Below are 72,089 nucleotides of genomic sequence, written 5' to 3'. Positions count from 1 at the left end.
TTGGTGTCTTCAGCCTTACACAGAATTGCAAGGTAGATTGATGTCAATGTGGAACGTAACTGCACCGGAATGTTTCCCAACACCCAATAGACAGCTGTGACTTTGTGCTTTTTTCCAGATGTCCCAAGAGGATTACATACCTCAAAGTCATCAATGTACAGGATCCATCACGAAATGTCTGGTACTTAAAGTCATTTTCAGTTTTTTTTTCACCTTCAAATGTGTTTTCTTGAAAAGACTTACTTAGGACCTGCACCAAGGAGGGCAATATTGGGACATACTGGAAGGTTTTGCCCTTTTTTTTTATCAAGTATGTGTTCTTCTGGTTCAACAACTGAAAAATGCTTCTTCATAAATTCTCTTCTCTTGTAATAAGTTGTGAAAGGGCCACCTGTCCCCAAGGCAGTACTTATAGGGTGTGTCTCACAAAGATTTTTCACTAAATCTGAGATAATGGCTGGATCCAGATCACAGTTATGGCTTTTCAAGGTGGACACCACCACATCTCTTAAAAGTGGACCAGATGCAGAGGTGGATATAAACTGAAGCTCATCTACTATTTCATCAATGCATTTGTTTGGGACATTGAACATGCTTTCTAACTTTAAAAATAGATGGCCAAATTTCTCTTTTATATCTTGAGACAACTCCTGTGGTTCCCCATCCCAAAGCTCTAAGCTCTCTTCCACATAGGTCTCATCCTGAGCAAACATGGGTTCATTAGGTTTGCTTTTTAATACTTCAGTTTTAAAATCCTCAAGGGTGTGTGACTGGTGTTTTCTGTGTCTATGTGTAGCAAAGGTGGAATAAATATTTGTACTGAAGTTGCAGTCTTTGAAGACACATGCAACTACTTCAAACTTCCTTAAGTGGTTGTTAAGATGCTCAAAATACTGCTTCTCTGAATTAAAAAAAACAGAGCAGCAAAGTAGACAAGTAAATGAAAGAGGTCCACTTTGTGTGACCATCTTCACATGGTGTCGAGACAAATGGGTCTTAAGGGCATTAAATGTTTTAAACGAGCAAGGGCAATCAGTGTGAAGACAAGGGACTGACTGGCTGCGACCACCATTTCCATGCTTTAGTCTGTAGTGTTTTAACAATCCCAACCTCTTCTCTGACTCAAAGCTACATATCTTACACATCCATCTCATGTTGTGGCACCTTAAACAGACAAATTATGTGACAAGTTAAACCTAATCGTTACTAATTTGATCTTACCTTGTGGAGTTCAAATTAGCAGTCAGAAGGTCCTATGTTCTGTAAAAAAAAGAAAAAAAAAGAAAAAAAAGAAAATAGGTTATCTATATGCTTTTCAACTAATTTCTACTAACTCAAGGATGCACACTGATATAAATTATTTTTTTTTTTTTATTTTTTTTTTTTTTTACATATGTTAGTTCGGTGGCAAATTTAAAACAGGTCAATATGAAGACTTGAGTGAAATCGAGTGCGTATATCGTTTTTTGTTTTGTTATTTTTCAAAATACACCTCATGGCAGCTGTGCAGCAATTATTTTAAACTGGACCGTGGTCGTTTTATTCACAAAGACGTTAGTTAAGGCAGCAGGCGTGTGTTGTTTAGGTGGCCATCTAAGCTGTAAAGTGCTGTGGGAAATTCTGGACATACCTCCTGCCAGGAAAGTTAGTCAGCAAGTCTAGCAGGAAAATACACTATTTGCTAGCGCAGCTTCTTTCAGTGCGGAGAAACTGACTTAAGTAGGTGAGCCAACAGGAACGTACAAAGTTTGTTCCGCTTAAAACTTACATTCATGGTTCTACTTCTTCCCATTTCCGTCAAGTCTGCCAACCGTCGAAATGTGAACCATGGTATGTCTGAAGAAAGACCGCTCAAATGTGGGGAGGGGCTTTGACGTCATGCTCCGAATGCAGAGAAGGTGGCCATATTCACTGATGTCACTCCATTACATTTTACTTGGAAATATCAACTAATTAAGCCAATGAATTGGTTTAGTGAATATTACTTGGATCGAATGATTCAATTTACATACAAAACTGAGGACACATAATTACAAACAATCCTCAAGTAATGCACTACAAGAAAAACTGCTATTTTAAAGTAATAGCACTGAATTTGTATTTTTTTTGTAAAATTTATATAGCTAATTGAAATAATAATTACAGGGCCAAAAAAACATTTTTTTCAGTGTATTCGCTGGGCTAAATTCAGAGCACTGGTGTTTTGGACATCAATGTGATGACTTTAAAGAAAAACAAAAGAGCCCCTTATGAATGGAACACACTAGCTGTCAATGTATTGATTTTTACTTATTACCAGATCTAATTAATAAACATAACCATTCTCAACCACACGACAGTATATTTCTTCACTTTCACAGTTGTAATATTGTCGTGTTTACAAAAACTGCAAACATGCAAAAACCTGTCAAAAGCACTCAAAATGACATTTGTGTTAATTCCCGCATGTGGGCGTCTCCAGGGCCTCATTTTACTCGCAATGACACACTCACACGGGCAGGTTTACAAGGTGAAAACAGTCACAGCTACGCTATCACAGCTGGTAATAAGTTAAAAGCAGCTCTGCACAGACAAATTCAGTATTAATGCAGTTTTTCGCAGTACGTGGGTTTCTTGCTGTTTCATTCCTCTTTTAGTTCATTTTGCTGCGCTTACAATAAATTTACCTGAATCTACAAGCTCCCTAATCTTGTTTTATTAATTAAAGAAAGTCTATTTCCCTCCTTGCTCTCTACAACTCTCTGACTCCCTTGCACACACACACAAGTCACAATTCTCACTCTCGGTGAATACATTCAGTAAATCAAGAACAGACATTTCTCTCCTCATTTTTTTTTTAGAACAAACAAAAATCAAATATGGACAGAGGAAAAAACATCCTAACTCTATTTCTCTACACTGCTTTAATTATTTAAGTGTATTTTTAGCAAACAAAAGGGGATGAATCTCATGACCATATGCTTTTTCCTAACTAATTAAAGTGCTAAACAATAAATTAGGAATCCAGTGAGTCGTTCGTTTGTCATGAAGTGGCAGGTTGTCACCAAAATCCAGATGCTTCTTCATGCCTCTGTACCCTCCTTACCATTTGTTGTTGTTGCTAACTCTTCGATTCAAGCGCTTTTCAGAGAAGGGTGCAATCGTGCCTGTCTGAGTGCCAGCACAGGTGTGCTGTTGGCAGCTAGAGCCTCATCCAGAAATGTGTCTGACAGCTCAAAACTCAGTGTGACATCTCACTAACTTCTTCAAAACACAATCCTGAGTCTACAGCCTCTTTAATAATTATGCAGTGTTCAGAGAGTGTGCGCATTAACCACCGACGTGTGCGAGCTGCACAAGGTGAAGTAAGTTTATTGATAATACGTAGAAAAGGAAGTTTCTAGAACAAGAGAAATGCGGTGCGAAGCCTCGGAGGACTAAAAAAACTAAAAAAACTCCAAAACCTAAGCACTTTGAATGCTAATTATATTCTGGCCCAATTTGGAAGCAAAATTGGGGGATGAAATGTTAACCTACATGCCTGGAAAACAGTGGCAACCCTCCACTTTGCTGATCCCAATCTACAGGATTCCATCTGCCTGAGAATTGTTATGGATAGTAGTCGGAATATTAAGCCTGGCATCGTGCTTACGCACAGCTGTCAGGCCTACTCTGTACCTTGCGCCCATCTTCGGAGGGGGGGTATTAGCTTTGATGTGAGCAAAACCCTGCAGCAGTCAAGGGGGATCATTATGGGAGCCTCATCTCCTGCAGTAGCTGGTAGCTACAGCCCTTCTCTTGCGGCACAGCTGCTGACAGGATGGAATTAAACCTAGTTTGAGCCGTGAGAGTGAAGGCCGTGACCATGAGAAATTTTTACAGCTCGCTTTCAGACATCACAGGGGTCTATCACGAGGTCTGTCCTCAGCAAAGTGTCCTGCATAGCATTTACTTTCAAAGGAGTGTGAGAGTTGGAATAATCGGAGAGAAACTGCAGAACATCTGGTGTAAAAATCAGTTCAGTTATTTAGAAAGTGGATTGCATTTTGTATGTCTGCAGGCAGGTAGTAGCACCTTTGAAGACTTACATTGCAACATTGCTTGTAAGGCCATGTTAGGTTTCAAGGACTATTTTCACTGATTGGCACACTTATAATGTAAAATTTCTGATAGAAAATTCAAAATGAATTATTTATGATACAGCACATCCACAGGAAAACAGGCCAGGTAAGTATGTGTGTATGTCTGTTTGTGGGAGTGTGCAAAATATAATCAATATACAGATTGAAAAAAAAAAGAGTTCCACCTCTTGTGCAGGGCAGCACAGTGCTTGATTTGGAAGCTACAACAACTCAAACTCATTGTTGTGCTACTCAAACCATTCCTGAACTATTTTTGCGTTACGGCACTGAGCATAAACCTGCTGAGGGAGGTCACAGCCATCAGGGAGTACTGGTTCCATTAAAGCGTATATATGGTCTACAACAATGCTTTGGTGGTAGGTAGGTAGTATGTGTCAAAGTAGCATCCACCTGGATAGCAGGAACTGAGTTTTGGCAGCAGGACAATGCCCAAAGCATTAGACTGCTTCCATCAGCTTTGTTGGTTCACCATTCTTACTTCCTTGGACCACTTTTGATAGATACTGACCGCTGCAAAATAGGAATAACCCACAAGAGCTGCATGAGAACTAATGGATAGCAGGATCCAAGGTTTCCCAGCAGAACACAATGTATACTTGTTCCCTAATACACTAACAGTTCCCACCCACTAACAGGTGGCGTGATGAAGAGATAATCAGTGTTATTCACTTCACCTCTTGGTGGTCATAATGTCTGATCAGTGTACATCTTTGACCTGAGTCTGACAGACTCCCGCATATCTGTTTTATATTGTTTTCATGTGCACGCCTGCACATTTAAACAGCTTGCACACAATCTGTCTCAAAAAAACCCTTGAAATAAAGGAGGGAGGGTCACAGGTGATTCATTCACTTCTGCACTTAAGAGTACACGGCAACAATATTGGCAGAACAAGACTGTTCTGCAATTCATGCATGACTGTGGAAATAGGATGTCTGGATGTCTCACAGCCATCTGTGTTGGCTGTTGACTCATTTCATTTACATCCGCTTCTCATTCCTCCCATCCTCTCCTAATTCGCCGTTTCTCCTCGATGATGGCCACGGCGCCTGATGCCGCGTGCTGGCGCACACACATTAATGCCAAAGTCAATAGGAAGGCGAAGAAAGTGAAATGATTCGGCAGGACTGGAGGAATTAGTTGTGGTCAGATACCCCGGGGTTACACAGGAAGGAAATTGGATCTTGAGGGAACGAGAGCGGGGCGTATGATGTCATTTATTACAGCGGATTGGTGGAGAGAGGTGGGTTATCACTCATTATAGAGAACAGTGCACACCGCTGAGCTGCTTGTGCAACACGACAAGTGGCTACAGGAGCCGTAAACCCAAACATGGCCTCGCTCAATATGTAGGTGGCAGAAACTGACTGAGCAGTACAGTGTGTGGGCGTGATTTCCTGTCCATATCTACAAGTCTGCACGAATGATAAACTCCAAAAGGCAAGACACTCTTCATATTGTTGCTTGCATCTAAATTATCAAAGCAGTTTGCAGTTTGTGTTGTCTGTCTAGCCCTGTAATAACAGGCAGCAGCAGCACCAGGCAAACTAAATTCTGGAGGCTGGTAATGCCTGTGTGGTCGCCATTTTTGCTGTAAATAAAAGTCAAATCTGTGGGTTTTTTGTTGTTGTTTTTTTCTGACACAAAAATAGCTTTTGCACTGTGGCCCACATATGTCTCTCAGTTAATGCATTATTAATTATGTTGTGCTCCAATAACACTGCAAGGGTCCAGTGCAAGATGGGCTAGGACACAAAAGGGAAAAAAAAAATAGCAAGGCACTGAGATTGCTCATGCATCCAGGCTTCATGATCACAGATTAATACTGATGTTATTGTGTAAATTATTTCATAGACGAACAGCTGTTTGAGCGCCGTCCTGCATTCGTTTCTCATACAGTTTGTTTTTCTTTTGTGGATGAGGGGAAGAATGAACAAAAAAAATGCACCTCACTAAAGGAAAAAGGAAGCAAATACAGAACAGGAAATGGTTAAGTGGTGATAGCGTATTATCATTCTGACACACTCCTTAGTTCCAGTATGCAAATTGGACCTGTACAGCTCAGTGCCAGTATCCTTGTCATTACAATTGGGCTCATTTAGGCATAAACTGGCCTCAGAGAGCAAACGAGGCTGGGGAACAAGGAATTAGCTGGAAGCCAAGTCACAAAGCATTCAGCACCTGATTCTCAGCTAGGACAGATGGCGGGATTGCAGCACGATGGCACAAACATACACAAAGACGGAGAGGAAGAGGGAGAGGTAGAACACCACGCACACACACACACACACACACACACACACACACATGCACACACATGCACACACATGCACGCACACCCATATCTCAGTGTTCCCTTAGGCGTGAGGCCAAGGAATTCAATGTTTCATAAGGATTAAAGTCTCTCTATGAAACCTGCGACTGAACATGAGACATTGGATCATGAAACATTGCCAAAACAGCTGTTGGGGGCTAGTCACAGTACCGGCAGTGACTCACATCTCCTCTTCACAGGCCATTTATTTTACTGTGACACGACGACGGGGAAGAGATTTTTCAAATTCAGCGACCATCACACTTTGCTCACACGTGTTCCGAAACCTCCCCCTACCCAAATGTCACAGACCTCCGAGGTGTCAGGGCTTCCTGTGCTGAAAGTGTTTGTGCAAGCTGAGGATCCTGGAGCTCGTTACTGTATTTTAAAGATCATAATGGCTTTCCCATCATGACCAAGTTTGTGTGGCGGTGTTAGCCGCACCCTGCTTAAGCCCCCTGGTTTCTCGGGGGCGGCATGTTAATCCATCAGTACTTATCTGTCTGTCTCCCCAGCGTTCTATGATCCAAAATGATGAGCTGAGCTAATAAAAGCACGGGCAGACAGAAGTTGGCGATGGCACATTATCCTCACCATCTAATCCCTCTTCTAATTAGAGATGCCATCTTGGACCAAGCAAAAACAAGAAAACAAGCGAAGATTTTAAAAAAAACGACAGACACCCACGGGGTTTGTGTGATTGTTGAGCTATAATGGGCCATACTGGTGGTTTTGTGTGGTTAGATTAGTCATTATACACCATGCACTTGAATTTACCATCAAGTGTTTTTCCAAGTCAAACTGGATTGATTTTTTTCTCTTGCTGGCAGCTTGTTGCTTCCAGCTACGTCTTCATGAAAGTTCAATGAATTATGGAGAAAATTAAAAACAGCTTGCAATGGGTAATTCATCACAGTAAACATATTTGTACTTGTTTAAAAGGTACTGTATGCTAACACTTTGGCTCATTTTCCTTGTGTTCTTGGTGCACTTCAACACTCAAGACCCAAACTTTTATATTTTCAATTCTCATTCTTGATTTCCGCCATTCTGAAAATGCTATACATGATATGATTCACCCAAAAAGTAAAGTCACCATAATGGAGAACTTTTCAGTGAGGCCGCCATACTTGACATTAAAATAATAAATTAAAATAAAAGGCTGGTGAAAAAAAAAAAAAGATGTTTAGTTAATAGAATTCTGTTCAGAGAGAACAGAACAGTCATTTGATCCTGGGCCATATTACCAGATGTCCCAGGATCAAATGATGAACAAAGTGTTAGTGACTATCAAAACACAGGAAAAAAACGGGAGTGAGAGAGAGAGATGGCCACAAAATACAACTCAGACCGGATGATGCTTTCTGAATAAATGTTGGCTAGCCTGTTCACCCTTGATATAAAATAATTATGTATGAATAAATGAATATTTAACTGACAGTAGTAAATCAGAACAATGTGCATCCAGCAAATGTAAGCTCAGTGTACAGCGAGGTAGATGGTGAGGGGTGGGATCACATGTCAGAGTAAGTAGGGCACTTGTTTGTATTTTACTGTTATTTTATGAATCTGCTAATAGGCAGAGGATTGTTTTGCTTTCGCTCCCACCATTTCCCTCTTGATTTCATCACTGCCTGCAGACTGACTTTTGCATGAAGGTGGTGTTTTGTTTTAGTTGTGTGTGCTCGCATGTGTGTGTATTTATCACATTTTGAGAAAAAGGGGGGAAAACGATGCTCATAGTGACTTCTGTACTACTGTCACTCATTGCTCTCTACCCATTATCTTTGTGCAGTCACCGCGTCCCCCTCCACCTCCCGCTCTCTCTGTGGTTCTTCTATTTTGTCTTCCAGTGAACATTTATTGCTCCGCTGAATTTAAATCCTCCTCTCTCCCCTTGCACTGGATATTCTCTGCTTCCCTCTAACTTTTTATATGCCTCTCCCTACACCAACTGCAAATTTTCTCACACTCGCCATTTATATTCAGTCGCTCATTATGATTTTCTGCTGCCTCTCCTCTGTGTGTGCAGTTGGACATTATCGTTCCCCTTTATTCTGTCTTTTGAATAGGCAAGTAAGCTCAAGCAGCTTTTTTTCGCTGTCTGATGCAGCTAAGATGTTCATGAATAGAGATCAAGAAGAAAAAGAGGAAGAGGCACTGCAGGGGATAACAAAGAAAGCGCAATTTTGTCTAAGATCTTTTCTTTTATTTAAACATTAGTTGTTTTTAACTAATTGGAATGCAGTGTGTACCACATGGACCAAGTGGACAGACTGTATACATTTTGAATAAACAGCAAAACAGCTGAGTAGGAATAAATGTGGCTTTGAGACCTGGGAAGGGATGGCAGCTTCATCTCAAAAAGAAGCTACTCTGTGAGTTTCTGAAGTTAACTTGGCCAAGCTGCTGATGTTGTGAAGATACTTTGCTGAGCCCGAAGAATAAACTCCGAGGTGGTAAAAGGCCCAGTGAAGGCTTTTTGAGGTGTTACTTAGCAACTCTCTCACTCTCTCTCCACAGGACAAAATTGAAACACAGTTACTTCTGGACAAAACCCTCTCACACCCAATGTCAAGAGTTATAAAAGTTTTAGAGAGCCGTGAAGCGAGCGATCTTTGAAATGGGCCAGCACGTCTTGCAGCAAAGCACTCTCAGTAACTTTGAGAGCTTATGGAGAGGATTTAGGACAAATAAATCTCAGAATTTGATTACCTTCTTTCTTTCTTTTTTTGATGTTGATGGATATGATAAGAGAGCACGACAGGCCAAGACGGTGATGGAGATGATGTCAGCCTATTATACTCTACTGCACTCCAGCTCTACCAGCTGCAGGTGCAGCAGTTCAACAACACACACCCCTCGGATCCTTGGACTGAAAAAGCGCAAGCTTCCATTATTTTATTTAAAGTCTCTGTAAGTTAGATCATTCTCTGGCAGAGTGAACTGTTCATCTATTAGCAAGCTAAGAGCAGCATTAGCAGTCGATAAAGCCTAATGAAGGCAGTGCATCCTCACATAGCTTCCCAGACAACTTGGCTAAAAGCTGCATCATCTACATCTAGGGAAATCTCAAGTTACCCTGAGAGAGAATAGAGCGAGTCCACTCTCACTGCAGGCAAATCATCATCATCATCATCTTCTCTCCTCTCTCCCTCTCACTGGATGCCCAATTGTCTGGCTTAAGGAGTGTCTGTTTTTTTAGCTAGGTGGAGGCGGGTAGGGGGTGAGTGGGGGAGGGGTGTGAATGTTGTGCATGTTCAGTATTTGGCAAGAACCATACAGTCAAGCAAAGCCCTGATATTTCTGTTTGGATGATGTGTAATAATAGGGGAACATTTGTGCACGTGCCTAATTACAAACACTCACTGCTCACATTATTAGATGCAACTGTTCAAGCTGCTTGTAACAGCAAATCTTTCGCCAGCTAAACATATGGCAGCAACTCAATGCATTTAGGCAAGTAGACATGGTCGAGATGAGAAGTTCAAGATCTGCAAATCTAGCATCAAAATGGTGAAAAAGGGGGATTTTGAATGTGACATGGTTGCTGAACTGAGTATTCCAGAAACTGTTGATCCACTGTGATTTTTCATCACGCCCATCTCTAGAATTTAGACAGACTGGTCTGAATAAGAGAAAGTATCCAGTGGGCGAAGAGGAGAAGGGTCAGAGTACTGAGCTGATAGGAAAGCAACAGAAAGATTTCAGTTTCATCCTGACTGAGCTTAAGAAAATTAGAGCTGAACCAGGATTTGTGGTTCGAAATTTGGATAAGCATTCTGTAAGAGCAGAAGGTGGGAGGGAGGAATCAGGCCTCCAGGAGATAATAACCAATAACTAATAAGCAAGCAAGGTATGTAAAAGAGCATTTCTGAAAACACAACACATCAAACCTTGAAGCAGACGGGCTACAGCAGCAGAAGACCACACCAGGTGCCATTCCTGCCAGCTAAATACAGGGAACTGAGGCTACGGATCTCACAGACCAAAAGTGAACAATAGAAGACTAGAAAAAATACTGCCTTGTGTTTATAACCACAGTGTGGTTATAAATGGCTGCTTCCAGAAGGATAATGCACCATGTCCCAAAGCTGAGATCATTCAAACTGGTTTCTTGAGTATGAAAGCGGGTTCAATGTACTCAAATGGCTTCCACAGTAAACAGAACTCTAGTCTAGAAGAATATCTTTGGGATGTGATGGAATAGGAAATTTGCTTCATAGGCAGCATAGATCTTCATAGATCTTTAGCTAATAAATCGGCAGCAACTGTGTGATTTTATCATGTCCATGTGGATCAAAACCTCTGAAGAACGTTCCCAGCACCTTGTTAAATCTGTTCCCCAAGGAATTAAAACAGTTCAGAAGGCAAAAGGGGCACAACACATTACTATAAAGGTATACCTAATGAAGTGGCTGGGGACTGTATATTGGACCATACTCTAAACCTGCCCACTGGCCCATATCACAAGATCTTCTTCTTTCACACTTGTCTATATGGGCTTCCCTACCTTTTTAAATTTTAATGAGTATTATTTTTGACTATTTTATTTCTGTCAATATTTTACTTTTACTCCCTATGTTTTAACACAAATATTGCTTCTTTCTTCTCCTTACATTTTCAAAGCAGACTCATTACTTTAGGTTTAACGATATCTTTTAAAGTGTTTATACTCGGGGTCAAAGTGAGCTGGACATTATACAGCAACATCTTACAACATTTCTGTCATCTCAACAAACATCAGCACGCACACAAACTGTTTGTGTACATTTTGTTGCACAGCTTTCACTGTAGTATCTCTTAACACAAGCATCTTTACTACTAAAGTACAGAATGTCTGGAGTTTGGCCACCTCTGTCAGCAACAACCAGTATCCAGGCCTCAGTCACAGGAGGCTGCAGCTGGCACAAGTGAGGAAGAGACAGAGCAAGGTGAAATTAATGTGGTAAGAAAATGGATGGATATATATATATGTATGTATATATATATATATATATATATATATATATACATATATATATATATATACACATACATACATATATAGGGAGGGAGGGATTCAAGGACAGAGGTGAAATGAATGGCTACTTTGACCATGAGCCACTGTTAATAGCTAAAGTACATCTTTCAATTTTCACATGCTGCAGTGCAACTAAGAAGTAAACCAACAACAACTGTACCCACCTGATTAAAACCTGTTTCAATATTAATAATCATCCCTGCTTGCTGGCTTTGTATTTGCAGCTTGCAGCTCAGTCTTTTAGCCCTGAACACAGTTATGTTAGATCCTATGGGGTACTTGTCTTAAAGTGGGTCAGCTGGACACTGAATTATCATTTGACTCACGAAGTGAACCATCCATGAGTCAAACGAAAATGTTAATGAGCTGCATGAACAGCTAGCTGAGTTATAAACAAAGGGTTTGGACTCAAAACCAGACAGATTCAAAAGAAGGTTTTTTTTTTCTGCATATCACCCCTGTGGCAACATATCACCCCAGTAGAGCCCTTTGCTCTCTGCAGGCTTACGTATTGTCCTTGGGGTGTGTAACCCTCTGGGGTCCAGGGTATAATTGGCTGTTTTTGACTACTTTTGATTTTACCTCTATATTTCACCTTTAAAAACTGTTTATCTTGCCTTGTTTGGTATCATTTTTTTCAGCACAACCTCAAATATCTGAGATTTGAGTAATTATTTCATTTTTGCATACTATATTAGCACAATTGATCTAAATTCAGACAGAAAATTCAAAATCCGAGTAGAAAAAAGTTATATTTTTTACTGTAAAACCCACAAACATGTCTAACGAATCATTTTCATAACTTGAAATGCAAATAGAAATTGTAAATTTCTAAAAATTCTGCACATGCTTTGCAAACAATAAAGTTATATGGTACTATTTACCTAAAAATGCACCCAAGGCCTCAGGCGTTTTTTATATAACCATTTAAATCTATTTACAGAACAATCAGGTGTGCTGCATCAAATAAGAAGGCACACAAATTATTTGTGCCAGTCCAAAAATGTAGTTTGTGTTCAGTATAAGACAGAGGAGAACACCACAGGCCTAAACCCTGTAGGTCTGACAGCAGGAGGTGCATCAGTCCTGTTTTCCATGTGGGAACAGCGTTTACACTGGAATCTGCCTTTGACGGCTTTTTAAGAGCAAATATGAAATTCAGCAGTCTAACTGACACACAATACAAAACAATAACTACACAATACACTAACTACAGCCTCCAAACACGCTAAACATCACTAATGTTTCACGTATGAAAACTTGCGCGCTCTCTCTCTTTCTTTCGCTCGCCCGCTTTCCGTCGCGGGTGTCACTCCTAAAAACTTCCCCTTCTCCCTAAACAACCAAGTACCACATGTTGCCATATCATTTTTTTTTTGATTGGCTGACATGGTAAACTCTAACACCAATCCGGTTGTTCAGTGATGACGCGACGAATCCTACTTCCGGGTCTAAAGTAGTCTGCGTTTAATATGGCTTTTGTGTTGTTAACATGTTTAATGTTATGTATTTTCTTCTATTTGATCTCAAAAAGCTCCTAAAACAGTCAGTGATCACTGTTGGCCTCCCTCGGCTTTTATTACCGCTAATCATTTATTTAAGCTCAGTTTTTAAAACCTTAGGATGTAACTACAGCCCAGCCCATGCAGCAGTATATGAATGACTAACCTCATATGTGGATGGATTATCTCAGTTGTTCTCCTGGCTGAAGTTTGGTCCTTTTACAGCATCCTGCCATGCGATTACATTTGTTCCTGACCACCGAGAACACTCACGTTAACTTTTATCGAGTGGAAAAAAAGTTAGCTTGTTTATATTATGCTAACATAGCTGTGTCGCTAGCGGTCACGTAGCACATCATTATATACCAGCTAGCCAAACGTCTGTAACCCTACAAACGTCACTGCTGTTTAGTTTTCTGTCTTCATTTATGCTGGAAGTGATAACAGAGCTGTACGTTTTAATTTGTTTCCAAAACCCCGCAGTCAGGACATGCTATATTGTATTTAGATAGAAGCTAGCGAGCTAACTCCCTGCTAACTTCTAACTCCGTTAAATGTCATAAATTCCGTTTTCATGGATGCCTGGATGTTAAACTCAATTGTTACACCTGGTAGAGCAGAACGCTGATTATTTTATTAAAGATGAAAGACTTTAGACAGTTTTTCAACTCTCAGTAATGCCATAGTGATCGTTTGATATATGGACCTGTAGCGGAGTTTAGGCCCAGACACGGCTAGTGACGTCAGACTGAACAATCGGATAGAGAAGTGGTGTTTTTTTTGTTACTTATTTCACTCGCGAGCGGAGTGTTTGCTAGCATTGTCCGTAGAAAATGCAGTTTTTAGCGTTCTTCCCGCTGTAAAAACCACTGTTTTGTTCAGAAAAAAACATCGCGTGTATTTTTTTTATCATAACTCTGGTTTTATGTGGCCCATCGACACAATTCAAAAACTGGTATGTAGTTTGAAGTCCGCACTTTCGGCCCAAGTTGAAATGGAGACTGACTTGCTGCATCTTGTAGCTGTGTCGTCTTAAATTGGTCATGGGAATTTGACGCGCTGGAGCGTCCAAAAGTAGAATGGCAAGCAGAGCCTTCATCTTTCAGTACCCTTCTGTGGATCCAGCTCCCAATTTGGGTTCTTATGTCCTGTCTATCATCCTGTTCTGTCCGCAGTCACCCGCAACCAGTAACCACAGACAGCTGCTCTTGTTTGTCATGTTGAACTCCAACCTGCTGCTGACCTTCTACTGCTCATCCATTGAGAGGACAGTTCCAACCGTGGTTTTAACTTGTTCAGCCTGCTTTCCTCAGGGAAGCGCTACAGGTGCATCAGCACAAAGACCCACAGACTAAAGAACAGTTTCTCCCAAAAGCCATAACCACCCTGAACTCAGACATGCACTGATAAACACAGTTCCACCCCCCATTTCAAGGATTTCCCTCTATAAACCACCTGTGCAATAATCCAAACTGTATATACATAACACTATTTATTTACATATTTGTTTCCTTTTTTTTTATCAGATTGTATATTTTGTATCTTATCGTACATCTGTATAGTGACAATAAAGGGATTCTACTCTATTGTCCAGGTTTCTTCCTGCTAAAAGTGAGGTTTTCTTTCCCACTATTGCCAAGTTCTTGCTCATACTGTGCCATCTGATTGACGTAGTTTTCTATGTATTATTGCATAGCGAGTTATTTGCTTTACAATATAAAAAGACTTGAGGTGTTGTGATTTGTAATTTTAACTTAATTGAATAAACATGGAGAGAGACAAACGGGACCAAGAGACACTAAAGAAGGGGGACGAGACCAGTGACAAAAAGAATCTATCACAGGAACCACAAAAGCTGTTTGCAGTTCAAACCAGCTGCATTATCACCAGCTAGTAATGGAGGTTTTTCTTGACTATCTAGGCTGAAACTGAAATACACTCCATGTAAGATTATAAAGCTTACCAGGAGCAGCAGCACTAGCAAACAGTAGTGGGTCTTAGGAAAGAGTCAGTCACATGAAGTGACTCTTGTTGTGAACTAATGAATTATTCACAGATTGATATGGGAAGAAAAGATACGTCATCCTTATAGAAGTTCTTATTTCTTCTGTAGCCTGCGGAGTTTTAGAGGGAAGAGTTTTTGTCTCATCAGGAAAAAGGAGCAACACTCTCACAGTCTAAAGATCCGTAAAGGCTGCTAATGATGACCAGTGTGATGCAAATTACTCATTCATAGCCGCTGCCTGGCTGCGCCTGGAATAGATCGAAGGAAGGGGGGACTCAGACGTAATGATGTTTGGATGGATTCTCTGTTCTTGCAATAAAGCTCAAATTCATTTGCAAACACAATATCTTCTCTTACACCATTGCAACAAAATCAAACAGAGAAAGGGATCTGATCAAAGCCTGTGGATGTTTGTTCAAATTACATTTGAAATTCTATTTCAAAATAAAGAGTCCACAGGGCCCGGCCTGCTCATCATCGCACTGACAATTTACCACCCCTACCAATTGGATGGAGCTAAAGATGCTGAGCGTATGGTGTCATATTCATTCAGAAGTACTGGTGTGGTTTAATATTGCATGCTTTGGGTATCAAGTTAGGCTTGTGAGTGCACATAAAAATGAGAGCAATAAAAAAACAATTCTGCACAGCCTTGTTCTCGAACGCATCAAGTATACAATTATAAAAAATACAACGGATGCTTTTGGCAAGATAAAGAAGACAATTATTTTCTCAGTGTCCAGTTGGAACCATGCTTACTACCAATATTAATCCTCTCCCTGCAAGCTGCATATTCGTGCATGCTTGCGCGATGAGGATCTGTCAACACAACTCTAACTCAGGCGAGCACTCTTCACAGGACGGCGCTGATATATGAAGATGTCAATAAGAGACCCGCAACTTCCTCCTGTAAAATGAGAAAAATATGTGTTGTCAGGAGGCAGCTCTGCGGGGTTATGTTGATTTACTCTTCTCACTGCGCAGCCTCCTGAAATAATAAAGAGACAGTAGCTTTATAGAGTAATACTAACTGTTGGATGCCTCAAGCCAGATGAGAGGATATCTGATGGCATGCCATATTAATGCTGACTTAAGATCCCTGTTTAAAGATTTAAAAATCCATGCTAGTCTCTGGGCTGACAAACTGATTTAATTTAGCAAAATCAACTAATGGAGGCTAAAGATTTGATACCAGTCATTTTAAGTGAAAAGTGTACAAATACTTCAGAGAGGATGAAGAAGCATAAAGTAAAATGCTTAAGTACAGGTTAGCTTAAATGTATGCACTTTACTGTCCACTCTTTAAAAAATATATACTGGTGTAAATCTACATTGCCTATTTGCTAACTAATATATTATCAGTGCCAATGTCATTTTGTCAAACTTCACAAGGATTATCTAAAGGGCAAAAATAAATTACTTATAGTTTCACTGATGCTAATAGATTCTGTAGTTTGGATGTGCTGCAAATTAATAGATGGACTCTCAAGTTAACATAGAAAATTGTTATACAGGCATTTAACACTTAGTATTTTTAATGTGTTTTTAGAGCAGAGCGGGCTGTCTGTGGTAGCCTAGGGGAGTGGGGGAGGGTCGAAGACTGATGGTGTCTCAGCTCTACTGGAACACTGGGATCTCTCTTTGCCACGTTGTTTGTGGGGTTTTATTTGGCAGTTAATGCTCCTGTGTCAACGAATAAGATGGATATGTTCTGCTGCACAGGTGTAAGTAGAGTATGTACCTGCCTCTTGGGTGGTCATTGATCTCTCTTCCCCTGCTCTTCCCAATATTTAAGCAGGAATAGCTAAGAGACGGAGCTACTATTGATTTTACTCTCAAACTGATCGTGAATCTTTGAACACATGCTTCCAGCATTAATATATGTTAATGGCTGATAGGGTGGCCATCAGGGGCTAAACAGTTTCTTCCAAAGGGGTTTTCTCCCATAGCAGATGCAACCCATAGAAAAGTATGGAAGTACCATTAAGCTACCCTACTTTTTATTTTCAATACAGTGGAGGAAATAATAATTGGATCATCTGCTGAATGGGGGCCCTGGGGACCTCAGGCCTCAGCTAGAGGCCTTTCACCGACATAGCACCGACACGCAGAAGAAACGGAGAGGATGTGCAGTCAAGGTTCGGCTGTCCTACAGCTGTCCCCCTCCCTGTTGAATTTTCCTTGGGTCAGGCCAGCCCCCTTCCCTTTCTGCCCAGCGCAGGATGGCTTGGTCAGCTCTGGGGGCGGATCCTTGGGTGGTATTTACTGTTACCCAGGGCTACTGCCTACAGGTCCTCTGCTGATCCCCCATCACGAACATACCAACTTTTACCTCAGTGAGCGACTCCCAGCATGCCCAGATACTGTGGAAACAAGTCTCAGCCCTCCAGGTCACAATGTTTCTGGGCATGTCCATGGCCTTCGTGTTCCCTCACATCAAGCCTTTAAGGCGTGCCTAGATCAATTTGGGCTTTACTTGCAGATCAGCTGGGGGCTGTGCCTTAATCTCATGGACCTCATGGCTGCTACACATGAGACCAGTCCAAGGACACCTGCTGAGCCTGGGTCTGTGCCCGCAGAGGTCCTACCAGTGGAGGGACTCGTCCAACCTAGAGCAGGGCCAGACTTGCCATCAGTTAGTCTTTAGAGACGCCTCCCCAGTAGATTGGGGTGCGATCTACGGGTCAACGGCCAATTGACCAGCCTCTCCTCTACGCCTTCTCTGCTTTCTTCCTCCTCCAGTCGATCATCTGCCTGGTCCAGACTGAGATGCTGAGGCTGATCCTGGAGGCCCCTCTTTGGCCCCAAAGAGATTTAAAAATCCATGCTTGTCCATGCTTGTTATCAATCCTGCTTTCAATCCCATGCATGTCATAATGCCAGCAATCAATGCCATTTGCGTTGGTCGTTCAATTCACAGACTGGCCCCTTGGTTTCCCCATGGGAGCTGAACCTGGTCCTTGGCACCCTTCAGCATCCTCTTTTTGAACCGCTGGAGGACACAGTGAACTCCATGCTCTGTTAATCCACATGGATTGCTGCAGGTGGTTGCAAGACAGGAAAGGAGTGGTACTCCGGCCCAACCCAGAGTTCCTGCTGTTCGTCCTGTCCGAATTCCAACTGTCCCAGTCGACTGAGCTACAAACAGCTTCCACTGAGGGCTTGGAATAGGAGGCGGCTTGGCACCAGGCTGCCCTATGGCATACCCAACCGAACAGACCAGCTGTTGGTGAGCTTCCACTCTGGGATCCTGGGCAGAACCCTGTCTAAGTACTGGCTGTCCCACTGGCTTGTGCAGGTCATTTCGCAAGTGTATGTCTCTTTGGGGGTTCCCCTCACATCTGAAATGTGGGCCCACTCAACCTGGGGGTGGCCACCTCATGGGTCTTAAGAAGGGGGCCTCCCTCTGGGACATTTGCGTGGCAGCAACATGGTCGTTTGGATTGATCTTCACTAGGTTTTGCTGCTTGAATGTGGCAGCCAGCCCCTCTTTCGGGGAGCGGGTGCTTGTGCTCAGCAGTAGCTTTTATCTCCAAGGTCGGCCTAGCGTCTTGCAGTTTGACCATAGCAGCTTGCTTTGTTGTGACAGGGCCTTGACCCGGCCAGCATGTATGTATGTATATTTTTAAATAGTTCATTTGACAACACTGTTGTGATTGGGTGTGGGCTGCACCATCACCTCACAGGGAATATGGAATATGTAACGGAGTGGAGAGAGCCACTCAGGTTCTCACTCACAGTACCGAGTTTACAAAGAAACTATACAATCAGCTTTATTTCAAATGTAAGGGGAAAACTATTCGTCATGATTCTTTTCTCTTTGTGATCACAGGAGATGCCCTCAGTTTCAGACCTCTGCACCACCCAGTGACAACAGACAAATCATTTTATGTGTTCACTATTTGTAATAACTCCAAAATGAACTAATGTAAAAAGTACAAAGGCTAAAGTTCCACATGATGTACTGTCAGTGAAAGCTAGAGCTGGTTTACTGATAAAGTTAAAGACAAAAAGTCAAAGGGATTAATCATTCATGCAACTAGTGTCACTATATAAGACCATAAACAACAACTCAGTTTGGTGTTTCAGACAGCTGCTGATCTCAGACCTGCACAGCTTCTGCTTTTAACACTGAATGTAGTCAACTACATGAAGAGGACATGGTTTTCTCTGACAGTATTAAATACAACCTGATTTAAAATCAAAGGTCTTCACATGTATGTTGAACTAAAAACTTTTATCTGGAATTCGTTCACACTGTGTTTTGCCAATAGTGTATTATTTGCCATAAAGTCATTCAGAGCTTTTTGTAACAGAGTAACCAGAGAGGATGCATTATATGAAGATAATGTGAGGGCTTTGAGCATTACAGAAAGAAAAGGTGACTATCACACTGTTGATGAAGAGGGAGCTGCTGATGAAAACTGTGAGTCTTGCTTGAGCACTGCAATGAGCTTCAGTCTTCCTGATGTTTCTGAAATTACACCTCTCTCAGTGCGTCAACAGAACATCTGGCACAGGACAGCTGTGATGAAAAGAAGGGTTCTAGTTTTTCTAAACCTCTTGACCTAAGAAAGCTGGTAACGTAATGGCTGTAAAACTGTTTAAATCTTCAGTTTCATTTCATCCTCAGTCTTAAGTTAAAATCTCAAAGGACAACATTGCATTTCTAGACATTTCTGATATTAACAGTAACTCTAGGCTTCCGTGGAGTGTGCAAACTAAGGCGTGCAAATCATTCAAACATATAGATTACAAGAGTAACAGGTGTGTAGCCTTGCTATCTAGCTAGCAACAAGCCTCTAACACAGTACCTATGCTAATGGCTAATCTAACTAAAGAATTAACATTAATTTTTAAATGCACTTTAGAACAACACGCAGCAACACTACACATGAGCAGGAGGAGGGAGGTATGGGGTCTTCACACACCCCGGTTCTCTGCTGGCCAGCAGGGCAGGGGGGCTGGGAGGAGGTGTTGGCCATCCGATTGGGATCTGGGATGTGGGGCCTCCCTGCTGCTGTGAAGCCTGGGGCGGTCTGCTTGCCTCCACCCCGGGGGAAAGGGTAACATCTCCTGGGTCTAGGTGCCGTTTCCCCCTCTATACTCTATACTCTGGGGGTATAGAGTATGTTTGGGGAGTGTGATTGTGTGTACATGTCCACTTACGTTGGGTGAGTGCTGAGTATTTGTATATGTGTGCATGAGGGTGGGAATGCATGTTTGTGTCTTTGTGTGCTTGTTTGCCTGTGTCTATATGTCAGGTCGGGTCTTAGACTCCACCTCTCTGGGAACTCCCAGGCCTTCCAAAGTATGGAGGCCTATCTCCCCTCACCACACTCCCTGCCGGTGACTGATGCCTTCAGAGGTCGGTGCGTTGGTGGTTCTTGGTGTCCAGGGCTGGGTGCTCAGGTATGTATCAGCTCACTCCCGGTGGCTACTTGGCGGGGCCTGGCGCCTGTTGCTCAGTTAGGCCTCTTCGGGCCTCTGGGCCTGCGGCTCGGTTCACTCTGGCACAGCTGGCTGCCGGCAGAGCCGGCGGGCACGCCAGTGCAGCCCCCTCTGGCTTCTGCTCTGTGGCTACTGGGTCTGGGGCTCTCCTCAGCTCTTCCCAGGAGGGTGGCACGGATGCCCCTCCGGTGGTCCTCCTTGGACTCTCGCACTCTGGGGCCTCTGGATGTCTGGAGCCTGGATCTCCTCCATGCCTGCTTCATGCCCTGGGGGACAGGGCTATGGCTCTCTACACCCTCTAGCACACCGTTACATGGGAAAACCTTTTGAATACAAGCGCGCTGATCCACACAGGTGTGCACACGGGTGTTCACTGTTCATAGACATAAACTACACCTTTATTGGCTGCTACTTCAAAGGACATTGTGCGCTGTCGGTCCTGCGTGCTGCAGAACAACATTCAATATTTAGTATTTACTGCTGTTTACACTTAACTAGATTAACGTTATGGTGTTGTGTTTAGTATGTTGCTTTGTTTTTTTTTTGCTTGTTTTCTCTTCTTTTTCTCTCAACAGGTGATCCAGGAGATTTTTTTAAGTGCCCTTTCTCACTGTCCCTCTTCCCTTCTGTTTTTCTTTTCCTTCATCTTTCTTTCTCCCTTTCCTATAACGCAGTCATGTCTGTCCCATCTGTAACAACTGAAAATAAAATAAAATAAATAATAACAACAAAGGTCGATCAAATGGACCAATACAGCAAGGCCGCGATGATCCATTTGGCAAAGTAAATCCATTGGGTATCCTTGTTGGTTTTCAGACAACAATTCTGACGGCTAAAGAACCAAACGGGACAGGCAAAAGAGAAAAAAAAGAATTAACAACAGAAGCTACAGAGCGATGTTAGATTTTGTAGAACTATAAGATGTTAAGCTGTGTGTCTTTTTGATAATATAGAAATACTTACCTTTTAATTTAACCAATTGTCAGTCACAGTAAGCCCATGGGCAGATACCGTCAAAACTGGAGCAGCTAAGCTACAGAAAAAGTGCAGAGGGGCGTGTTCGTGTTCATGTTCAGTACTTACAGTCATTAGTGCACAGACTTTGGCTCTAAAAGGGCAACATGACAACTCCCACAAATGGAAAATCTTGGATTGATTTTGAACAACAGGAGGATTTCCAGCCAGGTTGGCCATTTTTTCTGCAGTCATTGCCTTGTGCATGTCTAAGATCTTGACCCTGACAGCTGTTTTGTCTTGCCCATGGTGGTGGAGAGGTTGGAATGGAAGAAACTGATCTTTTGAACAGGTGTGCTGTATACATATAAAGCCAATCTATGGTTGTCAGGGAGCAAAATCAGCCAATCAAATAATTCTTTTTCTTAAATCCTGAGTAATATATAAATTTTCATTTTTTCCAGTAGAAAGTATGTGTAACGGTGGACCCAAGAAATACCAGCCGGAGCGACTTTGACAATGCAGAACTTTTTATTAAACTCGGGGTTGTACGTGGACACATATACTCCCGCGCTCTCTTTCTCTGCTGTCACCTCCGTCTCCGTCTGTCACTGCCAACATATAAAGAGACACAATCACTGTCAGATCCCAGCACACCTGTTCACCCCGCCCCTGCGCCGCCCCGGGAGCTCACTGCGTCACCCCTCCTCTGCAGCTGGCCAGGGAACACACCCACGCCACAGTATGGAACAATAACAAGAAAATAGACATGTTTTGTCAGATTTTGACTGTTTATTGATATGGTATGTCTCGCTGTACACATTCCCTCCCCTAAAAAAATATACATACAAAGAAACCATATTTCGAGTGTTGCTTCAATTGAAACACAAGTTATTCTGGATTGTTTGTTTGCTGCATACCAAATATAATTTTATATTCCATGTACCTTAGCCATTTTTTATATGCCTATATCTCTTTTTCAGGCACTTGATCGCATCATCCTGGCAAACCACATGGGGTTGAACCCTAGTTTCCCAGATGAAAGGCTTGTCAGTGTTTTGGATGACATTTTTTCTGACCTTTAATGGTTATTATCCATAAAACCAAACAAACAACTACAATGTCTGTGGAGGCATCGACAAAGTGAACAACATCATTACCATACAGAGCTGAGCAATCTCATTACATTGGTAATGTGTGGAGGGTCTTTCTCTGTGTGTCTGTGTGTGTGTGTGGCAAGACAGGGCAAAAAACAAATCAAAGGAAATAACATTTAGACAGTCGTGCTATTGGCTTTGTAGCTTTGTGTGAGATCATTATCCAGATGGGCTTACAAGGTGATCTGGAAGTTGTGTAATGAATGTGTACTTCCTAACAATGAATGAAGGTACATACACCGAATTTATGCACAGTGCTTTCAGCTCAGTAATAATGGACTCAGTTACACTGATGAAGATTTGCATGCACTGTTTTGTGCTTGCAAAACTGGCATAAAAATCCATTCAGTTACTCACCCATTGATACACACGCGCTGGTATTCTCCTCAAGGCAAAACTGTATTCCTGAACTCCCAACCTCTCTATCATATCTGGGAATTCCACCAGATAGCCTTCTGCATGATTTCAGGCTTTTCAATGATGCTCTTTGACCGGCTGAAGAAATGCCTCAGGCACCCGGAGCAGTAATATTACAACTATAACGAATATTGAAAAAATGCAGTGTTGGGGTTTTAACAAGTGCTTATATACGGTGTATTAGGATGATGAATTCCCTGCTTGGGCACCCTCCAGACACAGCACAAAAAGATGAAAACTATATTACACACATATACACACACAGAGGAAGAGAAAGAGAGAGAAAGAGGTACACATAGACAAAAAAATGAGGCAAATGGCAGAGTTTCTGCATAGCCTTTAAGTGTGATTAAAGACTATTACGATAGGTGGACAAAATATTGGGTGCCCCTTTTTAACCCCCTGCAATCCATTATAAGACCATGAACTGCCTCAACAAATTATAACAGAGCTGTCAACAAACCGCAGACACAGACTCAACAAAATAGTGCACATTAGAAGCTTCTCAGGGGTGCATTAACATTGTAAAGGTCTTCATAAGATTGTAACTACCCCCTGCAGGTGCAACTGGCATTTGTCAAAAACAAGCCAACAACCAAGAACAAGGGCATGCAGATAAAAGCCAGAGCTCTTTGGATGTTAGAAAGATTATCCTCAGACAACACACTCACTGAGGATGTTCAGTGCTGTCTGATTTATGGGCTGGTTTTATTTTTTTACACAGAAGGATTTTTTTTCTTTTTGCTTTGGTTTCTATGGCACCCCAGTGTTCAAGCCAGTGGAACTTGCAGTCACCACTTTGAAGTTGTAACACTCGCACTGTGATGTCTCAGAGTAGCGAATATATCACTATAATCCAAATTCTTCCTTTAATGGGCTTTGAAACAATGTTTAACTGAACTCTATAGGGCTGGCATATAACATTCACGAACAAACCATGAGCCGCATTCATATCACAGTTTTTGGTCTCAAGAACAAATCACACATATTCAAACTCATAAACCACCGCAACCGGCTTGACAATGTTTCCTCGTAGCAACCTTGAACACCAAATCGCTTTTCTTCTCCACTCATTTTGCTGTTCATTTTCTTGTCTGCACTCGCTGTTCAGCCGGTTTCAATACTGATATATAACCAAACTAATCTATAAAAAGGAGAATAAAGTGTGGTGTGCTTTAAGGTGGGCCTATCTTGTGATTGCCGATTTGAGGTTGCAGTGTGTCTTGGTTTCTCAGTTAGATCTAGTTAAAGTTAACATGATCAAAGCCTGACACGAACTGTGAGCTCTTTTCTTCATAGCTCACCTGTTTGGCCTTTGGTGAGGCAAGTTAGTGACAGGACCACTTTGATTTATCCAGTAGTTCCCTGCTTAAATTTATCTGGATCTCTTTTGCGCTGCAATTTTGGTGAGTGAAATTCTTGTATTTTATTAGCCTGGTACTTATGACTAATTAGCTGATAACTTAGCTAATGCTATCAGCTAATGCAACTTGATGTTTGGCTCATGCTGTTATCCAAATATGTTCTTTTCGGCCAGCAATGAGGCTTCAAAATGTAGAGTTTAGAAACCACTGTGGAAATATCCATCTTTCACATAGAGTGCAGCAAGCCACCGCTCTCTTCAGCTGGTTGGAAAAAAATCAAGACATTTTGGCTAAAAGGCTCAGCTCAAAGTTTCATGATTTTATATCTTTTCCAACTACTGTAACTTATAAATCAAGTCGTATTCAGTAGGAGTAGGGAAATCTGACAAAACTACACTCAAACCAGCATTTGGGAGCAATGTGAAATTATTTACTGAGGGCACAGCTAGCATACAGACTTATATACAAATGGGCTTTACTTTTACAATAAGAGTTGCCAACTGTTGGCTTTTAGAAAGAATGCAGATTTAAGGCACATCCATATTGACTTCATTTTCAGACCCGCACACCACATCCATCTTTTGTATGCAGTGTTAAGCAGTTATTGTCTCTGGATTTGTCACTTCAAGCAAAATGATTTACAAATAGGTAATCTTCACATCCTTTAATGGTCTACTAAATATTTATTATAGGAGCTTTAATCACCATACAAGAAGTAATGAGGGTGTTAAAGGGAACTGTGTAAATTATGTAATCAATACTTGCTGTAATATGTATTCAATACAGCATGAACTTCTTTGTGAAATACTTCTTCTTAGCTACGACTATATTGATGCACTCGCTGAGTCCTAGAATCAAAAGCTTTGTGAATAAATATTAACCACTCTGTTTATTAACCAACCAGTCCTCCAGCACAGCATAAGATAATACATAACACAATGCTTAAGTCATTCTAAATTCAGGCCCTTCGCTTCTCAGACCCATAACTTTTCCTACTACTTTTGATCACATCTTTGTTTTGCTCCCTGAATGCAGAATTTGGTAAAAGTTATTGAAAAATACAGAGGAAAATCTGTAAAATGTGATTGAAATAATAATAAAAATGTTGGGCAAAACTTCAGTGTTTAATGGCTGTATTCTTCACAGCTACATTTACGAGCATTTAAATGAATGTTTAAACACACCAAGTTGAACGCCAACTCTGGAAATCTATAGTGACATTGTTTTTTGAGGACATGTAGAAGGTGAGGCATTGCTGCAAGCCTATACAGCGTAATTAAGACATTCAGAAATCTGGCAACTCAGTAGGGTGGAAAGCACATTGCTGAGATGCTGCTCTGTCCTCTAACTACTGATCTGGCAACTGTAATTAGCTCTGACATGAATACAAGGAGCACACACGGATGCAGTGTGTGATGAGCAAACAAAGGATGGTACTGTATGACAAAAATACTAACATCAAGAGCTCTCGCTGTACTCCCCTTCTCCTTTATTCTCTCCTGTCTTGTTTTACTCATCACATTGGAGCATTTATATGACTTTATTTAAAAAAAAAATGTTTCTCTGTTTGCAACAGCTTCCAGTGTGTTCAGCCTAACCCTCTCTGCCATTGTCTGTCAACATCCCCCTTGTGCATGTCTGCTGCGTCATTCTGGCCTGACCCACATAACCTGTGGTCATCAATTTTGTATACTGTTGAAGTATTATGATGCACGAATTCTTGTGGCAGCAAGGTCCCCCTGGGGATGTGAACAGTGCTATGTCAGGCACACACTTGGACACAAACACACAAAGAAAGCATAAATCGTAGCTGCAGCAGTCATTCACTGACATAAGCCCCCTCTAGCAAAAACACACATGAACAGCACTGCAGCCTATTCATAGGCAGAGAAACATGGTGAAAGACTGCACAGTCTGAGAGGAGTTGATAATATCGCAGTGTAGACACTGGGTGTACGGAATAAAGAAATAAATGGAACGGATAATTAAAACATATAATGTAATCGGCTAACACAGACACTCCGAAACCTTCTACAATGTTTGACAGATGTAGTTGTGAAGCGTGCACAGCGGTTTATCAGACTGGAAGTACTAAGAAATTTTTACAGTAAGCATGTCGCACAGTGAATGTTTCTGGATGTTTTGGAAAAAAAGGTATGCTCAGTGTAGACGGTGGGTGAAATGCACAATGTCGGTCAATTTTGGGTTCTGTGCTGTTGTCGTAAATGCCACATTAGTGAAATCACAGTGTTCAGTCAGTGAATCAATGGAAAGGCCTGAGGGTTGGCCTGTAGGCTTTTCCACCCCAGGGCAGAGTTGCCTTTGTTTACCATAGCAAACTGTGCTGGATTAGCGACACTCACAGCAGCCTACACACACAGCATGTACTAAATGTCTCCATTATCTCCCATCTTACTAGTGCAAAAGGGGCAGGTGGTGGCAAGTCTGACAGCTTGTTATGCAAGCCCACCCAAACCCCTTTAATTACTCGCTCCTTGAGCTAGACATGTATAGTACACAGTGTACATACTGGACAAAAGTGACAGATTTACCACTTGAAATGTGTAATTTCTAAAACAATAACTCACTAATTTCACACAGACATAGACAACAAAAAGGGATTTTTCATTTTATCCAGCAAATGTCAGTTTTGTCTGTCACTGAAACATTTTGCCAAAGTCTACTAGTTAATTGCTGCAATGAATTAATGAATGAATAACATGACACGTGGCAGAGTGGTTACTTTTAAAAAGCAAATTCTGTGAAAAAGGTCTGAAATAGCACAGTCCTGATGGCTCTGCACATGTCTCAGGGAAAAGTTAACATCAATGCAAGATGATCATCAGTGAAGACATGCAGCACTGGTTTTGTAATGCAAGGTCGAGTTAGCTAATGGAGCAATACATGCTTTATGATTTAATTTCGGTGATGATAAATGTTTTCACTTGGCTTGTTTTGACATTTCCCTGACTGGATATCTAGCTCACACAACAAGAAAAAAAATGATGAAAAACATATTTAATAAACACAGATGTCCTGATAATTACAGGATGTGTAATTTATTGTTCATATTTCCATATATATAATAAAGGATTTCAAAGATGATGAGTATTTGATGTATTGATGTAATCTGCTGGTCGTAAGGTTGGTGGTTCGATCCAGTCTTTAACGTCCAGTTATACTTGAGTAACTGAATGTGTGTGCATGTTAGATAGAAATCATTTACATAGGAAGAACATAGAACAAGTGCTTCTATGAATGGGGGTGAATGAGGCAAGTTGTGTAAATTGCATTGAGTGTTCTGAGGTGAAACGCGCTGAACCAGTCCATTTACCATATGAGTATTTGGATATTACGTCACTGCAGTGTGCAATATATGCTAGTGTAAGTGAAGTGGAAATGTTTTTTATCTGTATTGCAGTTGTATTGTTTTTACATAATTTGCATTGTGACATGTCTGATCAGTTTTGCAGCATTTAGCTGAATGTGAGCAGTAAATACACTTCCTGCTATTTCTATCAGCAGTTCAGAAGACCAGCTTTCAACTGTTCCCATGTCATTAGGGAATACTGCAGCGGGTAGGTCCGCATGTTGGATTTGTCTTTATGCCGAATGCCTGTCTTGACCTAACCCATAAGGGGAGTTGTTTTTCCAGCAACTGTTTGCTTTCCAAGCAAATGTGTAAAGCATTACACTATGGAGCCACTAGTTTCTGTCAGCAGCTTCATCATCAGCAAACACAAGTGACCTGGTTCGGGCAGGCATATGTGCCTATTCATGGAGGCATCTCTTGATTGTAGAGTTTGGCGATAACAGGCCGAACTCCACAAAGTGTTCTTGACTTGGTTAGATGTTATGGAGTTGTTTTTCTTAACCATGCACATTGTTTTCCTTCTGTAGTCTTTCAGGCATCTTAGTGTTCCTGAACTGGCCATTCATTCATTTTAAGAATGAACCTAAATTGTTTGTTCGTCAACTCTTTTTTTTTTTTTTTGCAAACTCTGTTGTAGGTTTATTCAGATTTTTCACTAATGATAGCTTCCTTCACTTGCTTTGTGATCTCTTTGCCAATTACACTGAAAAGCTGTAAACAGTTTGAAATTACAGTCATTTTCCAACAATATGATTAAAAAGAACTGTTCCAACAGTTTTTGGTAAACTCGCATAAATTGAAGAGGAAAGCACTTCAATTGCATGTTGATTGTTTCATTTTAAATGAACTGAAGTGGTATACAGAGGCAAAACTTGTGTCTTTTGTGTAACAAACTAGGTAGGTAATGATAATCTGAGTATATACAAAATGCAGTTTTTAAATGATGATTTTATTTAAGGTAGAAAAAAGCTATACAAACCTACCCGGCCCTATGTGAAAAAGTAATTGGCCCCTAAACCAAACAACTAGTGCCAAGGTTTATCCCCTTGGTACCAAGAAGTGCAGTCAAGCATTTTCAATAACTACTAATGAGTCTTTCATATTGCTGTGGATACAATTTTGGCTAAAACATTTACCTGTATTGTAGCAGATAAATATTCAGGTGTGTCTATCGAAAAACCAGTCCATGCATTTGTTACTTCTAATCTGGAAATGGACTAAAATCAAAGAGTACTAACAGAGAATAGAAGGAGAGAGCATATATCTCACACATTAGCATCTATTCAGTGGTTCCCTGTTAAACCTAGAGTGGATTTTAAAATCCTTCTTCTCAAATACAAAGTCCTGAAGGAATATGATCTCTATATATCTTAAAGACCTCACAGTAGCATAATATCATAATAGAGAACTTTGTCCTCATATGACAGGCTTACTTCTTAAGAAAGGAGTTCTTCCTCCCCACAAAGTGCTGCTCATAGACGATGGTCTAATTGCTTTATTTCTAATATTTTAGGGTCTTTGCATTAAACACCCCAAGGTTACCACTGTTATGATCTGGCTCTATGTAAATAAAACTGTCACTAACGTGTGCACATTAGTCTCAGATTCTTGAACATTCCAACTATTCTTCTTCTTCCATCTCCATCCTCTTCACTAAATACACTGTATGAACAAAGGTACTGGACCACCTACACATTGTATATGCAGGAAATTCTCAGCTATGGATACCCAGGCCATGAAGCTCCTGATACACAGTTTTTGTGCTGATGTTGATTCCAGAGGCAGTTTGTAGCTCACTATAGCATGAAGATTTTTCCACACTATGCACCCCAACACCCAGCAGTCCTGCGTTGTAACTTCATGACATCAGGCATTTCATGACTTTTTATCCTGTCTAGCAGCTCGATGTTTAACATGCTATATCTAATATATCCTCTTCTGCACATGTCTAAACCATTTCAGCTTTGCCTCATTAACTTGGTCTCCAAACCTGAACTGTCCCTCTTATATATACTAATCTTGTCCATGCGGGTCATTCCCAGTGAATCTGGGTCATTCCCAGAGTTTAGCATCTTTTACTTGGCCACCTCCAGTCTCCACCAGTCTCTTTATATGACCGCTCCATCCTATCCATGGATCGTCCATCCAAGAAGAAAGCCTTCCTTGATAAAGGGAGTCAAGAAGGTTGTATGTTAACAATCTAATTTATCTTCAGCAATAACAAATGTCCCATAAAGCTTTAATGTTTTAAAGATGTGGTAACTGGAAGAGAACTTTAATGCGTTTGACTTCATCCCAACATCAGTGAAACCGCTCGTGAACGGCTCTAGCAGCCTGTCTAGTGACATTATAGTCCTGCGGTATGACAACACCACAAGGGGAATGCATTTACCTCACCGTGTGCTCAACTAATGCTGTAAACACAGTCTAATGCACCTCAGCCAGTTATCCAATCATGTAGTGCAATCATTACTTGTAGTGTTTCACAGTAGATGGCCATCTGTATCCCTCCAGACTTAAAGCCTTGTTTAACATCTTGCAACTGACACTGAGCATCAATGACCGTTTTTTCTCTCCAAAGCCTCTAAACATAAATCTGTATGGACGGTGAAAAGAGACGAAAAAAATTAATCACATTAGACGTTTCATCTGGTTTTTTGCACTGACCTTTGATATCTGCACGTTTACTGGAAACTATGCCTTGGATGCTAGTTGTATGAGGCTAAGAGATTCCAATTTATTGCTTCACAGAGGTGTTGGTTTTATGCAAATGTGACCTTTAAAGTGACAAATGTTAGATATCTTATGAAACTGGCAAACACCACTACTAGTCATTGAGATAGATAGAGAAAGACAGAATGAAGGAGTTGTGGCAGCATTAGAGACTAGATAGATAGATAGATAGATAGATAGATAGATAGATAGATAGATAGATAGATAGATAGATAGATAGATAGATAGATAGATAGATAGATAGATAGATAGATAGATAGATAGATAGATAGATAGATAGATAGATAGATAGATAGATAGATAGATAGATAGATAGATAGATAGATAGATAGATAGATGGATGTTGTTTTTTCCACCCCCTCCCTATCCATCCCATTTTCTTTACCTTCCTCTATACAGCTCAGGCTTTATCTTCCCAAGGACTGAAGGCTGAATGTTGATAGAGTGATTATCCAATGCTTTAATGCCAACTTAAGATTAACACATAGGAGGTTGTTAAATCATACTTTTATGGAGCGCTCCTTGTTAGCACAGAACCGATCAAGGTCACGGACCTATCTTGACCGGGTCTTCAGCACACTAAATGAGCAGAGCCTTACTGGGACATAATGGAAACATATCTTTAATAGTTATCTGTAGCATCAACCCCGAGGAGAGCAAAGGGAGAGAGAAAAGTGATGAAAGGGGGAGGTAATGGCAGCTTGCCTAAGAGGAAAGACACAAATTCTATTAGGACCTATATTTAAACTGGAGCTCTTTTACTCAATTTCTCTTTCTGCCTCTCGCTCCCTGTCTCTTTCATGAAATGAGACACACACACATGCGCGCACACTCACGCCTACACACACACACACACACACACCGAAGCTGAACAAAATGAAAAACAGAGAAAAGAAGTGACCTCACGAAAGAAGCGAGCCTTTTTCAAATGGATACTAATTCCTGAAGGTTAATCAGTTTTTCAGTGAAACTTGAATAACGATGCTAAATCTCAGGTGCTTTTTTTTGGCGTTAAATTCTGTAAGTACCAAAAGCAAATGAGAGAAGCAGAGCAAATTCCCCTGCAATGCACCTGCAATGAAGACATTTTCCATATGCAAACAAGACAATTCCATCATTTGCATTTTCAGCTCAATGGGCAGAAAATAAATCACGAGGAGAAATATTCACAACAGCAGTGTAATAAACAATTCTTGTTCAGCCCTGCTATGCTTGAGAGAAAAAAAATCAAAGTCTTATTTTTTTTTAATTCAGGCTCTTTCATTTCTTTATTCCCATACTAGTTCCCTCTTCATCATCAGCCTCCTTCCAGTAGCACATAGGAAGTTGGGAAGCAGATTTCCATGGCTCCATTTCACACTAACTAGCATGCACAGAATCAATAAAACTGCTGCCGTATTACATTCATGTTTATGCAAACAACCCAAACAAACTGCAATACGAAAACAAACCAGATACCACTGTGTATCTTTTAATGGGATCTTTCCCATGCACACTGAAAGTCTGCTATTGCAGTACTCATAATAATAGAACATTTCATCAGGCATGATTTTAGGGGAGCTTAGCGATATCCGCTGTGACTTCATGCTTACGAGACAAACTTTAAATACTGGCCAACGTGCAAGTGAGATGTATCCCCTGCTGTCCAGTGTGTGGGCTGTGTACTGCCACGCAGGGAAGAGCTCCTGCCAACAAACAAATGTTCTTCTTTATGTCTAGAGTATTTCACTTTCATTACTCACAGACTGCATTCCCCTGCTCCATAATCAAATCTTCATGTGACTGAGCTGAAACTCAGTTACTAGCGCTACTAGAAAAGCAAAAATACATGCATTTGTGGATGTGCACAGGCTAAACTATATTTAGTTCTTGAAAAAACAAAATCTGATGTAAATCTGATGGAAGCAGGTGCAGTGCACTTTAAGTCATTATCTGGAAAAACCTATATCCTACTGTTGGGATATCAGTCTGAAAAGCCCTCTCAGTCTGACCTTGTATTACCTCTCTCAGGTATGCAGACCAACCAAAAAAGACAAAAAAAGAATCGGCTGTGGAGGACACAGATGTAAATTCGCCCTGATGTCATTTCTGAAGTCATTTATTCATCTTGAAGCCAATAAATGAGATTTTATTATATCTCCAGGCCACTGGAGCTGTTAGTGTAATGTGTGGTTCATATAGTCTGAAACAGAACAGCTTCAGAACCACATGACCACCCAATCAAAGGCCTATTGTTGGCATTCACAATGGAATAAGTATTGTACAGCCCACACAGAAAGAGAGTGCATACCTATCGCAGGACACACACATGAACACCGCTGAGAACAAAAACCTGGCATTAAATTATTCACATATAACGTGGCAACCAAGGATTTTGGCTGTGCTCGCCCCTCCTCGCAGGTAGTTTCATTTTATTCTGGCTGATGAAACCTTTGCTCATGATAAGGCTGTGGAAGGTGAGTGTGCATTAAAACTGGAATTACTGGAAGTTATCAGACTCCATGAAAGATGATTAAAATCCGTCCAACCCTTACAGGTGCTACAACATTAACGGGAGGCTTAGGGAATTGTCAATCAAGCACCGCCTCTACGAAGGAAAGTCTAATCAGACGCCATTATTAAAATGGCCCAAGTGCATGTAGTGTGCAGTGGATTTAATTGAAATGACTCATAAATCTGATCCCAGGTTGGAAGAAACATTCAAGTAGTCAAGTGATGGAACACATTTGAGTCCTTTCTGCTACTTAGCTTTTTATAAAGCTAAGGCTTTCCCCTCGGACACGTGCTAAGAACAACCCAAGTTTGTCTTTTCTGATCTGAGCTATGTCTGTCGTGTTTCAGGCCTGCTTCCTGAACAAAATGACTCAGTGTGCATCAGAAATTAGTGAGGGTCAGCATTGCCTATATCACTTACTAGGGCTACCCTTAGAAACTAAACTTTTCTAATGGTCAAACAAGGGCTTTAATGATACATGTTGAGGTTTCAAAGTTCTTCAATAAGGGTACTGGGGAAGTTGTCAAATGTCGTCTTTATGGAGGAAAGAGATCATTGTCAGAGTTGCTTTTGGAAGTCAGTATCATAAGAAATGTGTTTAACAACTAATAAATGATCAGTGGTGGAGAAAACAGTATCAGCTGAATCTGCTAAACATTAAAATGTTTACATAGAAAGGCATCAGTAAACACTGTAACAATCTGCTGTAAGAATACGGCCAACTTCTGACAGTTACATACTGTTTCTCATTAAAACTGTGCTCTACTGTAGGATAAAATACATTCTGGGCAATGGCTGTGGGTTGCCATAAAAATGCTGCAATATACTGCGAACAGCACTGCGCTCTGAGGATGATGTGAAAATCACTGGCAGAGAGACCCTGCAAGATTTATGTTACTCTGTTTCTGGAGGAAACCAGTGGACATATGTCAAGCCAACTCAATCTGAATCCAGGTGTTTGGTAGAAACTTGATATGGTAAAATGAAATGCAATTTATATTACCAATTTATCGTAGCTGAAGATGCTTATTTCATTATAACAGAGTAGATTTTGTTATAGGTTTTGATAGTTTGTGTAGTGCTTTCAATTCAGTTCAGTTGAATTCAATTTAATTCTATTCTGCTTTATTTATATAGCACCAAATCACAGCAACACTCATCTCAAGGCACTTTATATTGTAAGGTAAAGAGCCTACAATATAAAGAGAAAACTTCTGTCATGATTCGAGTTTTGAGGAGAAGACAAACGACTGCATGGTCTCAGTAGATGCCAGAATAGTGATCTTTATTACACACTTCTAAGACAGAAGCATGGGAAGACAAGCGTACAGCCACAGATCTCCGCCAGGCGGCGGCTCTCCATATCTTTTATATTATTCATGATGACGTCACACAGACCTTACTGGAAATGATATCAAGTCCCCACAATCCCAAAAGTTCTCCTTATATAGACATCATATGGTACTTTTAGAGAAAAACAAGTGTGATCTGTTGTGCATTTTGTGAAACTGTGAGTCCAACTAGAGGAGATGTCCTGAGACGACCTCCCTTTGTTAATAAGTGTGTATGTGAGGGAACGTGCGGGTGTTACATAAGTCTGTATATATGTGCACGTTAGTGAGGCCTGACTACGTGCATATCTGAATGTAACAGTCCAGCTCGAGTGGAGTGGTGATGTTGCAACAGTTTAAGCAGAGAGAAAGTAAGCTGGTGAAGAATTACCTTATAGCCGATTTACTAAGAAACTAAGAAACTGATAAACTGATGCAGACTAATGAAGTAATAATGAACTTACAACAGTGCATGTAAATGATATCAGTGAGATTAAAATAACATCCATTATCCTAACAACTCCTTTGAAACAATGTAAGACATTCAACATAATACAGGTCAATCCAACAGATCTAATGATTTTCACACTCTTCTAAGTCAGAGGTCTAATGCAAACTAAAACTACATACCATATTTATTTATTTATTTATTAACCTTTATTTAACCAGGAAGATCCCATTGAGATTAAAAACCTCTTTTTCAAGGGAGACCTGGCCAAGATAGGCAGCAGCAGATGTCTCACAGTTACAGAAATTACTCAAACACAGGCAGCAACAACACACATGCAACAATAAGTGAAAGAATACAAATAAAATAAAAATAAAATTCAATAAAATTCAAATAAAATAAAAAGTCAGTTAAAATGACAATCAATCTAATTGAAACAGTTGCATGTTATGGACTTGGCCTCAAGGATTCGTAGTTTAGATTTAAAATCACTTAATGAAATGAATTCAGTCATTTTCCATTCCTTCTGCAGTTTGTTCCAGGCCGAGGGTGCTAAATGGACAAAAGCTCTTTTACCAAGTTCAGTTCGGGCAAATGGAACAGAAAGCAACAAGTAACCATGCGGACGAAGAGAATACCGACCATATTATAATGCAACTACTTTGATCTCATATATAAGGTAACATATGATAACAAATTAATCTCCACACTTCCCAAAATGAGAAGACCACTTTTGGTAGATACGTAGTGACAGTGGGAAGGAAAAACTCCCTCATAACAGAAAGAAACCTCCAGCAGAACCAGGCTCAGGGAGGAGCATTGTTGGTTAGAAGTCTTTCTTTTTGCAGAGGAGCTAAGTTTAAAGGTGGAACATATTATTGTGGAATGACCTGCCACTAGGCTTAGATGAGATGAGAAAGATTTATTCTGAATTTATTCCGCATTGAAGCAAATATACAAAAGGGTGCCAAGAGCAAGCAGTTTGGCGACAATGATAAAGAAAAACTCCCTTTTAACAGGAAGAAACCTCCGGCAGAAATAGGCTCAGGGAGGGGCAGCCATCTGCTGCGACTGGTTGGGGGTGAAGATACAAGAAAAATAAGTTATACTTAAAACAAACAAACACAAATTAAGGAATATGGAGGATGTATTTGAGAAAATATGGATTTAGGTTGGTTTTCTTTCCCCTCATGTATCTGTTTACAATTTAAAGGATATGCACGTTTGTTTGGATATTAAGACTAGTAGGTCTAGGGTATGTGAATGCATATGAGAAATTGTACTTAATGTATAGAAACAGATGCAGGGTCGAACCTATTTGCTAGATCCATCCACACCCCAGTTTTCATATTCTGTTTCCTCAAGTTGTTTTCATATGTGACTTTTAAATTATTAGCATTGTTCATTTTGTTCTTTGTTAAGCCTACACAATACACAAATAGCTACAGTGTCAGGAAAGAACAATCCACAGGGGAATACTGAATGCGTTAGCCTGTGCCTATACATTCCTATTATGCAACTTGGCCTATATTCAGACAGTCAAAGCTGTGCTTTATTGTGAAATTACTTACTCGAATCTATTAGTGGTTGTGATTGGCATTAAAGTCAGCAAAGAATAAATCTCAATTCTTTACTGTGATGGATTTTCTGGCAGCAAATGATCTTGGAAAGCCTTCCACCCTTGTGCTCGCTTGCCAATTTAAATCTCCCTCTCTCGGCGATGCAGCTTCCGCTTTCAGGACCATGAACAGCGCCGTCACTGCTTTTTTTTCCCCTTTTTTTTTTTTTTTTTTTTTTTTGTCATCGAGAGCTTATACGGCAAGCTTGAGGCGGGGAGGTAAACTTTTGGCGATATCAGAGTGAAGGTTTATAGCGTGTGTATCCGAAACTGTTCGCGCGCCTTCAGCCCAATGTTCACCACAGTCCGTCGCAGCGATAAATAAGTGCGGCCACGACCGAAAGGGAGAGGCACCGAAGATAGGCTCCAGATATGAAATGAATATGCACAGAGACGATTCCGTCAAACAGATTTGTTGCTGTCTGCCGCCGGGCTGCTAAGGAATAAAAAAATAACAACCGCGATAACAATAACAAGAATAAGAATAATAAAAAAGAGAGGAAAGAATCGGGCGACCTGCAGAGCGAGAAGAGAGCCGAGCGGAAAGGACTGCTGTGCGGGGGGACGCAAAGGGACTGGATCTGCATGTGAGACCGCTGGTCTACTCACACCGGAGGCAAGAGATGCAGCCTGCGAGCAAGCTCCTGACTCTGATTCTCCTCATCTTCATGGGCACAGAACTCACCCAAGTAGGTTGATTTTTAATTTTTAACGCCATTTTTCCACCTTTTGGTTTTTTTTTTTTTTTTTTTTTTAAAAGGTCGAAGTAGCGGTTAATTGGCTCCAGATCCAGTAAGAGATTACCCGCTTTACCTCGCATGAAAGAGCCGGGTGAATTAGCCCTCTACAACCTACCCCAGCTTAAACAGATTAACGGGCGGGATTACACGATGTGAATACATTGTGGTTGACGGGGCGCGGACAGGTCCAGGAGAGCCCCCCGCTCAGTGCCTCTGACAAACGGGCCAGATAGAGGGAGAGGACTGCACGGTCGGTCAGTTTCCTCATCATCAACTGGTCCGATTAATCAGCTGCAGCACCATCCTAGTACGATAGAAAAGGGTTGCCTGTAGCATTATGTATGTGCGTGTGTGCGTGTGTGTGTGGTGGTGGGGGGAGGCCATTGTTGGAGGATGCTTTTAAAAGAGGGGCTCCACAACCAAATGCAGAGTCTCATAGAAGGTGTTCTGAGCATGCTCCGTGACCACAGTGTGACTTGCTGGTGCCTTTGTGAAGAGAAACGAACACTTGAGTCCAGCAATGTCAAGCCACTCAGCTCAGTAGTTTTCAAACACTGCCCATCACTAAAGTGCAGATGTGGGATTCTTTACTGGAACTATGAATTACTTCATGGTGTGCTTAAACACCATTTGTAGAAATGCATAAAGCAGATACTGTTGCAGTAAATTGCTTGCTTTGTAAATGATCACAAACAACAGGCTTTGGTGGTTGGGGAGAGAGTGAGGAAGTGGGTTTATTTATTTCAGGGCCGTGCCGTGGAGAATTTGTGCATTTAGTTGTCTTTGCGCCAGCACAAAGTGATACTTTATGGAATTCTCTGTTGTGTGAATTCAATTGCGGCTGCTAATTAGAGGCCACAGAAAACAAATAAAAGTGACAGAGTGACACTGAGGTACTATCAGTAAACATGTGTCTGTGATATAATCCAAGCGACAGACTCAATACAATGTGCTAGAAGTAGGTTGCTGCAAGCCCCGCTGGCCCTGGCAACAACGTGTTAGAACAATATTGGCGTTATACCACTTTGACAGAAATATGCCAGCAATTGATTTCCACAACTTTATGAGAAATGTCAGCGAGCTGTGAGGCGAACTTTTTTTTTCTTTTTTAATTCAGAGAACATAAGCCTGGTTTTGACATTTAGCTGGTATTTGATTTGTAATTTGATCAAAGCTCTAACCTTACACAGAGTTCGTACTGGTGTACATTTAGTCTTTTTTTCTGTACTGAGGCAACAAGTTTGAAATATGGGACCGGACGTTACAGCTCAGCTGCAGAGTGCAACAGAAACGCTGACACATCGGGGTCAGTTTGGACAGTTTGATGAAAGCCATCAAGTGGGAGCGGAGTGGAAAAACATGGCGATTTTCATGACATTCTCTTCAAGTCCCACGTGGCGATGTGCGGCCCCAAGTTACAGTGACAGTTTTTCCACGATGGACTGAGAAGTGTGTGTCATCTGTTCAAAGGTAAGTCCATATTAGCCTGTAGAAATACCTGTCAGCTCCCTTCCAGAAGCCCAAAAAGACAAAATACACTGACAGGCCCTATTTCTACTCCTGCTTTGGAAACCTGCAGTGCATTTTTTGCTGTTGGACAGCCGGGCCTCTCCACATTGCCTCCCGGTTTGAAGGCCAAAATATATCCAGTGAGAGGTGGATCTAAACTCTAAAAGATAGAGAGCTTTTCACTGCCAGATTACTCATCAGAAGAAGAAAGAAGGAAAAAAAACACCCAAGCAGCCCGCCCTCAACCTGTGATGCTGAACAATGCCGCCCTCATAATGGCCACATTAACCACCTTGCTTCTCACGCAGTTTGAGACAGCGTAGGGCGGCCACAGCTCTTTTCTTTACATCTCTTCAAAGTAGCGGGGGGATGCCTGATTAGCGACGACCTCTCTCTTTTAAATCTGCCCACGTTCATTCACCTTCTATCCTCCACTCTGCTGAAGGATTTGGCGACTGACTAGCCTTCACATAGAGCAGAATAGTAAGCAGCCAGAACGGCATCTGTTCCTCACCTAGTGGCTCAACCCCGAGCTGCAAACCCACATCCTGAAGGATAGATGAAGCAGTTATAACAGTCAGTCCTCATCCAATGATCATCCTACAAAAAAAGACTATCAACACATGTCGCGCACTCTTACAACCACTCTGACACAAAATAACGCAGCTATTCTTTCTCATTTAAGTGGAAAGCTGCCAATATGTCTTCCCCTTTAAACAACAACAAAAAAAGCTCCAACAAAAGAAACCGTTTGAAACCGTTAAGGATTTTTAATGTATGAAAAAGAAAGAAAGAGAAATCAATCAGATTTTATGTGAGAACGCAGAGATGGAGTTGAGCTGAATTGCAATATGCGTGGTGTGATTGGCAGGCGGGGTTGAAGCTATTTATTATTCAGTATGGCTGGCTGAGCGATGAAGCAAAGGGGAGAGAGTGAGAGCAGAAGAAGAGTAGGTGGAGGTACGGTGCATTTTGTAGTGCACTTGCAGGCTGGAAATGTGAATTTTTCTCTTCTCCGCTTTATTAAACTGGATACTGAATGTGACAGAGTGGTTATCCTGCTGTAGGCATGCAATATAAACATCAGCTCACTACAAACTACAGCAGCCTGTGGTCGTGGGAGACCACCTTTTGTGCTAATGCTCAGCTTTTAAATGTTTTCTGGTAACTTCTTGGTCTCCAGTTTGGTAATTTTTGTTGTGGTTGGATGCGCTTCTTTATTTGCCCTGGTATAGCTATACATCTTGTATTGCAAACTGACATTAATGAAGGCAAACCCACAAAACACAAACCACATTCTTAAAAAAAATAAAAAGGATTGTATAATTTGAGCAACACCTCTCCATCAAATTTGTATTTGTGTAGGGTTATTGCATTAACTTGTATAACTAAAACTGTGCAAATGCTTCCAGTGCATCCATCCACTTGAGGTCTTGTAGGCATGTGTAAAACACTGATTGGCTACTGAGGAGTTCTAATAAAAGATTTTGATTTGTCTGGCTTTCTGGCAGGTCAACGACTGATCGGTGAGTTTAAAAGAGCACTTGTGGCCTTCCTCTTGCTTCAGTGTCGATCATTTTATATTAAATAACTGGCCCTACTAAATGTGGGGGTCACTAGCTTTGGAATGATGTGGAATCCACAACGGTGAAGCCTGAAACCTGAATAAATCCATGCTTTACAAAGCTTTGCTGTTAGAGACCCCCTGCTGTGCTTTGCTGAACTGCACGGCAACACACAGGGTGAGGACCCGAGTGAAGCTGATCCCTGCAACACGTTGAAGCCGCCTCTTTTTGAGTTCTCACCTCAAAGGTCAGGGAGAAGTGTTGAGAGATTAAGAGCAGCCAGAGAGCGAAACAGACAGAGAGTAAGAGGAACACATAGGTGCAGACTTTCCTCTCAGCTTTTCAGTTCACCAGTGAAATGCATTATGGAGCTGACAGAAATAGCCCAAACCTCTCTTTGCTATTCTGGGGGACCTCATGTATCATGCAGTACTACAATTTAGCCCATAGGCTGGAGCAGTGCCCCATAGATCTGCTGGTCTAGACTCAGGCTCTGGACGTTTCCTGGTATTATCTGAGCAGCTATAGCCAGCTGATAAAATAAAACACACCTGCTGAAGATGAAAAAATCAAACTGGCTTTGAAAACACGCCTAAAATATTTGAAGAACTAAAATAATCAATAGATGAGGAAAAAAATAAAAACACTAAGTATGTTTTTTTTGTAGTAATCAACCGCTTTCCTGTAAACGTGTCTTTTTTTCTTTCTTTCTTGCATTTCAAACATTTAGTATTAGTATTATTGTTAATTTTTTTTAATTATTATCATTTTTCCCAGCAATGCCAGAATCTGTTGCACGGTGGCGCCAGAGTTCCACGAATCAAAGGCTCATCCTTTGTTTTGGGCTGAAGCCTCCAGTATCCCATCAATAAAACATATTCCGAGCCCTACCACATCACTGCCATTGCAGTGCGACACCCTACATTTGTGTGTGTGTGTGTGTGTGTGTGTGTGTGTGTGTGTGTGTGTGTGTGTCACACACTCGACTACTGCTGCAGCGGTTGTTTTAGTTAACAATGGTTACCATGCAGGACGCGATGATGTTTGCGCCTGTGTCCAAGTGCCTTTAATCCTCCTTTTTTGATGGGTGGGCTGTGGAGAAAGAAATGTCATTGCTTGCTGCTATAAATAATCCCGCAGCATCATTGTGGGCCGACCTCGGTCGCACTGCTCATTGCCATTCCCTCAGGGGACAAGTTAGTGTCGACCCAACTATGAGCGACTTCAGGCGCAATCCCAGATATTACCACGAACGGACCCAACCTGGCTGACATCATTGCGTCTGGTGATATAGATAGATCCGTAGTACCTCCTCCTTCCTCTTCACATCCATTTGGAGCCGCCTGTGTGTGTAGTCAGTGGCACTTAATCACAGAGCGCAGCAAGGCAGGAGGCGGACCGTCGGGCGTGAACGAAATAGTAACGGCGAACCGGAGAGGCGGCAGTGTGCGGGACAACGCGGGCAGAGGAGCTATCCAGAGAACGTCTCCAGCTGCTGCTCTCGGGTTTTAGCCCCCCTCCTCTTACTTTATCCGTGCACCGGATCGCGCCGTGCAGTTTTGCTCTCCGTCCCGACCCACCAAGTCTCGCTCTGCCGCCGGAGCTTCCGTGGAAATGTCCAAAAAAAGAACAGTCGAGCCGGAGTCCCGGGTGAAACACGAAGATGCTCTGGGCACCGCGACTCGCCTCTCTCGTTTCTCCCTGGAGTCTGTAGAATGAAGGCGACTTAAATTGAAAAGAAGAAGAAGAAGAAAAAGTCAATAGCAGAGCGCAAAAGATGTCGGTGCCTTTGCTGAAGATCGGCGTCGTGCTGAGCACCATGGCGATGATTACCAACTGGATGTCGCAGACCCTCCCCTCTTTGGTGGGGCTCAACACCACCAGGCTCACGGCGGCGCAGGGAGGGTACCCAGACCGGAGCACAGGAGTGAGTTTCACTGTTTACTGCCAGTGGCTGGCTTAAAAAAAAGGAACAAAAATTAAAATAAATCCTAATAACAATTAAGAAATAAATTTCCAATTAAAATCCAGTCCAGATATAGTCACAGAGCTACTCTCGTGGGTGCCTTTGGTTTATAATTTAGAGCAGAAATTCACGCGCCTGCAAGAGTAAGAAAAAAAAAAGACTTGGAGAGAGCGTAATACATTCGTTCCTTCTTGCGTTTGATGTTGCTCCAGTTGCCTCTGCTACTGCTGATATGAGCATCCCCCACTAATGAAAAGTTATCATTTGGTAGTTTTGATGTGGATGCAAATGTGAAGAGACGCGGTGTTGCAAAATGAATGGCGTGGGGGAAAAACATTTCAAAGGAGTCTTATATATTCGCTCTGTAACAGCAGGAGTCTTCATTCTTTCTTTATATCCTTCAGTGTGTGTGTGTGTGTGTGTGTGTGTGTGTGTCAATGAGAGTCAGAATGAAGCGTTTCCCTGTCAGGCTTCCTGGCACTCTCAGAGCTGTGTTTGTGCCAGGGTAATATTATAAGTGGATGATTTGCAGCGATATTTAGAGCAATGAACGCTGAAGGCTGTTCTGTGTAAATATTAAATTCACTAAACTCGGGAAACAGAGTTTAATCTTGAATGTCATATTTTTTGTAATCATTTTTGTTTTAATGATTTATGGCTCTTTTTTTGCACATATCACACGTTTCGGGGTTTAGTTAACAATTAGTTGTTTTCTTACAGGGAGCTGTGTAACAGTGCTGATTACTACACTGAATACTACAAAGATGGGTGCTTGCTGGTGGTTCTCTTTGTCAGCGCATCCTTTGCTAGAAAACTGCAGCTGACTGACAGACTGACAGTGGCTGATTGCTCCGTTTTGGTTTTCACGCGAAGTCGCTCCTTCTCACTAATCAGCAGGTCTCTCCAGTGATCTTTTTTTTGTTTCCTTTTCTCGCTGATGCAGTGATGAATGGCTTTGTCAAAGTCACCCCTCCATCCTCACCGTCGTCCCGTCAGCAGGTTAATAACTAGTGTTATCCATCGGGGTGGGAGGAGGTACAGCGAAGGGGGGGGGGCATGTTCTTGACGTCATACATTATACTCTGAGGTTTCACACACACCCAACCCTGAATGACGGGACAGGCTTCTGCTGTCAACGATTGGCTGCTTTAGAACACACAGGTGATAGTGGCGAAAATGGGTGGAGCCTAAAGGTTTGTGGCGTCCTGATGGTTATAAATATAATAAAGCGATAAACACGAGGAGGTTGTTGCGTGGCAACCCCCCCCCCCAAAAAAAGAAACATTACCCTGTTGTCTTTTTATTGTTTCCCCTCCCCTTATCTATGCCTTTGTTTTCAGGTGTTGCCAGCAAACCCAGAGGAGTCGTGGCAGGTGTACAGTTCAGCCCAGGATAGCGAGGGAAGGTGTGTCTGCACTGTGGTGGCACCCCAGCAGTCCATGTGCTCACGAGATGCCCGTACCAAACAACTGAGGCAGCTGCTGGAGAAGGTAATTATCACCTAACTCCTCCCCAGCCATCAAAAGTCATACAGTGTGACCCAGGGGACCCACTGTTACTTCCTCTGACCTTTTGTCACGCACAAAGACATGCATAGAAACACACACACACATATATATGCTCATGTTTGTGGTCTTTTGCCTGCTGGACAAGAATAGAAGTCATGCTCTAATGAGCTCACGAAAACCCAAGGCATCACAGGAGGCAGCTTATTTGTAAGTAGATGATATCTAATGATGCACTCAGCTGAGTGCCCATACACTGGGAGCTTCCCCCATTTTACAGAAGCACATTCATAGAACCCTGCAGGTTAAGTTGCTCATTCATATACTGTAGCAGCAGCACTACAGTTACAGTTACTGACAACAGCAGATTCCTCCTAATGAATAAAAGATGAGCCATGTTTCTGGACCACATCAGATCTGGAGAAAACAAATGTCTGAACAGTATGAATCCTACACTTGCGCCATGTGTCTGAGGCCCCTGACTAGTTGGCCTGATGTCAGAGTTTGTGAATCACTACGAGATGAACGCCAAGCCGAACGCAACATATTGTAAAGTCTGTTGCCTTTTCTCTGCGTCTCCTATTCTAATTACAATGCAGACTGAGATTTTTTCTTCAACCACTCTTGCTCATTCGTACAGGTCCAGAACATGACCCAGTCCATCCAGGTGCTGGACCAGCGCACCCAGAGGGACCTGCAGTATGTAGAGAAGATGGAAGTTCAGCTTCGTGGTCTGGAGACCAAGTTTAGGCAGGTGGAGGAGAACCATAAGCAGAACATCGCCAAGCAATACAAGGTAAAAGATCCACTTCTCGAGCCATCGATCCAAGCGCCATTCCTTCATAGCTGCTTCTTTAGCTTACCCATTTCGTGTGTGAGTGTTTCCACTGTGGAGAGAACTCAGAATTGCCTAAATCACCATATTGCATCCCAAGAAATCTGCATGGATAATTAAAGAGGCAAAATAAATCGATACACAAAATGCCATAATTCATTTAAAAAAATCACGTTAAATAGAGAATCTGGGCTTGGAGGAGATTTAAGAAGATATCTTACATGAATTACAGTCACTGTGAACGATGGGCACAAAGATCTCTGCACACTGGGACAAACCTCCTTGACAACATCTAGTATACACTAAACCCTCCAAGGAGATTTTCTTTAGGGTTTCGTGTCCACATGTTAATGAACCTTTTTTGCAAACAGGGTAGAGGAGTGTTTGATGCAAGTTTTTACTAGATTTTACTAGAGCTTTAGGGATTTATCGTGTCTTTATGTCCTGTCTTCCTCCCCTCAACCCCCAACCGGTCTCAGCAGATGGCTGTCCCTCCCTGAGCCCGGATCTGTCGGAGGTTTCTTCCTGTTAAAAGGGAGTTTTTTCTTCCCGCTTTTGCCATGTGCTTGCTCATCTATTGAGCAACACATAAGTGATAACAGGTCTACATTTTTAAAAAAAGGTCACAAAAAATTCAGTGCCACCTCTGATTATGGAGTATGGTTAACACCCAGCCCTGTTTGCAGTTACTGAGACTAATTCAAGCGTGCCTGTGTTCCTACAGCTGTTCATACCATCACCACCTGCACTGCTGCAATCCTGTCAATCATGCATGCTCAGCAGTCCCGTGCTGCCAGCGCCTTTCAGTGCATGTGTGCAGTTTTTTTTTCTGTAACATGTCTTAAGTGCATATACTAAGTGTGTTTGTCTGTGTGTCTGTTAGATAGGTTAGCAAGCTCTAGCCCCTGTCAACAGTTTGTCATTTTCTTGCTTGCAGGGCTAACTTTAAGACATGTAAAGAGAGCCACAGGTGAAGAAGAGGCAGGTCAATTCCAGATTCCCCTGAACTGGGCCACAGTACTGAGAGCATTTGGGCGTCAAACAGTTAATTTACCTTTAGCACCATTAAGACTAAGAAACCCCACCCTTCTCCCAAACCAACCCACCACTGATCTCTTCCTGCATGTTACTGCTGTCAAAGTTTTCCATCTAAAAGCTTTTTTAAAACGTAAATACATAATTATTATTATTATTATTATTAATTGCTGTTTTTCATTTTATTTTCCTTTGGCTTTTGTCAATGCATATTTGGTTATTCAACAAATCTTTACGTAAAAACTATAGACGTACAATTCGAGACACTTTGTTGTGTGTGACATGTAAAAGCATGTAACCCTTAATACGATGTTGCATTTTAAACGATGATGACCAATAAAGAGCTTTCCCAATTGTTGTCGGTGTACCGAGGGCTTGCTTTTTATCGGCTGGTCACTTTCCGGGACGGAGCCACCTGCTCTGCTCGTCACAGCGGGTGGAGAGTATTTTCTGGGTTTGTCCGCTCAGACACACACCTGCACAAACAGAACACCGCAGCTCACGCGCACAGAACACAGGACACGGAACACGCAAAAGCAGGGGGCGGGTGTCGCGAGATGAGAGAAGAGGCAGGATAGAGTTAGAGTAGTCAGGTTCAGACAGGTGTTTTGGTTTATTTTCCCCTTCTTTTCTTTTCTTTTATGGACAGCGGGCTCTCCTTTTTGCCGCGCATGACACTCAACCGAGCTTATTCTAACCCTTTCAGGCCATAAAAGCGAAAATGGAGGAGCTTAGACCGTTGATACCAGTGTTGGAGGAGTACAAAGCCGATGCCAAATTGGTATTGCAGTTTAAGGAGGAGGTCCAGAATCTGACGTCAGTTCTAAGCGAACTTCAGGAGGAGATGGGGGCCTATGACTACGAGGAGCTCCACAACAGAGTGTCAAATCTTGAGGAGAGACTCCGAGCATGCATGCAAAAATTAGGTAGGCACAGACAGTTATTGGCTGTTGGCACACACTTTGCTTCAAACACATGCATGCACAAACAAGCCCACTGACATACATGAGTACGTTGAATGGCTAGAAAGAGATCCTCAGGCATACTGGCACAATACAGAACACATGATAAGAACATCACACGTGGCTATAACGATCTACCACTAAAATTCATAATTCAGCGGTATTAAAACAACAGTGTATCTTACGGTTCTCATCTGTACGTGCTGGTCTTTTTTAAAGGCTTTATCTTGGGTCTACACTTGAAAACTGAAAGTAATCCAATAAGGAAGTCCACAACATGACTATGCATGTTCTCTGCTTTTAGTACTGTCTATAAATCCTATTCACCCTTTCTGCAAAGAAACAACCCCTGAATGGGTTCTGGGTTCCTGAAATTTTGGATTCCTTCTTTTCAACACACCTACCTTTTAACTGTTTGTTTGGGACACTGCAATCTTTTTTAATTGGATGATCAAATCAAATAGGATGCTAAAAAAAATACATAATTAGACACAGCACCAACCTGCAACCTGCACGCACCCAGGGATGGTTGAGGATGACGAGAGCTACCGAGCTTCTTCATCTTTTAGTCTGCGATTTCTCATCACATCCTATCTTTTTGCTTTTAGCCCCTGTCTGAATCTTTTCACACCTCTGTCACATCCCACAGTGCTAATAGATGCACACCCACACTACACTGACTAAGATATATTACGAGAGCAGGGACACTTGCACGCGGCACATCGCGGGTATATTGTGTCCCTGTTTCAAATTATGCGCAGCGGAAGATGACAGAAAGAAAGAAAAGCTTTTGGTTATACTGGCGAAGAAAAGAAAAGAAAAAAAAGACAGTCAACATGCTCTAAAGGGATTAAGAGTGAACAAACAGACTACAAAAACACACACCTAATCTCTCATCACCAGTTGTTTCTCGTGCCATTCTTTATCTCAGCATACACTGCTCTTTTTTTCCTAGCCACATCTGCTTCCACTACCCACCAGCCTGGAGTCTTTTCTGTGTTTTCACTCCCAGTTCAATTAACATGCCACCCCTCACACATCTATGGTCAGGCTGCCAAAGATAGGAGAGTAGGGACCAGCGGGAGTGACTAAGTGTGTGTGTGCGTGCGCAAGATCAGATGAGATAAAGGTGAGGTCACCCAGCGAGAGACTGGCTCAGGCAGAACAGAGGGTGGCTATTCCTTTCATCTTCACACGATTGCAGACGCACTCATGCGTAGTGCAACCAAATACAGTCCGGTACACTTGCATTACTTAGATTAAGCTTGCGAAGGTCACTCGCAGCATTTGCATCTGAATAATAACATTGAGAGGAAAAAAAATAGAGCAAAGTTTTTAACAGACAGGAGACTCTAATACAAGGTGGTATTGAGAAGGAGACAGAGAGAAAGAGTGATAAAGTGAAGGCGAGTGGGAAAAGTGAAAGAGAGTAACTAGGGTCCCCGCAGAGCTGTCCTTCAAGCTGTTTTGTGCCGGAGAAAGTAACAGCCCAACGGCTGCTGGGACACAATGGCCATCGATCAAGAGGACATGCCAGCTTGCTGGGCAATAATCAAATAAATAAATCACCTTGTGTTGTGCCCCAGCACTGTGGAGGCACTGAGAGCTTCAGGCAAATCCAGTCTTTTCACACTGAAATGCTGATGAATGAAGCAGGAAGGTCACTCCGGCACATCAAGCCCTCTGCTACCTGCTCTGCTGCCACTGGTTTCCCTTTATATTCTGGCTGTAAAGAACTAAATTAGACTATTTCTGTCATTTTAAACAGCTCACCAAAATCACCTTCTCTCTTTTCCTTAATTAACCCTCCTCCTTTTCTTAAGACTAATTCTTAAATGAAATCTTTTTGTAATTTAGAGCGGTGGGGGCTTCTTTCCCTCTCCACACATTAAGACTAAGTGGATAGCTAATTAGTGGTTAAAATTATTACGACCAGCGTAGCTAACTGACTATATATATAAAACAATGTTATTAGCCTATTACAGCTAGGTAGCCTAAATGAACTCATAGACTTGTGAAACAAGATAACTTCTTTATGACACCTGGAGGAAGATGTTATGTGTTATGATTTAGCCATACCTGCTAAACATGTGTACGAAAGAATTTCTTTACATACTATACCCATATAACATCCACCTGTGTCATACCAACCCTCGGCGTGTCCTCCTTCACTACATCCATCAGCCTGTTCTGAGGTCTTCCTTGTTTCCTCCTTGCATCAGTACATTTCTTCTTCATTTCTCAGACATCCTCTCATGCACTTATATTTATCTGGTTAAAAGGTCCACTGCCTTCTCTCCTAGACATCTCCACACCTTCATAGGTATGTCACTCTTCACATCGGGCCTCTTTTCCTCCTTACTAAGCAATAACCATCTTTCCTCATCCATCCACCCCTTTCTCTCTCAGCTCACTTTGCTCATTTATGCATTTCCATTTCTATCCTTAATCACCCCAACTGATAGGTTTGTAGCTTGAACCCATCCGCTGGAACGTTGAAGACAATATAATTACACTGCTAAGCAAGACACAAATAGGCAAAGTTCTTCATGTTACTCGTGCACGGGAGAGACCGGACAGAGTGCCGTTCCTCCACTTGACCCCAGTTGCTCTCGTCCGTTCTCCCGTACCACTGTCCTTTTATTGAGGTTACATGAATATGCATAGGTTCATTAACTTGTGACGTCTACATACACACAAAGAGTACCTTGCCTGTGTGTGTGTGTGTGTGTGTGTGTGTGTGTGGGGGGGGGGGGGGGGGGGGTACTGCTGATCAAAGGGTCATAAAAGCACACAAGCAAACATCCTTGGTCAGGAAGAGGGTAGACCCCCCCTCATCCTAGATAACACAGTAAGGAAGTCCAGCAGTTCATTTATACACAAAAAGCACTTAGACTAAAACAGACGTAACTACGTTAATCCTACCATAAAACAATAAGAGAAGGTATGACCTCTCTCATGCTCCCAGGATGTAGGTGTGGAATGCACACCAAGCCTCTGTAGCCTGTTAAAGATCACACAACTTATCACTACACAATTGATTATACACCTCTAAGCATCTATGGTTAAATATTTCTATTTGCACATCCTTTCCACTGCAGTCTCTCTACCTTGCCAAACCATATAAGTCATTTTCCTCTTCTTTAGTGTCCAGCCTCATTTACATCTCCTCCCTGAATTCTGCACAACATTCTTCCTTCTTCATCATTATCTCTACCTTCAGTCATTTCCTCTTTCTCTTTCAGATTGTACCTTCTGTGTAAGATAGTTCATGTGTGTGTACCTTCCTCCATTCCTATGTGACCGTGCGCCTCCCTCTTGTTGAAGTACATGTTCACTGCAGCCTTTTTTGCAAAATCCACTACCATCTGTCTAAGACCATATCTACCCAAGATCTCCTTATCACTGTTTCCTTCACCTACATGCCCATTGAAGTCTACTCCTGTCACCCCTCTCTCTCCCCCCCGGGAACACCCTTTACTAGGGATGGGTACCGGTATCCGGTGCCATGATGGCACCGGTTCTCACATAAACGGTAGTAACCAGACCGAAAAGCAGCGCACATTTCAGTGCTTTATTTCGGTGCTTATTTTTCCTGAAATGTCATACACTTTGGATTCTAGCCAATCATTTTACCTTTGCAAGCGTAGTAGGCGGGCCCAGGTACGTACTTTCTTTTAGAGCAGAGCTACAGATTAATAATGCCCAAGGCGAAGCGGTCAAAAGTCTGGCTGTACTTCACAGCAAAAGATGCAAACTCAGCACCCTGCATCAAGTGCTTTAAGGTGATACTGTGATACTGTGCAAAGGAGGTAACACCTCAAATCCGATGAAACACCTGGCGACATATAGCATTTTGTTAAAAGCCGAGAAATGCACCGTATTTGATAGCTTGCTGCGAGACCTCACACCGAGCACATCTACTGTGGGTATGGTGCCTGTAATCGGACCCGGAGTTAGCAACATCCCCCAAAAACCCGAAGAGGAGAGTCCTGGCCCCTAGCCCTGTCAGTGTAGCAGAAATGATGACGGATGATGATGGCAGCAGCAGCCGTTCTTCTCTGTGTGAGTAGCTTAATGTTGTCCGTGTGTAATTTACGTTGAGTAGGCTAACCACGTTATTAAATTAATGCACATAAGGTGAACTAGCAAACACCGTCGTAGTTACATGCGGCTGTCTTCTTGTTTGATGGCAGATGCTCCCTTCACCCTGGCCAAAAAGGCTAAAACGACCAAAGAAAAAGTGGAAAACAGCTAAATATGAGAGGTTTTTGGACAAAGTTTGTGTTTTTTCCATTGTTTAAGCACTGCTTCCAGCCCAGAGTGATGCCATATATGCCCTATAGCTGCAGAAAAGGCTAACATTGTTATCTTTTTACAAAAAAAACAGCTGAACATGAGAGGTTTTTGGACCAATTTTGTGTTCTTCATTCTTTAAGCACCGGTTCGAGCACCGTTTAAGCACCGGCACCGTTTCAAAAGTACCGGTTTGGTACTGGTATCGGATAAAACCTAAACGATACCCATCCCTACCCTTTACAGCTTCATCCAACTTCAGCATTTCTCTTTCTCCTTTTTCTCTGACAACATTCAACATCGCCTCTTTGATTTCCAGCTTCAAACCATGATCCTGTATGACTCTCTCTTTACCTCCAGAACATTCTTCACATACTCTCCCTTCAAGGCTTCCCCTGATCCATTTTGCTTCCTATCTTTGCTACGATAGAACAGCTTAATCTACCTCTGACACTCCTGTTTTTTTCTATTCTATAGACCCTTCATTTAAAGTTGTGACCGATTTACAAATCGTATTATTGATCCAAATATTTGATTTCTGCCCTTTGAATATAATGGCAGTAAGTGACCCTTGTAGGGGTCTGATTGCTAAAAATATATTTGAATAACAAGATAACTGTAAATATTCAGACTTTAAGAGGCAGCCTGTTCATGTAGGTACCTCTAGTAGAAATTCTAAATCGTCACATTTTGGGCTAAGGGCTGTTAATCTATGGTGCTAGTGTCAGTCGTTATGCAAATGTACTGTTTATAAGGTTGGGGAATCCTTCAGTCAACTCAGACTGAAGAAATGTTTCTCCCACTGAAAACGTTACATCCAGATGAACAGAATTAAGTTTCTGGGGCTGATGGCGGGCTTTGTTGTTATATCAGCTCCAGTTTCCATTAGGTTTTCTATTTGATTTCCCTTGTACTTCAGTCCAGGCATATTCAGGCCAAAAGGGGATTAGACCTTGTGCACAACTCCAGAATCCAGATCCATCAGCTGGCCGTCCAGCAGACTGCAATAGTAGTGTCATTTAAAGACAGAAGCATGATTAGAGAAAAGAAATAAATAAATCAATGGCCAATGTATTAATGCAGTCTCTAATCCCACTGAGGGTTACGTAATGGGACTCAAGCCCCCACTGGAAATAGTAAATGCTGCTCATGTGACCATGTGTTTGTCTCTCAGCCGCCGCTGAGGTGCGATGCCGACGCATTCTCACAGGCACGACATATGCTGCACACAGAGACGCACAAACACTCTAACACAAAACCACAAGTTTCTTTATGTGGGTGATAGAAATGAGATAGAGGGAAGCAGGTAACCGAGGGAGAAAGATAAGCAGAGGAAACACAAATGAAATCGATGCCGTCTGACTGCAGAGTAAAAATGACATTTCACAGCAATGAAGCGCATGACAGATGATGGAGTTGTAACAAAAGGCGTCGTTGCATCCTGCTGTTCAAATGAACTTGGGATGTGATGAAATTAACTTGTCAAGACCATCTCATTGACTCTTGTCTTTATAAACTATTGTGTGAAAGCAGCTTAAATGAAGAGATGCACTGCGAGAGCTTCTGTTTAGTAAAATCATGTCTCTCATTCCTGCCTGTGTTCATTAGAAGGGGTACGCTAGTCTAACTGACTCTCAGTCAAGAGGGACACAGAGCCCGGTGTTAGTTTTGTCAAATTCTTTAACACCTCAATCAGCACTAATTAACACTACAGAAGCTTACAAGTAGCACGCAGGAACAGAATACACAGAGGCTCTCCCTTTCCTATCCTATCCTTCTCTCACTTTTTCACACATCCACATGGAGAAAGTAAAACAGGCATTAGCATGTGTGAACTGAATAATAAGCACCACTTGTGCAGTACATCACGCAAAGAGAAAGGCGTAGCAACAAGCTGGACTTTGACTCGTTTATCCTTTAGGCAAATTCATCAGGATTCAAAGCAAATGACATGAATCCCGTGCAAGAAATTGTGATTCGGTCTAAATGTGTAAACAGGCGTTGCTGTGGGTATTTCCTATCTCGCTTTTTCCTTGCAGCATGCGGCAAACTGACAGGCATCAGTGACCCCATCACCATCAAGACGTCCGGATCCAGGTTTGGCTCCTGGATGACTGACCCTCTGGCTCCTGAAGGAGATACTCGGGTATGTGGCACACAGTCACACAGTGTGGGCTGGGTATCAAAACTGCACTTACCTAATATCTGCTCAGGTGTTATTTAGGAAGACAAGTCCATTAACTGTCAAGTCACTTCTTATTTTTTCCTTCTTTAGTAGATAAAGAAACCACTGGCTCTAGTTTCTCAAGGCTATTTTCAGATTTCTAGTAACACTTTATAATCCAGCTGCTGCTACTTTTGTCTGGCCAACACTAAAAAGCCCAGTATTGTTCAGATTACCATCCAGAAAAAAATCTGATAACACTTTGTATTACAGCCCTTAAAGGCATAAATCTACTGTAATTAAATGGATATTGATATTCATATCATATTTACCCACAGATACTTAATAGGTACACTAGAATAAGGAGGTAGCAACCCAGGTTTTCACAGGATACAATGAAGTAATTATACACTAAATAAATTTAAGTAATGCTTAAGCAATGTTACAACACAATTTATTATGTAAGTAACTGTAAGGACATCATAATTTCATGGCAATTTTTCTGAACAATAAAATTTAAAAATATATATATAATTCCCGACCTTACATTGGAAGTACACTGCACTTTTCAGGGCATGGGCCATATTTTGGAGTGCGTTAAACTTGGCAACCTTTCATGGGAAATTACTTACACAGTATTAAAATGACTTTCAGCACAATTTGTGTCTCTTTTCCTGTAAAAAACTCATAATTTAGGCACTACTTAAAGTGTACTTGCATGTAATTATTTCTCATTTCCTTTAAAATAATTAAATATTTTATTTTCCTGTATAATAAATTAGTTTTATGTACTATTTTTGTAAAATCCCGACCTGTTAACCTCCTTATTCTAGTGTGATAGTTGCATGTAGATAGTTGCATGTAAATATAGTAACATTGTACTTCCAAATAAAATACATCAAAATTTAATTTGATTACAGGAGAATCATTTTTTAGTCGTGGGCTGTGATGTCTTGATACTAATCTGAACATTACTGGGATTTTTTATTGTTAATAAAACAAAATAGTAATATCAGTATGTCAACTTGAGCTAATGTGATTTATAAGTAAGTAGTTCCATTTCTGCATTATTTGAAATGTGTGGTTTGTTTCCTGGTCTCTATTACTTTAGCAGTCGATTGCATCTGATTTCCCTTTGCAAAGTGCATCTTCCTGCTCAATAAATAGGCCTGCCTTCACTACTAAAACACATTAAAAATAAATACCAAGTATAAATCTATACGATTTGAACAGGAAGCTGCTTGGTTGACAAGAAGCTGGAAATAAAGAGAGTTTATTCGTCTGCTCAGCGTGAAGACGCCCTTTCTGCTCCCGCTTTATTAGACGCATCAATAAGAGATGGAACGCACACGAGCAGAGGGAGTAAAAACTTCAGCTGCACACGGCTGTGCATCTGTACAGTTACAGTTTCTGATGGCTAACGGTTCTGACAACACAGGCCACAGAATTTTTATGGTACTTATGAAACTTACTGCTGACTACGATTATTTTTTAGCAGACTTACGGCAACTTCCTTTGGTTGAAACTAATACATTTTGAACAGAACCCATGAAAGATGTTCCTCGCTGTCAAAGGGCAGAGAAGAAAAATTGATTTTAATTGATGGAAGCAGACAGGCCTGCCCCAATTCTTTTCATCTTAAGGTTTTCTTACCTTTCCTTAGTACTTTTTTTTTTAGCCCCGTGGAGTCCTTCTTTCTTGATGTGAATCATTTTTAAGTTAATCGTGACAGCAGATATAACCAGGTAGAGGAAGTCTTTAGGTTTATCAGTCCCACTGTGACCAAGGAAGTATTTGAGTCTCCAGTGGCTCTGGAATGAGAGCTCTCTGCCCACCTCCACAGGGGCCAGCAGGAAGCTGGGTCATAGCAGCTGAGACAGGCCTTTTATCTGGAATGATGGGCATTATCCCTGTGGGGCCGGTGCATGCCACCCTGCGGCTGTCATCCTGACTGTTTGCATTCAGAAGTAGATGGATTTCAGCTTCGCCTGCTCCTCGAGGAAGTCTCAGCACTAACTTAATTGGGATGCTTGTTGACGATGTGATTTGATTTATTCCGCGTGTGATGTGCATGCTCGATTCTCGAATTCACAAAGGCACGCAGGAAGGATGATGATAGGCATTTCTAGCTTTGAAGTACTGCTGCGTTTTTAATTCTCTCTCTCTCTCGTCTTGATGCTTAGGTCTGGTACATGGATGGCTACCATAACAACCGCTTCGTGCGGGAGTACAAGTCTATGCATGACTTCATGACGGCAGACAACTTCACGTCCCACCGGCTCCCCCACCCGTGGTCAGGAACAGGTCAGGTAGTCTACAATGGCTCCATCTACTTCAACAAATTCCAGAGCCACGTCATCATCAAGTTTGACTTCCGCACCTCCTCCATCAGCAAGTCCCGGCAGCTTGACTACGCAGGCTTCAATAATGCGTATCACTATGCCTGGGGAGGGCATTCTGACATTGACCTCATGGTGGACGAGGGAGGACTGTGGGCTGTCTATGCCACCAATCAGAATGCCGGGAATATTGTTATCAGCAAGCTGAACCCCAACACGTTGCAGATCATCAAGAGCTGGACCACCAACCACCCCAAACGGAGTGCCGGCGAGTCTTTTATGATCTGTGGCACGTTGTATGTGACCAATGGCTACTCGGGAGGCACCAAAGTCTACTATGCCTACTCCACCAACTCCTCTACTTACGAGTACATCGACATTGCCTTCCAGAATAAGTACTCACATATCTCCATGTTGGACTATAACCCACGTGACCGTGCACTCTACGCTTGGAACAATGGTCACCAGGTTCTCTACAACGTCACACTTTTCCATGTCATCCGCTCAGAGGAACTGTAACCATGAACATGGATCGAACACCATAAATGCATATTGTCTGTAAAGGAAATCTCACTATATACAAAAATATATCTGCTCCAAGAGACTCTATGGCAAGACCATTCTATTTATGATATCAAAGAATTTCTGAAAGACTGTATCAACAGTGAATGCAAAGTAGAGTGAATGTGCATATGAAAAAATATCTAAAACTGAAGGGTTTCATTCCAAAATGTGATAAATCACAAACAAGAAAAAGAAGCCGTATCTGTTATTATCACAGATGATTGCGTCAAAAGCAAAACATTTTTGTAAATAAAAGGTCGTAACATGACTTCTTAGTCTTAGTAGACTTTATTTTAATAGCTGCCATAATTTTGTTAAAGGGTCTTTTATTTTGGAATGAAACTCTTTAATTGTTTGCCGTATAGAAAATGACTGTAAAAGTAGATATAAATACATCAGATTTAAAAGAATAAGAACAGATGCCAAAAAAAAAAAATCAAAACAAAAAAAAACACACGCCTTTTTTTATATCATGGAATATCAACCTAAGCTCATTCCTGTGGCTCCAGTTCTTCTGCAGAAATCCTCCCGGCTGAACTTTTCTTTCGGTCATTGGGGGTCCTGAAACGAAGACTGTTATAATAAACTGTTGGATCCCCGTGTCCCATGGACATAACGTTAAAAAAAAAAAAACGGGAGGTCACTCTAGTCAGAAGACTTGATAGCCTAATGGATGCTGTGTGTCATATTCTTTTTATTAAGTACCGTAGCAAATCAGAAGTCTGTAGAGAAACAGAAAACATCAATAACAACATCCACTAAAAGACCTGAAGGCACTGACTGTTGACAGCGCTGTTGTTTAAGATGATTTCCCTGTGTTGGTGACTATGTGTGAAAAAGGCTTTCTTTGCATGAGTGTTTTCTATCACTCCGGTCTTCTGAATGTCTTTTTTGCTGTATGATACTATTAAAAAAGGTGGGCGGTAGGGTGGGTGGGGGAACAAGGTAGTATGCCTTTGGGATTTGGGGGTTTGCAGAGATATTTACCTTTTTCCTGCTTCCTTCGATTTTGTTCTCGTTCTGTTTATTTCAATTTCTTTGCAATAATGGTTTTTTTTAACGTTTTTGTATCTCTGTAACTGTTGCCACCAGTTTTGCCTCTCTATTTGTTTATTTGGACTGCGTAGGAGGAATCTATCTAGCTCACATCTCTCTGAAGTAAAAGAAAAAAAGAAACAACAGAATGTATCTAGTATTGTATACTGGAAACCAGGCCCTTCTATTTTCAATCCACCTCATGTAGTCGGGAGAGGGTTTTTTGGGTTTTTTTACAGGATAAATCCTGTCTCATGTCATGTATCCCCCCACTGCTAGTGAAGGATAATGCTGTTTAAATGTATACTCTTGCTGAGGACAAAAGCTTTTCACTCTTTTTGCGCTTTGCTGGACATGTGTTGTATCTGAGATGAGATAGTTAATGATTCGTGTCAATAAAATAGAGAAATCTGACGCTCGGATTGCTGCCTTTAAACGCTACAAGGTGCTGTGTATCAGTACAGTTAAGTCCCTATTAGACGTAGAATACATAATCGCTGGTTTCATCAGTCTGTTTCAAAATAGTTTAGATCTGACCTTTAAAAATAACAAAATTACTAAAAGAGGGGAAAATGTTTCAGCCTTTCTGGAAATTAGCATACAAAGCAGTGACATGAAATGTAATTATTGACATGCTATTACTGTTTTATTGTGTTCTCAAGTGAACTGGGCAACTCAAAAAGATTCACAAACGCTATGGAGGGTCTTTATGTGCCTGTTAATGTTGCTGCAGGAATCCAGCGTTGGGTGAAGTCCAACTCTAGTAACACGACTGAGGCAAATACTACAGCAAAGAGACCAGAGTGCTCATTCAGACATGAAGCTGGCATGTTCAAATGCCATCAAATTAATGGAAAAGAGTGCATGTCTTAAAGGTGCTTAAGCCTGTGATGGTTCACATGGATATAACTTTTACATCACAGCTAATGCTCTTATTTCCTGCCTTGAAGGTTTTACTTCATTAAGATTACATAGATTACACAATCCCGCTTTACTTGGATTGTGGAAAAAGAGCATTTACGGACCCTGGTGCGTGTTTAGAAATTGCAAAGTGAGGCTCCTAAATAAACCACACACACACAAAAAAACATAATCTTGCTCTTTCAAATGAAATGTGGTATTTGCAAGCAATAAAACTCATGGTTGCTAAATTAAATACACCCAAGTGTATTGTTGCTGCTAAACAACTTGACTATTAACTATTGTCAGCCATGTTTAGCTTGATTGTCACTTGGAGTCATGTGAATAACTAAATGCTTCACTTCATTAGGGTTTGTGGGCATTCATTTATGCATGGCTCTCTGAATGTTCATCCACAGTATTTCTGTTGTCATTCTATTGTAGATTTGCTGCTGTGCTTTGGATTTATTATCCTGCTGCATGATGATTTCAAAGCTTTAGCTGTTGGACACATGCCCTTATATTTGACTCTAGAATACTTTGGTATACAGACAAATTCATAGTTGGCTCAACAATTGCAAGGTGTTCAAGTCCTGTCACTGTAAAACAAGTGCAAACCATCATCACTCCACCACAGTGCTTCAGAGGTTCGGTTTTAACCAAACTTGAACTGCGCTGCTGTGTCCATTATACAGAGAAGAGGCCTTCCAAACAAGTCCTACTTGTTCAGGCTTCAACAGTTAACATGCTATCTGATGTAGCCCTTGGTTTTTAAACAGTTTGACCTTGGGGTGGTTATTGTTAATTATGTTAATATACCCGAATGCTCCCAGCAAAGCAAGTTTCACTCTTGATTAATTGATCATCTTCATCCAAGACGGGAGGCACGCCGTAGCATCGACAGGCACTGTCAATGATGCATTTCCTTTAAATTACAAGTTACTGTCAGCTCCAATAACAATCATCTGTGTTTTGTTTTTCTTCACTTGACATTTCCTTTATTTGTTGGAATGTCTTCTTTTTCAAACAACACTGTCCACTTTATGTTCGCTAAGAATTTTCTCCCCTTCTTTGATCTCCACTCAATTTCACTTACCACTACTCCCATCCTCCTTTTTACTTCTTGTCCTTCAACCATTCTGTCTTTTTCCCGCTCTTTGTTGCTCCCACTCTCCCACTGCCTCTTAGTCCTCTGATGTTTCAATCAATGAATAAATGATTGCTTCTATTTTCACTCCGAGTGCTTGGCCAACACAAGCTGCTTTGTTCCCCTGAAAGAGTTAGAGATAGGATTTGGGAGACAGAGGGAGAAGAAAAAAAGGCAGAAAAAGAAACATGCTCAGCGGAAGGTCTTGCAGTGTTTGACACGAAGAACTGTCACTCAGGAGATGAATATATTTGCATCTTTAAACAGCAATTGGTGTGTCAAGAGACATCGCTGTACTGCACATAGTCCCAGTTCCCCACCAGCAACAACAGAACACACGCCTGTGAACTTGACAGTTGCCTTCAATTTCATCATTTTGCATATTTGCTCTGTCTTTTCATTTCCACACCAGTGTAAATGAAATACATTTCTATTTGGTGACTTTTACCGCAATGTATTGTTTACACGAGACATCATAAGGTGCACTTGGCTAATTATCTTTTGCATACCTTGCCCTCTAAATGGCATGACCACTGCAGCAGCACTTTTGGGACTAAGGGATGGACACAGTGAGAGGTTTGACCTTGCTTAGGCCGGCTGTAAGGTGTTTTATTCCCCCAAGGACAAAACCACTTATCAGTGATAGAAAGATAGTCTGTGCGTGCCAACAGGAGGCTTGCAAAAAAACCCCCAAAAAAACGCAGAGCACTGCAATAACTTGGTTTTGTGGCACAAACATCTCTGACAGGTTGTAACGCTTGTACAGCTTTCCTATTCTCACATTACATAATTTACCCTTGCCACTAACTCTGAGGCCTTTGTCTCTACGGCCTCTGAATGACGCAGCTTTGTAAACTGAGAATGCTGATTAAAAACTATTGAAAACATTCTATAAACTTATTTATAAAGATGATAATTTGGAAGTGGAAGCACATCACTGAATACGCTTAATCCATGCGTCACCACCAGAGATGGGCAGTAACGCGTTTTTACATTTTACATTACATGTAACGCGTTACTGTAATCTGATTACTTTTTTCAAGTAACGAGTAAAGTAAGGGATTACTATTGCAAAAACGGTAATTAGATTACTAAAACCGTGATTTTTTTGCGAGAATGTCTCAGGACAGTGACGTAAGCGAGTGCGACGTTCGTGACAACAGCTGTGTGCAGATCAACAATGGATCATATATCGAGTGCGGGAGAGAGTATGAGCGTGCAGCGTTTAAAGCGTGGAAGTACTGACCTTACTTTGAGTTTGATTCCATAAAAAGTGACAAAAACATTAGCGTCCGTTGTGCGTGGGAAGAAAACTTCTTTTCACACCGAAACCCCCCCCTAAACAAGCACCGAGTGCGCTGCGACGTAATGGGAAATTCACAGAGAAACTCGCGGATTCTTCAACTGACCGTTGCGGCACACCTGCACCAGAGCACACCTCCGCCTACGCCACTCCTGCTATAAAGGGGAAAATAGAGCAACAGGGCCGCTGAGTCTTTGATTTTATTTATTTTCTGCTGTGTTTTACTTGCATCTATTTGAAAGACTGAGTGTAAAAACAAAAAATATTTTATTTTATGTGCTGGAATGTGCAGAAAATAGGTTTAAATGTTAAACTAATTTCTTCAAGTCAGAGAATGGTGCATATAATTTAATTTTTGCTTGATGCATAAAGTTAAAAGATTAAAACTAATAAAACAAGTTTTAAAAAGAGACTTTTCCATTTGATTACATTTTGTATGATGGATTATGCAGAAAAAGTAGAATTGGGCTGAAAGGTCTATCGCTTTATCACCTATTCAGGTTGTAAATCGTGTTTTTAAAAAGTAACTAAGTAACTAAGTAATTAATTACTTTTGAAAATAAGTAATCAGTAAAGTAACGGGATTACTTTTTTGGGGAAGTAATCAGTAATTAGTTACTGATTACTTTTTTCAAGTAACTTGACCAACACTGGTCACCACTAGTGACTCATTCATCAGCTGACATATTTATACAGAAAAAAGATCTTGAACGGATGTCACCTGCACCTCTCAGTGTTACAGTCATACACACACACCGGCCTGTTACTGTGTGATATTACAAAAATAAGTTGATTTACCTCAATAAGGATAATCTCACCGTGTTCTCACAGCAGACTGTCAAATACTGCTTCACCTTCGCTCACAGGTTAAGTTTAGGCACCAACAAACTTCTTGGTTTGGTTAAAACAGTAAAATATTTAGGGTTTTTAAAGTTAGGTTTATACACTGGAAATAGCAAGTAAAAGTTAAATGTAATGCCATTTAGGTCTGTTATGAATCCATATGTGAGAAGCCCATCTCATCATTTCTGTAACCCGGTATGTCACGTCACACATGCAAAAGAGACCCTGTGCAAAAATGGCACTTTTTCACATCCTAGGAAGAGTTTTATAATCCTCATCACAGCTCAAAGGGACTCCTTTTTGCTTTTATCTTTGAAATGACATTGCACCCCAAATGGCAACTGTATTGAATAAACATCTTGGATGGTATATTGTGCCAGGTCATGTAAGATTAAACTGTCTACAACAGAAATAGCCTTTTGTAGAGATCCAGCTGTTGGAAGCAATAACTGCATGTCACAACCTGCATGTGAATGTCGGTGTAAAGAACTGGACTTGGAAAGAAAAGGTCAGACATATCTGCAGACCTAGTTTTACAGAGCTATTGGATTATAAAAAAGTATTTAAGGATTCTCAGCAAAGAGCACTTTTATTTCATCACTGTGTCACACGGTAACCGAGGTTTAACATAGCTAAAGTTTCTTTTAGGATATAGTAATCCTTATCTGTCAAGGGAGCCAACGTACTATTAACATTTCCATGGCCTTGGACCTCCATCACATTCAAGTAATCACTGTGAGGTATGTGAGCCCATGTTTTGTCAAACCGATTCCTTTTCTTATTGTTTCTTTAAAAACAAAGTTCTATTCAGATTCATGGCACAGGCAGAAGAGCAAAACAAAAATAAAGCCTCAGTCTCACATTTCCATTGTAGCTGGGAGCAATCGCTGTGCTAAACTTGTTACAAGCCCGGTGTGGGTTGGAATAACAGCCAATAATACATCAATAGAGCCATAAAGAATAGGACAGAGACAGAGGGAAAAAAACAACAGCGATAAAGACAATTCATTTTAATTATGGTGTAATAAAAAGGCAAAGGAAAACAAACTCAGATGTCCCTTTTGTGATCCTCACTTCACCAGTTTTATTTACATTTGTGTCCTTGTCAGCATTTCTAACACCTGCTTTGCAACAAAGCTTCTCGATTAGCATTTTCTTAAATGCACTGTCCTCATAAGGGTGCACACACAGAGGACAGTGTATGGAAATCAAACCATGAAAGCAAGCTTGGCAGGCTCTAAATAATTTTCCTAATTTTCTTTATGTGCCAAAACATTTTTCAGAAACCATGATGCTGCCCAGATTATGTCCACCGGCAACATCCCCCACCCCCCCCCCCTTTTTTTTTTTTTGTTTAAATCCAGGAGCTGTTACACTACTACACTGTCACAGACAGGTGATGGATGGGAATTGTTAAGTATAGAAAGCTTTGAAATTGACAACAGGGAGAGACAGAGGAAGACAGCAGTTTTGAATTTGTTGCTGAAAAGTCCCACCACGTGGTTAAACTCTGTGAAATCAATAATTCCTGAGAATCTGCAGAGGCAAACTCTTTTTTGAATATAAAAATATTGACTATCATAACCAAGACCTCAAAGCATAAACTTAACAAAGTGCTTTGAATTAGCATAGCCATAAAAATCATGCTATCAATGCAAGAAAGACTATGAATAACTTCTCAGAATAGTCTTAAAATATATATTCACCTGACTAATAGCTTGCTGTATAGTACAGACCATTCAAGAACCTTGCGCTTCAGCTTCGGTGAGTGACCTTCTAGCATTTTAGACCAATACTTGTTAGCCAACATATGTATTTGTGCATTGCACCCATACAGTTTATGAATGTAGCTTGCTAACTAAGCTAACTAAGCTAATTGGTATTACTTCACAGCTTAGCACTCCACTCTTTCATAGATATTAGGTAGAGTAAACATGAGTATGGTTGAAATGCATGTAGCTAGGCCTATCTTTTATACTGTCTGAAAGTTTTGTGGCTTTGTTAGATGGTGGCCTGTGCTGTTATACTATCTTTCGAGGTAGTCAGAGGCTCAGTGTAGCAGCTGGCACACCATCAACTGGTGTAATTATTTCTAGTAAGTGCACAACTTTCCATGTTCATTTGAGAAAGCAGTACTCTGTTTAAATTCATGCATTTTGCAAATAGGTTTCTAATGTACTTAGTGGTCATAAAGTTGCACTGTTGGAAGTACCCAAACTGAGACACGAGTAACTACTCCTGTTAAGATTACAGTCGTTCACATGCATGGCACATGAGTAGAACACAGGGTCTGTACATCACATTTCCTCAATCCTTCCAAATCTCAAGAAAAAAGTCTGCTTTGAAGCCTCTAAACCCCTCAGCGTGCCTGAGCATACTGAGGACTAATGAGCGAAGCACCGTTCATATTTCCCACCGTTTCTATACCTCACTTAAAAGGCTCTGGGCAGTGTACCAGTCTGTGTTTGTATATTTACGGGTATATGATATGTGTGTAGATGCAAATGTTCTCTCAATGTACTCTGGTGTGCAACTAACCATAACTGTGCTCCACCAAGCATACAGGACAGTTTCTTTCACACTTAAGTGGCCACATGTTGTGACGGCAGTTGCGCCACATACCGCATTCTGCCTAGACAATATGGGCGATCTAATGCCAAGGGTCAAGCCTTATTTACTGGTGCGTGTTCGTGCGCGCTTGCACGTATGTGTGCGTGCATTTGTGCGTGGATACGTATTACTAACAAGCTGTGGCGACAAAATGTGTGCCATCTGTGCACACAGGAGACTTCACACTCGTGTTCATGTTTGAGTTGTGCCAGTATTCTCATCGGGGACACTGGCCAATCATCACAGGGAAGCAAAGAGCAACAAGCTCCAGCCTGTTAGCCAGTTACATACTGATTTTTAATAAAATATAGTGTCACACAGCAGGATAATTTGTGCACAACGCTCGTTTCTGTTCGAATTTTTTGAATAAAGATAAACAAGAAAGAAATCAAGAAATGTAGTGTTTCTTTTCTGGCAGGCAAAACTGATGTATCAACATTGTGAGTATAGTTTAGATCTGTAATTTAGAGGCAGATTTTTGCAACAACATTTGTGACAAACAACTGAAATTGTTGTGATTAAAGGGTTTTCAGTGACATTAAATTAGTCTTTGATGAGGTACGATCCAGCAGTGGTGACTCACGGGCGCTGATTCACTACAGGCATTTCTAATCCCTGCTTCCAGATGATTTGAGGACAGCTTGTGTCAGAACAATGAGTTATTCTGTATCGGCTGTTCACTTGGAATGAAACCTACAAAACCACAATGATGTGGGTGATTGAAATTTAAGAGTGGCACTGACAGAGTACAATCTCACAGACTCACATAGTTTTTAAATCACTGCCTGATTCTGACAAGGGACTTCAAATGGAGCCACCTGTGAAAGACTCATTACAGTAGTGCAGCTTTTTGTGTCTTCCCTACTTTGCCGCTCTCTGCCGGCATCCCGATTGTCAATATCGCAATTGCTTTAATACCGTAAGGGCCTGTTCATGTAGCATGCCTCAGCTATTGTCAAATATCTTCAATTTAGACACAAATTCAGCGCTGTGTCCATCCATTTTAGTCAGCAGCTGGTCTGCAGGAGTCCTGTCAGCACAGCTTGATTACTCTGTTTCACCTGACACCTTCAAGCCCCGACACAAGCGGCGAAAACAGCATTAAATGTAACCAGATCAATACCTCCAGGCAATTTGTCGCTCTATCCCCATCAATGCATAATTATATGCTCAACCCGTCCACCTCAATTGCATGTACAGTCCCTGACCTGCGCTCTAAGGGTTACGTCAGGCACATAAACACCTCGCGCTGCTCTTTCTCATCTCTCTGACAATCGTTATCGTGTTACTTGTCTCCACCGCCAACTCCCTGCCACATTTTATCTTTGTGCCGTCCCGTCCTCAGTCATCAAGAATGCAAATTGGGAGTGACAGAGCAATCGTGAATTCCATCACTGTGAGATGGAGTGAAGCAGCTTGGCCAAGACCTATGAGAGAGAGAGAGGGTTTTAGTGATTAAAGTCTTTGGTGTCACTGGTTGAAAGTCATTTTGCGTGCGTGTCTGGTAATAGTCGCCATCTATAAATCTCTATAAACACAAGTTTGAACCCTTAGAATAAGCTTCAAATCGGCACAAGCTTTACGCCTTATTCCGACATTATGATACTAAGCGTGATGCACTGTAAATGAACATGAACCTTACTACATTTGGCAATGGGGATAGTATTTATATCTGTTGATGCCTGCAACCATATCAGCATTGAACACTGACAAATCTAATATCACAATCCCTCTGATCCCAAATCATGTCTTTCTACAAATACCCACGGATACATTTGGGCAATCATTCTTGTGCGTCTGTGTGTGTGAGTGTGTGTCTGTGCTGTGTTTAGAAAATCTGTACAGTCATTTCAAATCCTAACCACGCAACATCCACATGCTGTCTAATGCAGCCCTATACAGCTCTCCCTGCCCCCATCTCTGCCCTCAGGTGCACTGAGGCAGAGAGCAGAATGGAGCAGAGCCGTGTGCGGTGACAGTGACATCCATCGCATGCAATGAATAATCAATGAACACCATCTGGTGCATACAACAGGGGAGCACAGCTCCAATCGTTTTCTCCGGGATGCCTTTCTCAATTCACCCCCCTCACTGTCTCTCAGTTTTTCACCTGTTCTCTCGCCTTCCTTTCCCCACTTTTCCCACACATATTCACACAGTCACTGTTTCATTGTCTTTTCAATCTGCATCCACGCCCTGTTCTCCACCCATCCCCAGCTCTAACACCTCACCTACAGTAAGTGGCCTGTGTGAAGGGCTAACCATTGCACCCCTCATTTGAATTCAGCAGTAGAAATCCTATTCAGCTAATAACGTGACCTGTTGCCCTTCAAAGGACATTTGCCTTTATGATTTATAGTAACTGAATAGCTTATTAGACGTAATACTATATAGGTACTCCAATAATATAATATAAAGCAGGGGTGTCAAACTCATTTTAGTTCATGGGCCACATATAGCTCAATTTGATCTGAGGTGGGGCAGAGAAATAAAACCATTATTGAGTAACTAAAATGGAAAAATCTCCTCTTTAAATTTCTCTGCTCTTCAGTGTAAAGATTGATGATCAGCGAGCCGTTTACAAAAATGGAAACGCCAGAAAGACGTTAAGACAAATTATTGAAATAATACAGCGCAGTTTTTTACATTCAGAGCATCATTACGTTTACGTTACAATTTACAGATCGCAGGCATGAAAGTTTCACATGTAGAGTTTTGCAAAGTAAAAACAGCATTTGAAGTCCCTATGATTCAAAACCAAATCGACTCACTCCGCAGTCATTAATGTTCAATGCAGTCCAGTGCAATTTCTGCAGTTTGCAAAGCCATACAGTCGGTCAAACTCCCAGGGAGCATGGTTTGACATCCTGATCTAAAGGTTCAGGAAAACTTCTTTTCTCTCACACTTACTAAGACCGACAGCACGATTCTTTCACTACTCCATTTCCATTTTTTTCCTTCAATTTATCGGTTTCATTTATAGCTTCAGAAATTAAGCAATAATACTTGCACTACTGCCTTCAGTGAACGGGCAGATTACCATTTTACATTTGCATCAGACCCTGTCTGATAGCAGACTTCTGTGCCCCAATCTTCAGTCAGAATTAGCTTTCTGTTTTTGTCTACAACTCCTCTCTGTTTTCATCCCCTGCAGTACATCCAGAACTGCTGTCCTAACATCAGCCTCCCCAAATCCTCCTACATCAGCCATCCTTTTTTATTCTCTCTGTCAAAAGCTGTATCACACTCAGAAACTCCCGATAGAAGTGCATCTCACGATCTGGCAAATTATTTATCTTTAAAGTTAAATTGAATTTAATGGGCATTTTAGAGGTCAGCATGTCTAAAAACTGATGTTTCTCTGTGTAATATGTAGGTAACGTTTGCAGCTGCTAAGAAGTGCCATTATTGATTAGAGGATTTCTTTTCTAAGCTAACTTTAGCTAGTGTTGCTCACTGCTGGCGCTGTAGGGGAGCTGTAGGATTTGAGGAAAGGGGATCAGAGGAGAGCATAAACATCACATATTTGGATTTTCACAGCAAATTCAACCCTTCACATAAGAATCAGTCCACAGCCTGTTGGAGGCAGATAGCTTTTTTTATTTGGTGCAATCCTTTCACACATTGGAAATAAAAGCAAAAAAAGCTTGCAAGACGTCAAAAATCCTACAGTGAGAACCTTTATATGCCTCCCTCTGGGTCTACAAAATCATGTCCACGTCATCCCACTTTTTTTTTCTTCTAACTCTTAGGCTTCATTATTAATTTAAAAAATGCCAGAAAAGGAGGTCATGGTGCAAAGTATTTATTTGACTTTTTTTAAAAACCATATTGCATAGCAGGCAGAATATAGACAGAGTTTCAACAATTTTTTTAATCAATTTTAAATAATGCTTTTTTTTCTTTTCTTTTTTTTTGTTTTTAATGTCTCTGTAAAGCACTTTGAATCACCCTGTTGTTGAATTGTGCTACATAAATAAACTTGCCCTGCCTTGCCTAACCAGTCTGATTTGATCATAATAAACAGTGGATGGTCTTATGTAAAACCACAGCACTAACTACAGCTCACACATATCTATAAATTAGTTAATGTAAAATAAGCTTCAGCGTATCATCTTTAATAGCATCACCTGTGGTATCAGGACAGGCAATATAACACAAGAGAGGGACGTAAGACAAACATCATAAAAAAATCAACTGAGTCTGAAAACATTGTCAGAAACACAAGTGATGCTTGCATCTATGCTAGGGACAGTGTTTATATTTGAAGAGCACATCGATTAGTCCACACTGACATAGCTACCCTGCTTGCAACAAAAAATAGGTCAGACTACATTTTTCCAATGGACAATCCTTTCCTAAACTCAACCTAAAAAGGCTGATGAAGTCAACAAAAAAGTTTACACATCAACTTGCAAATTTAGCATTTTACAGCTACAAATGGTGCGATTGAGAAGAATGATTTGTCTTGTACTTGTTACGGTCCTGGGCCTTGGAGAGAGTGAGACTACCCTTTTGTGCTTATGCAAATCTAAGTGTGCCAGGACTTGTGGATGACTGGCTGCTGGGAGTCCTGTGCCAGCCTTCTTTTATGCAGATCAGTGTGCCAGACCTCGCGGACGATTGGCTGCCTGGAGATCCCATGACCACTCCATGACCAATTGACTGGCTGATTGTCTGCACCTGGGAGTATAAAAGGCTGAAGATCCTTCACACTAGGGGGAATTGCTGCTCTGAAGTGAACATGCAGTGTCCTCCTCGTCTGCTTTGCATGTGAAGCCTGTTTGTTAAACCTGTTTGCTGTGTTGCTCTTTGTTTAAACCTGGTATACAGCTAAACTTAGTTTATTAGAGTGTTGTGATGCTGGCTTGCCTTAGTTAACCCTTAGCTTTTACTCTTGCCTGTTTTTTTCATTGTGTATTAATTGTTTCCCCGGTGGTCTGTTGAACAGCCCCGTCGGTTTTCAGTTTAATGTTTGTAATAAAACCCCTTATTTACTCAAATTTCGTGAGAGGGCTTGTGTATGTTTCTCCCCTCCTGTCGCCTAGCAGAGGGGGTCGTAACATACTGCCTGCCTTGTGCTTAAATGCACGAGACTCGTAAGTACGGAAAGCTCAACAGGTGCGGTGTCGGTAAGCCCGGCCCTACGGGGCTTTGAAAAAAGGTTTGAATTGTTGGAATTCCTTAAAATTTTGCCCAAATTTATAATTGGGTACAAAATCTTCCACTTCTGACTAGCATGCCAGGTAAGATTTGTTACAACCAGACCTTGTTTGCCTTCAAAACTTCCTTAATTCATCGTGGCATAGATTCAGCAAGGTTCTGGAAACAGTCCTCAGAAGGTTTGATCCATATTGACATGATAGCATCTCACAGTTACTGCAGATTTGTCGACTGCACATCCATTATGAAAATCTCCTGTTCTACAAGATCCCAAAGGTGCTCTACTGGATTGAGATCTGGTGACTGTGGAGGTCAGGAGTACAGTGAAGCACTGTCATGTTCAAAAAACCAGTTTGAGATGATTTGAGCTTCGTGACATAGTGCATTATCCTGCTGGGAGCAGCTGTCAAAAGATGGGTACACTGTGGTCATAAAGGGATGGACAAGGTCAGCAACAATATTCAGTGACATTTAAATGATGCTCAGTTGGTGATGAAGGAATCACAGATTAAGAAGAAACTATTCCCTACACACTACTACGTCCCTACGCCACTATTACTACCTGGGAGTATTGTGACACGTTGGCTCCATGCATTCATGTTGTTTATGCTAAATGCTGTCCCTGCCACCTGAATGTTCCAGACAAACTTGAATCTCATCAAATAAGGCAACAATTTTCCAATCTTGTCCAATTTTGCTGAGCATGTGTGAAGTGCAGCCTCTTCTTAGCTGACAGGAGTGACGCCCAGTGTGGTCTTCTTCTCCTGTAGCCAGTCTCCTTCCCAGTTTGACATGTTGTGCACTCATAGATGCTTTTCTACTTTGGTTGTAACAAGTTATTTGAGTTGCTCGTTTGAGTTACTGTTGCTTCCTCCCAGCTCAAAGTCATTCTCCTCTGACCTCTGGCAACAACAAAGCATTTTTGTACAGAGAACTGCTGCTCACTGGATATTTTCTCTTTTTTGGACCATTCTCTGTAAACCCTAGAGATGGTGGTGTGGGAAAAACCCAGTCGATCAGCAGTTTCTGAAGTCCTCAGAGCAGCCCGTCTGGCACCAAGAACCACATTCAAAGTCATTTAAAATCACCTCTCTTCCCCATTCTGATGCTCAGTCTGTACTGTAGAGTCGCTGCTGTGTGATTGGCTGACATAAGTATTGACAAACTGTTGAACAGGTGAACCTAATGAAGTGGCCAGTGAGTGTGTATGAAGGAATGATAGGTGGAGGTTTTTGCAGTCTTCTCAGTTCTCTGGTGTGATTAGACTGCCCGGGCCAAGCCCCAGAAGATATAGCCTCAAATTTGATCTCTGCCAATTTGATTAGGTTCAGGATTGTCTCTAAATTGCTGAGGAAGCTTGAAAAACTGTCTAGGAACATTAGTCATACTGTCAGACTTTGACAGAAATAAAATCATATCTTCAAAAACAAAACAAAAAAAACATAACCCATATACTAATAAAAAGAAAGATATTGCTGACAATAAGATGCTTAGATTCACGCTGCTGAATGCCAAGTCTTTTGGGATGTAATGCCAACAGACAATAGCAAAGTGTCTGTTTTGATTTAGATAGCATTCTCTAAAATTGTATTTGATTTTACAAGCCTACATTAAGCCTAACGTCCTCTTCTTCAGCTGTAGCGGCATGTCAAATTCTCATATTAGTTTTCATGGTGTTCTTTAAGACGCAGTTTTAATTTGTTATATGTTATTTGTCCCTTGTTTTCTTTTTTTCATCAACAGTTACAAAGCAGAAGATAGAAAAACCCTAGGAAATGTGAATACGTGCACAACAGGAAAAATAAAATTAAGGATGGCCAAAGATATCAAACCAGTTGGAATAATCAGCCTCCCAAATTGAAAGATGTGCAAAATGTGGGAAGGCAAGCAAAGGCTTCATTAGCCCCAAGGCTAAAGGGAACACTCAGCCAGCCACAGAAAAGTGCGCTGAGAATTTTGTGGAAGCTAATCAAGTCAGCGTGCACGGCTTTAATTTCATACTGCAGAAAACAGGTGTGACTTTGTTTTATATTGTGAAAAGTATCTGTTTTGGAGCCTCGCTAATGAAGAGAGGGACACCCGGGATGGTAAACTGTAGCACAGCTGAGATCTGTCATCCAGGCAACCCGATGCAAATGCATGTAAATTAGAGCCCTTTATTTTGCCGCTGAAATAAAACTCTATTCAGAACCAGCTCCTTCTTCAATGCTTTTCACAATGCAAAGATAAACTGCGCGAGGACTGAAAGGAGATTGTAAATGGCCTCGCTAGAAGTCTGACTAGCTATCCACACAGCTAAACATGAACCCAGGAACTCCAGACAATAGATGAGATCTTGAGAAGTTTACTGGTTCTTTCATTTTGTGAAACTGTAACAATAAAACATATGTGGAAATGTACATTAATAATCTGTACTGTTAACAACAACATGTGCCAATGATCTAACAATGCATTCGAAGAGCTAACATGACGATTAGCACCGTTAATTAGCATATGAACTGGCGATCTCATTTACATATGAATAGCACATAGAAAACTTGCTAACTGTGGTCCATCACACATAAAGACAGCACTTTGAATGCCTCGTTGCTTTACCATTGAGTACTTACAGACAATGCTTTAACAAACACCCAAAGAAGGACACGAATGTGGAGCAGCCATCTTGAAGCAGCATCGCAAGCAAACATGAACTTCCTGTCTAACTCTTCTTCTACTGTCACAAAATATCGACTTAAAGGGACCGCAGGGCGGTGCACTTACTAACATTTAAAACATGAAATTAACTAAGCAGTAACATAACACTCCCCGCCTGGGATTATAACAATCCCACATTAAACTGTCAGTCACTAAACTTTTCGGGGGACAGCAGCAAAACCACTTCTGTTACAGGACGACAGAAAGTCTTCTTATCGCCTGAGTGCGAAGTAGTTACTTCGACTTTCCGGACAAGTCCATCGTTCCCTGGGAAAGTCTTGGTTATGATACACATGGGCTAATCGCCCCTCTTCACCTGAATGTCTTTGAGCAGAACGATGTCTCCTTCCTTGAGACTTTGTTTCTTGTCCTGCCATTTGTGTCGCAACTGAAGAGTATGAAGGTATTCCCGTCTCCATTTGGACCAGAACATGTCAGCGAGACCTTGTACTCTTCTCCATTGTTCTTTCAGAAATATCCCCTTTCCAAAGTCACCAGGGGGTGGCGCTGCTGAGTCTGGTTTCATCGTGAGCAGCATCGACGGCGTGAGGATGAGGGGTGACTCAGGATCGGTGGACACAGGAATCAGGGGGCGAGCATTCATGATGG

The 72,089-nt window shown here is 41.4% G+C and overlaps 2 protein-coding genes across 3 annotated transcripts in view; one reads left to right on the top strand and one right to left on the bottom strand.

Moving 5' to 3' along the window:
• LOC146571102 (uncharacterized) overlaps nt 1-168 on the bottom strand; it is a 2,080-nt gene extending 1,912 nt beyond the window's left edge. The window contains exons 1-2 of the mRNA XM_085279560.1: nt 160-168; nt 1-14 (exon numbers count right to left, since the gene is read on the bottom strand). The exon at nt 1-14 is cut by the window's left edge and continues 109 nt beyond it. Of these exons, the coding sequence (XP_085135686.1) occupies nt 1-14; nt 160-168 (23 nt within the window). The remainder of the gene's footprint in view (nt 15-159) is intronic.
• A 36,286-nt stretch (nt 169-36,454) lies between these two features.
• olfm1b (olfactomedin 1b) lies at nt 36,455-57,234 on the top strand. Of its 2 annotated transcripts, none has more exons than XM_085280077.1 (6): nt 36,455-36,994; nt 43,426-43,575; nt 44,231-44,386; nt 46,167-46,386; nt 52,758-52,864; nt 55,066-57,234. In XM_085280077.1, exons 1-6 carry the CDS (start codon nt 36,929-36,931, stop codon nt 55,738-55,740), a joined length of 1,374 nt encoding a protein of 457 aa, XP_085136203.1. In that variant the 5' UTR covers nt 36,455-36,928; the 3' UTR covers nt 55,741-57,234. The 2 variants fall into 2 exon arrangements, with proteins under 2 accessions (XP_085136203.1, XP_085136202.1); XM_085280076.1 differs by lacking the exon at nt 36,455-36,994 and adding an exon at nt 37,026-42,046.
• Nucleotides 57,235-72,089: the final 14,855 nt, after the last annotated feature.

This window comes from Mchenga conophoros, linkage group LG7 (genome assembly GCF_057382185.1).
Source record: "Mchenga conophoros isolate Kocher_MC1m ecotype Shallow Benthic linkage group LG7, M_conophoros_male_GT1.1, whole genome shotgun sequence".
NCBI lineage: Eukaryota > Metazoa > Chordata > Actinopteri > Cichliformes > Cichlidae > Mchenga > Mchenga conophoros.
This window is presented reverse-complemented; position numbering and strand designations above follow the sequence as displayed.

Bases quoted from the DNA above. Each gene is read 5' to 3' on its own strand.
- olfm1b (XM_085280076.1), top strand. From the start codon at position 41,897: ATGTCGGTGCCTTTGCTGAAGATCGGCGTCGTGCTGAGCACCATGGCG. The intron at 42,047-43,425 runs GTGAGTTTCACT...CTTTGTTTTCAG, and splicing joins ACCCAGACCGGAGCACAGGA to GTGTTGCCAGCAAACCCAGA. The intron at 46,387-52,757 runs GTAGGCACAGAC...TTTTCCTTGCAG, and splicing joins AGCATGCATGCAAAAATTAG to CATGCGGCAAACTGACAGGC.